General features: G+C 37.2%; 4 protein-coding genes across 6 annotated transcripts; 1 reads left to right on the top strand and 3 right to left on the bottom strand.

Moving 5' to 3' along the window:
- Positions 1 to 24,082: 24,082 nt before the first annotated feature.
- Positions 24,083 to 29,811, top strand: LOC141586959 (uncharacterized). Of its 2 annotated transcripts, XR_012519665.1 has the most exons (12): positions 24,083 to 24,484; positions 24,573 to 24,694; positions 24,815 to 24,872; positions 24,960 to 25,003; positions 25,190 to 25,270; positions 25,552 to 25,622; positions 25,729 to 25,839; positions 26,364 to 26,446; positions 26,664 to 26,880; positions 27,994 to 28,077; positions 29,170 to 29,340; positions 29,431 to 29,811. XR_012519665.1 is itself a non-coding variant. In XM_074408366.1 (11 exons), exons 1-11 carry the CDS (start codon positions 24,457 to 24,459, stop codon positions 29,492 to 29,494), a joined length of 963 nt encoding a protein of 320 aa, XP_074264467.1. In that variant the 5' UTR covers positions 24,308 to 24,456; the 3' UTR covers positions 29,495 to 29,811. The 2 variants fall into 2 exon arrangements, 1 of the variants encoding a protein (XP_074264467.1); XM_074408366.1 differs by lacking the exon at positions 29,170 to 29,340 and having other exon boundaries at positions 24,308 to 24,484.
- An 89-nt stretch (positions 29,812 to 29,900) lies between these two features.
- Positions 29,901 to 31,753, bottom strand: LOC141586960 (RNA-binding protein CP33, chloroplastic-like). The gene is made up of 4 exons (XM_074408367.1): positions 31,165 to 31,753; positions 30,969 to 31,070; positions 30,512 to 30,820; positions 29,901 to 30,331 (listed from the first exon to the last, which is right to left on the bottom strand). The coding sequence occupies exons 1-4, from the start codon at positions 31,597 to 31,599 to the stop codon at positions 30,266 to 30,268; spliced, it is 912 nt and encodes a 303-aa protein (XP_074264468.1). The 5' UTR covers positions 31,600 to 31,753; the 3' UTR covers positions 29,901 to 30,265.
- A 484-nt stretch (positions 31,754 to 32,237) lies between these two features.
- LOC141586958 (uncharacterized) lies at positions 32,238 to 35,171 on the bottom strand. 2 transcript variants are annotated; one of them, XM_074408363.1, is made up of 4 exons: positions 34,932 to 35,171; positions 34,464 to 34,846; positions 33,256 to 33,400; positions 32,238 to 33,106 (listed from the first exon to the last, which is right to left on the bottom strand). In XM_074408363.1, the coding sequence occupies exons 1-4, from the start codon at positions 35,050 to 35,052 to the stop codon at positions 32,676 to 32,678; spliced, it is 1,080 nt and encodes a 359-aa protein (XP_074264464.1). In that variant the 5' UTR covers positions 35,053 to 35,171; the 3' UTR covers positions 32,238 to 32,675. The 2 variants fall into 2 exon arrangements, with proteins under 2 accessions (XP_074264464.1, XP_074264465.1); XM_074408364.1 differs by having other exon boundaries at positions 35,006 to 35,146.
- A 1,391-nt stretch (positions 35,172 to 36,562) lies between these two features.
- LOC141586957 (uncharacterized) lies at positions 36,563 to 48,982 on the bottom strand. Its single transcript, XM_074408362.1, has 3 exons — positions 48,498 to 48,982; positions 37,335 to 37,442; positions 36,563 to 37,125 (listed from the first exon to the last, which is right to left on the bottom strand). The coding sequence occupies exons 1-3, from the start codon at positions 48,819 to 48,821 to the stop codon at positions 36,814 to 36,816; spliced, it is 744 nt and encodes a 247-aa protein (XP_074264463.1). The 5' UTR covers positions 48,822 to 48,982; the 3' UTR covers positions 36,563 to 36,813.
- Positions 48,983 to 72,089: the final 23,107 nt, after the last annotated feature.

Below are 72,089 nucleotides of genomic sequence, written 5' to 3'. Positions count from 1 at the left end.
CACAAAAGTAAACAACCCATTTTTGGTAAGTGTCTTATTTTCCAAGCAACCTCTTTAGGAAGACATTGAAAGCTTTATTTTCTTCAAAGACATCAAAACATTTCATAAAATCATTTATAAAAGTTGAAAGCATTTTAACAATAGTTAAAGTATTTTTGAAATATTTCTCTGAAGGACGAGTAAAAAACCGCAGTTGACTGCACTGTTGTTTTTAGCTGTTTTTGCACTTAGACATAAATCGAGTTAATGATATTTTACAACACCATGACTCTTACACTAATGACAATCTTCATCTTTGATCTTCTTGATAACCTTGAATTGACAATTGGAGCTTCATGCTACATGATTAAAACTTAAGAGGCACACGATTAAATAAACAATAAGATTAATTTGTCTTAAGGCATAATCAACACTAGGTTAATCAAATTGGATCTCAACAGTTTCCCCTTTGATGATGGCAAGACAAATAAAATTGAGTGTGTCATTCCCCCTTAATCCATGGTCAAGGTTAACAACTCAAAGCACATGACTAAAATAAGATGCATATGTACATAATCATTGTACTTTGGTCAAATTTTTAATTAACCTAGGTAGAACTTCTAATTGTCAACTTAACATATTTACGGTGTACGCAAGCTTATGAGTTATTGGATCACACCTGTAATTTTAAACAACTACCCCCTCTTGACATCATCACGTAGGCAGAACACATAGTTTCAACATAGAAATTAGAGTTATACATAACAAATTGTTCAACGATTAACAACATAACCAAGATTAGTAAATAATATCACAAACATAAAGTCATAGCAAAAAAGAGATTGAAGGCTTTTGTTTTGATTTGGCATTCAGCATTGTGATGGCAAAAGGCTTGGCAAAAGGTAGGCTAGGGTATAGTTTTAGCAAGAGACTAATCATCCACATTTTTGATTTCTTCATTGCTTACCAACCCGTGAACCATTTCAACAAGTTCTTCATTTTGGCCCTTCACTTCCTAAAGTTCCTTACATAAACTCGCAACTTCCAAACGAAGACCCGCAATCTCACCCATTTGAGCACGTTGAAGATCCAACAAGCCCGTCACATTCTGGGTGAGACGTGTCAAAGAAGTCGAGTTCATGGAAGAAGAGGCCATATTCGAAACCTTAATACCCGACCAAAGACGAGCAAGTGTGTCATCTTGAATTTGCAAGTACATTTGTGACAATAATTCCGAAGTCATAGTGTCACATAAGTTTTCAACCCCAAAACTTGTCGAATCAACAATGTCCATCTTCTCAAAGATATAAGATAACCACATCCCATAACCCAACACCGTGGTACTATCAACTTTACGGTTTTCAACAATCTTAGCAAGATGATCAATATAAAAGAACATTAAAGCGGGAAGGTTAATTTGAAGGTGTTTAACAAGATGAAAGATCAACCACGTGTCGAGCACACCACATATCCCTCGGCTATCATTGCATCGTATCACGGTTCTATAGACAAAATTGAAAAACAATCGATGATTTATCTTAATTTTTCTAGCCTTAAAAGGGATGGAGGAAGAGGCTTTGGGACACAAGAATTTTGTGACGGGCAAAAAGGTTATACCATCTATGGTCGGCCAAACACCTTTCGGGAAAGAAGATAACCCGGTTGTAGGAATACCAAGTATATTCCCGACACTTTCAACACTTAACAACAAGGGTTTGTTATTGACCACGACGACAAGAGTACCGGACCCAACATCAACTTTGACCGTAATATAGAATTGAACAATCTCTGTGTAACACCCCCTTCTTACCCGACCAAGGTAATTATCTTATATAATTAAATATTAATTTGATTATTTAACACTTATTAATACAAATTAACCACTAATGACTACTCAACTATTAATTAATCATTAAACTATTTTATCACTATAAAATGTGTCAATGGAACCCTTATTAGCTAATTTTATAACCTCTTGTAAACTTAAATAGCTAATTAACTCCACCTCAACACATACACACACAACGTATAAAATTAATTAATTAACTATTAATTAATAAATTCTAATTAATATTTATTAATTAATTATCGTATAATTAAATAATAAATCCCTTGGGTCCGAGTTCGTAACTCGTCATTAAATAATATATTCACACGACTTAAAAGTCTATATATACAAGATACTAATTATACTATATCTCATATAAATAATTAGTTTATCCATTTGGGCATCATCCTATAGGTGTGACCTAAAGGGATCAGCTGATCACCGCCGTCACACAACAGTAATGTCAAACTCTAGTCAGCCAATCATTACCGATTAACATTAACCAGCTGACAAATATATATAATATAAATCCCTGATATACCTTATACGAGATTTAGTATGTAAACGCACTATTGTGGAGGACACTCACTCAAACAATCTCCCACTTGTCCGACACAAGTGCGCGGTACCAATTCTCTAGTCCCAAAATATCTCCCACTCAATGCCAGATGTCTTTCAGGTCGTTCTTGCACGTGATCATATCATAAAGTGGTTTTCTCGATCAGGAGAATTACTGTCTGACCGGATAATCTACTATAGATCTCATCCGAGCATGGCCACGCATTTCCAGTCACCTCTCCTCGAGTGGCCTTGAGATTTAAAATGACATGGGTGGACAATCCCGTTGACCTATTTTATTGATTCGATACAGATCACAATGACCCAGTAGATGCCCATTGGCCTCCTTTTACGGTGCGACCTAGAGCAAAAACCAAAGCCACCGGAAAACTGTACCAACTTAGACAAATAGTCGCCAGTCTAAAGAATTCACTCTAAGGAATAAATAAAAATCCTTGCCACGACCAGGCAACATGAGGATTCTATAAATGGTCACTTTCCGAAAAAATGTCTCTACATTCTGCCTATGTAATCTACCAATCATCTCTATGACCTTATGGTGATTGAACACACCATCAATCGACTTACAATCTTGTTACTCCGAGACGTCACCTCATTAAGTAACTAGGAACAAAATACAATGTTAATATAGTTCACTTGAAAGGTTCAACGTTGTCCCACAACCTTTTCAGATTTAACAAAGTAATATAATAATATCCATTAAGTACTGAATATATAAAAGTTTAGAAAAAAAAACTCTAACGATAAATGCGATTATCATATATATAAAATTGATACACTATCAGATTATTACACATCATATAATCTACAGCAATTCAATTACCATGTTTCAACCACATTGAAACGACGTGACTATCATGTTTGGCTTTTAATAAGGCCTTGGTTTAAAATCAATGACACCTCAACATGATCAAACCATACAAATTTCTATTTCCCTTTATTCTACATGACTCATATTACATGTAACACAATTAAGTACATATCTAGACTTAACTCTAGACTAGGGCACCCAAGCCACAAAATATATCCCACTGTCATCACAGTATATTAGGATAGGATATGTGGCTGCAGGAACTACTTTTAGTCTCGGCATTACTGCCAAATCCAACCTACTTTCTTTTGTAACATCAAATATTACAATGTACTCAGCTTCCGTTGTAAACTCTGCAATGTATGACTACATGGAACTCTTCCAACAGATTCACTCCTCATAGCCAGTACGGGATTCCAAACAATCCTTATATGTTTTAGAAAGATATTATATGTGTAACTGTTTAAACAAACTTCAACTAACATTCGTGTAACTTCTTACACAAATCAAATAAATTTAAAACACTTAATTAACTTCACATCCTTAGTTCTTCTCAAGTACTAAAGGATAATGGATCTAGCTATTAAGTGACCTTCACTTAACTTCGATTAATAACAACTCGTAATACTCAAAGCATATGAATTGTTATGACAATAATACATCATAGCGTATTAAATTAATCGCGCAACGGAAGCAATTGGAATCAATTCTAATGAGTTCAACTTGTTTGAACCAGTAAAGAATCTCATCTATATAAGACTCCCGATAAAATGCCTATATCCCTCCTTGATTTATCTCTATAAATCCGGATACTTAAGATGTATTAATATTCTCCTAAGTCTTTTCATCATTCCAAATGATTAATATGTAAACAACATGAAAGACACATAAGACCACCATACTCCTACTAAACTTCATGTATAAACATAATTCCTCGACATCTCGAGAAATGTTTTATAAAATGATCAAACACACATTCCAACTCCATGATGCTCTCTCAAGAATTCTTCTTAAGTTAGCTACAATCTTATGATTGTAAGGATCTACAAAACCCTAAAGACGTGTCAAATACACTTCTTCTTCTTCTAGAATCTAATTCAAGAAGATGGTTTTGTTATCCTTATGTCAAATCATACAATTATGAAATGAAATAATTGCCAGTATAATCTGAGTTCATCAAAGCATTGCAACTGGTGCAAACCCTTTGTCACCAATCAAACTTTAAAAACATCTTTATGTTTTATCCAAGTCTATTACACTAAAGAGGTCTAACTTCTTCATGTAAATATACTAGACTTATTCATATAAATATACCAGATCATTTACTGACAATTACACTTAGAGTCCATTTCGGATCAAGATGGCTTCAAGCCATTGCATAGAGTTGAAACAAAAAACAATCCTTTTGTAAGTTACAGGTTTCGTCACTTTCTAAAAGTAATACTATATCATCACCCCTGATGAGTGATGAATTTAACCTGACCTCGTAGATTACGAGGAAACAAACACTTAATCTGATAAAGAGGGAACATTTTTCCTACGTTATTTGTGGCTCTTCAACATTTTCTCCCACTCTGTCTTTTAGAAATAAACCTCTTTTCTAAAAAGACAGCATCACGAGCCACAAACACTTTGTTCTCATGACTATGTAGGATAAATGACCACATGTTTTCTTTCGGACAAATTACAAATCAGGTACTCTACCTCTCCGTATCTAATACGGAGTGAATGCGATTGTTTAAATAGTACTTTGATTTAGTGGGAAAAAGTAAATAGCAGACAAATTAGAAAGACCCCAATTGAAAAATCAAGTGGTTCAATAAAACTTGGACAAAGATCAAACCATATCATATAGGTTCAATATCTCCTTCCAATCACACCTTATCAAATAATGTGTGTTATGGAAAGTTAACCTGTGATACTATATCATACTTCTTTTGGTGAAAAACAAAAGTCATTACTTAGTTATTTCTTTCCACGATCGGATCGTGAAACTTTGATCTTATAATCTTATTGGTTATCACATTTACTTTAAAAACTCTTTGAACTCATCAAAGATTTCTATTTATCTCTCGTTTAGTAGATATACAAGTATCCACCTAAATCGATGATAAAAGAAAAGAAGTAATTATAACCTACTATGGTTGAGAATGTTATTCAACCATACACACATCCACATATGATTAGGATTAATAACTCACATGCTCGGTCTCTTTTTTAACAAAAAAATAATAGTCATCTTGCTTTGAATACAATATTCGCATATATCATAAGATTCATAATCAAATGATTCATGGAGAACTAGGTAACACTAGTCTATGAATGCGTTTTCAATCCAGAACTAAGATTTGATCGGGGTCACCAAAATAATTTGAACCTTTTATATTCTATATGATACGAAGTATATAAATTTATCTAGTTTAGGTCAAGAATAACCAATGATTGGATTGGTATAGCCATAGATCAAATCATGGCAAATTAGGACACAATATTTGTTTATATCACAAGTGGAAACCCTATGTGTCTTACATAAAACTTTAATTAAAGCACAATTCTAAACCCTAAAACTAGATTAAGTACATAATAACATTTATATGTCTCATAATGAAATGACAACTACTCTAGTTCCATTTCCTATGTAAAGGTTTATATTAGTTTAAGGCTAATCGTCACACAGTTATCATCCCATGTACCAAATATAATTATGATAACCACTATCGATATCAAATATTGATGAAGTGGTATAAGTATAACTAATGTCAATCATATAGATATCTAGAGAAGAAGGATCCTTTTAGGTGTTACACACCCAACTTTCTTATTCTCCAATATGCTAGGGGTATTATCTCTAGTAATGTCATACATATTTAAAATTAGCAACAAGTTTGGTCAGGATTGGCATCGCACTAAGGTTTGGTGTTGCTATTCACAATAGCTTAGCATTAACCTTTGCCTTGAGCCAATTCTTTAACCAAACCAAACTCCTTCTTGAACCTCGTCTTAATCTTAACTATTAAGTTATATACATCCCTCTTAGAGCTCCTACTCACTTATAAGAAACTTTATGAAGTGAATGTGGTAATTGGTTAATCATGATTTCAAACAAATCATATTACCAATTCGTTCCAACGTTTTTACGTACTCAAACAATTTAAGTATATGTAACCATTTATCTCATGAGTAATAAGATTGTAGCATCATTGTTGTAAATAAAATGATATTGCAAAATCAAAACACTTTTGACTAAGCAAATATCCCGTTTATGCTCTTCACAAGAGACCCTTACAACGGATAATACGAGGATCAAAAGAATTGCAAATTTTTGTCATTAGCTATGGTGGTAAAACGGAGAAAAGTTGAATAATCGAAAATTTAAGTTACCGTATACCCTTAGAAAACTTTTTTCATGAATAACGGATTATCGATTCTATAGATTGAGGAGCAAATTGAATACTTCATTGCGCGATAAAATAATAAAAACGGAGTAAGTGGGAAAATTAATCATTCATCGTAAATGAATACTTGAAAAACAATTTTATCAAGTTTGAATACTTATTTATATAATGATCTCTCACCTAAATTATATAAGTGATACCGAGATCTGTCTCTAAATAAACCTCGGCCCTGTGACGCCAGACATACGAGATCTAAATAAATCCATGAACAAATAGAGTCAACGGTACAACAGACAGTGCTGCCTACACGCGAATTTGCGCTCTAGAAGGAATTCCAAGGGGTCCCTATGAGTGTGCTCAGTCACAACTAAACTCGTATAAAGAAGCTCTTTTTGATAAGCTTCATTTTCCTCTGGCTCTACGCTTAACAACGCAAGCATTTATATTGTCAACTTCCTTAAGCTTTGGTCGAGTCCGCATTTCATAGCGAAAGACACGAAAAACACCGGGTTGAAAGAAGGCTTGGATTCGATTTAAATCTTTATCTTTACAGGGGGCTTCTGAAACGGGCTATGCCACCCAAACCAACTGAGGGAAGTCGGGCGACCAAACGGCCGCCCCCTAAAATAACTAGACCAACCTGTGGCCCACGATCATCGACTGCAGGCTTTTCCGCAAGGGCAAGCGGGTTCCAAACCTGCGCACCCTTATTAAGTTCGGTGAGTCAACCCTTTGACTGATTCTACACTTAGAACTCTCGGTCGATAGATTTCAATTAAATCTATCTCCTAGCCCCGAAACACAAAACTGGGCCTAGTGACGCCAGACATATCAATCTTGCAATTCCGTTGAGTCCAACCAACTTTTACGTGTAATAACATTTATTACCCTACTTACCCGACGTAAAAAGAAAACAACACGGTGTGTCGTACCTGCCCCTTAATGAAGAAGGGATTCATAGCTATTACTAATTGGAAGGGCTAGTCTCAATATTTAAACAATGTGAGAAATGTTGTCAATTTATTATCAATTCCCTTTAAGTGAACTAAATCGGCGAATTATCGATAATTTTAATTGACAACAGTCATAAAACGAATAAAAAGCATGTAATGGCGATTTGGCATGAATGCATATAAAAATGTAAAAACAAATCCTAGTATGGCCTCCTAATCTAGTTAATCTAATTAACTATTATAACTCCGGAAATTAACTCATTGGTCCCTTGAACTTCATTGGAACGCCTTCCAATCTAGCTTGGTCTTTTGGAAACTCATGTCTTCATCGAAACCCCTTTCCGAAAGGCACCGTCTTTAGGACCCCGCCGGTCTTCGTAATAAATAATTACAAGTATAAAAAAATTAATTACATAGCAATTCCTATTATCCATTTGTAAAATAAAAATAAAAATAAATCTATTAATATTACAAGACGGTGATACGAGATCACATTTAATTACAAACCAAACTGATATTCCCATATATTTCGGGCAATACCGATTTCTAACTAAGGCCATACTAGACAAATTACAATAATAGATTACATAAAATTAAATGACATTCATTTAAAAAAATTACAGAATAAAAATTATATTTAAACATGCCTAAAATGCCAAATCACCCTATAAACCATCGGTTTGATATTAAGCTCGAAATTTTGGTTAATTAAGCGATTTTTAACAATTAAAAATCACAAACTAGTACTCAAATCAAATTTAAGCACAAGACGGCTCCCAACCTATTTTGAGACTAAAAAATTAGTCTTCACTAATTTCTTGACGATTTCATAACCTTTTATGAAAAATTGCTAATTAAAACATATTTAATCATAACTTTTATGAAATAAATCCAAACAAAATAATAAAATTTTGAAAATTTTGAAATAATTTTTTTTATAATGGAACATTTCCAGGAACTCAAAATTTCAAAAAAATTGTCCAAAAATTTATTTTGTATCAAATACACAATTTTAAACACGGTTTTCGCAACTTTTACGATAAAATATAAATTAAATTTAAAAAATCGGAAGAATCACAAAATGAAAATTTTTAATATTTTTGGAACATTTTCCAGAACTTGAAAATGTAAAAAATTTTACCAAAAAATTTCGATTAAAATTTGAGAAAATTATGGTTACATATTATCGATTTTATGGCATAAAACCAATAAACATGCAAAAATTAATCAAATTAATTTTATAAGTTTACATACAATGTATAATACATACAAATAACCTTAGATAAATTTCTCATATCAAAAAATTATATTTTAACGAATTTTAACCAATATAATCACATTTTACAGATATTTAACTATTAAAAATCAATAATCATGCAAAATTAATCAAATTAATTTTCTAATTTTTTACTTACTCTAAGTAATCCATGTATATGAGAATATATTAAAATTTCATGGCCATAATTAACATGCAAATATTTTTAGTTAACTATTAACCAACTTTATGCATATTAAGACGGTCTTAAGACGGTAATTGGCAATAAAATTCCATAATTAACCAAATTTGACCAAAACCATTTTTAGGTCAGAATGTATACATGCAACCCTAATTTTTGTGCCAAACATATTTATACAAAAAAATTACGATTTTATTAAGTCATCTTATAACTTGATAAAATGGTCGAAAATCAACATGCATGCAACGACCGAGCTCTGATACCACTTGAAGGTACAAGACCCCTAATTAGACTCTTCTAATTAGTGAAAAAAATTACTTTAATTTTAGTCTTAAAAGATCTAGTTACATGCATGCAGAAAAGATAGCCTGAAAAGACGAAAGTAAGAAGTTCCTTACATTACTTTTGGCAAAATAAGGGCACAACACAAGGACTCCTTCCCAGTGGCGTTTCTCATGGGGGTGCAGGGGGTTCATCTGCACCCTCTTTCCCCAAAAATATTACAATTTTGTTTACAAAGAATCACATAAATTATGTGGATCTATTGGTTGTTAAGACTACTTTTTTGCTAGAGGTTATGGGTTCAATTCTTGTATTGAGCAATTTTTATGCAAGACCATATCACCACACATTTTGTCTAACTAAAAAAAAAAAAATTTCATAAAACTCGGTATTTTCATTGTTAAAAAATTTTATGCACCCCCGTATATCAAATCCTAGAATCGCCTCTGCTCCTTCCTTGTGTTGTTCTTGAGCTAAAAATATCATGGATTATCCTCCATCTCCAAATTTCCATAGTAGGAAATCTCCTCTTGGTTGCACCGAAGACTAGCCCAAAATATACTATTATTACTAACTAGATAATAGTAGTATAAAGTATAAACTTGTATATAATTACTACAAATATTATTACTCTAATAATATTTGATATATATTATTATTATTATTATTATTATTGTGAATTTTTATGATGATAATCAACAATTTGATCAAAGTTTTATGAGAAAGATGAAGAAAATTAATTTGTGTGAATTTTTGTATTAAATTTTATCATCATCTTTATACGTGAGGAAATGTAAACAATTTATGGGAACATACAATGTGTTCTTACTCAACAATATTGACAAGTGTTGGTCACATTTTATGACTAAACAACGGTTCATATGGACTCAATCGGGTCCATTTCGATTATCAATATTTATCCCACAAATGCTTATAAGTCTTATATTTAATTATCTTATATAATTAAATATTGATTTGATTATTTAACACTTATTAATACAAATAAACCACTAATGACTTCTCAACTATTAAGTAATCATTAAACCATTTTATCACTATAAAATGTGTCAATGGAACCCTTAATAGCTAATTTTATAACCTCTTGTAAACTTAAATAGCTAATTACCTCCACCTCAAAACATACACACACAACGTATAAAATTAATTAATTAACTATTAATTAATAAATTCTAATCAATATTTATTAATTAATTATTGTATAATTAAATAATAAATCCCTTTGACCCGAGTTCGTAACTCGTCATCAAATAATATATTCACACGACTTAAAAGTCTAGATATACAAGATACTAATTATACTATATCTCATATAAATAATTAGTTTATCCATTTGGGCATCATCCTATAGGTGTAACCTAAAAGGATCAGCGGATCACCGCCGTCACATGATAGTAATGTCAAACTCTAGTCAGCCAATCATTACCGATTAACGTTGACCAGCTGGCAAATATATATAATATAAATCCCTAATATTCTTTGTCGAGATTTAGTATGTAATAGCACTATTGTGGAGGACACTCACTCAAACAATCCCCACTTGTCCGACACATGTGCGCGCTTCCAATTCTCTTGTCCCAAAATATCTCCCACTCAATGCAAGATGTCTTTCAGGTCATTCTTGCACGTGATCATATCATAAAGTGGTTTTCTCGATCAGGAGAATGACTGTCTGACCGGATAATCTACTATAGATCTCATCCGAGCGTGGCCACGCATTTCCAGTCACCTCTCCTCGAGTGGTCTTGAGATATAAAATGACATGAGTGGACAATCCCGTTGACCTATTTTCTTCGTTCGATACAGATCACAATGACCCAGTAGATGCTCATTGGCCTCCTTTTACTGTGCGTCCCAGAGCAAAAACCAAAACAACCGGAAAATTGTATCAACTTAGACAAATAGTCGCCAGTCTAAAGAATTGACTCGAAGGAATAAATAAAAATCCTTGCCACGACCAGGCAGCATGAGGATTCTATAAATGGTCACTGTCTGACAAAATGTCTCTACATTCTGCCTATGTAATCGACCAGTCATCTCTATGACCCTATGGTGGTTGAACACACCATCAATCGACTTACAATCTAGTTTCTCCGAGATAGCACCTCATTAAGCAACTAGGGACAAAATACAATGTTAATCTAGTTCACTTGAAAGGTTCAACGTTGTCCCACAACCTTTTCAAATTTAACAAAGTATTATAATAATATTCATTAAGTACTGAATATATAAGAGTTTAGGAAAAAAAACTCTAACGATAAATGCGATTATCATATATGTAAAAGTGATACACTATCAGATTATTACACATCATATAATCTAAAGCAATTCAATTACCATATTTCAACAACATTGAAACGACATGACTTTCATGTTTAGCCTTTAATAAGGCCTTGGTTTAAAATCAATGACACCTTATCTGGTCAAACCATACAATTGTTATTTCCCTTTATTCTACATGACTCATATTACATGTAACACAATTAAGTACATATCTAGACTTAACTCTATACTAGGGCACCCAAGCCACAAAATAGCTCCCACTGTCATCACAGTATATTAGGATAGGATATGTGGCTGCAGGAACTACTTTTAGTCCCTGCATTACTGCCAAATCCAAGCTACTTCCTTTTGTAACATCAAATATTACAATATACTCAGCTTACGTCTCCTCATCAACAATACATCCTCAACATATATGATAATAACCAATACATGAAATATAACCCAACATATCATAATCATCCTCTTAATGATGCAATTAACCACTAAACATGTTATAATGTAAATGCCCTAGTTATGTGTGAAGGTGCTAGACCCCTAATTAGACTTGAAGTAAAACGTCAAGGAGTCGATTTTGGACAGAATTGGACTCAAAAACAGGTTGTATTTGTGATTGAAATGGACACGAAAACAATGAACCAAACAAGGATATGACTTAGGCGAGATCACGAAGCAAGCCTAAGCCTAGGAATCTCGTCCAAGATCACGAAGCAAGGACTAAATTCCGCCCCGAAGCACTAAGCAAATGGAGAGTTTTCCGCACTAAGCAAGAAGAATTTTAAGTAGAAAACTCAGTTTTCAAACTCAGGTTTTTTCATCAACTCCAATCTGAAATTCTCATTAGGTTTGCTTGGTTTATATAGACCAAGCCTTACAATCTTGACCCTTGATTACAAGCTACATCTAAGGGCCACAAAAGGCCTACAAAAGACTACAACAAACAGCTAAAGTATCTTACACAAAGTTGAATACAAGACAAGCAAACTAACTAGAAAACAATAAAGCATACACACACAACGTATAAAATTAATTAATTAACTATTAATTAATAAATTCTAATCAATATTTATTAATTAATTATCGTATAATTAAATAATAAATCCCTTTGGCCCGAGTTCGTAACTCGTCATCAAATAATATATTCACACGACTTAAAAGTCTATATATACAAGATACTAATTATACTATATCTCATATAAAAGTTTATCCATTTGGGCATCATCCTATAGGTGTAACCTAAAGGGATTAGCTGATCACCGCCGTCAGACGACGGTAATGTCAAACTCTAGTCAGCCAATTATTACTGATTAACGTTGCTCAGCTAACAAATATATATACCACTTTGTAACACCCCCATTAATTGGGAAGCCTTTGACAACGCCTAACTAATGAGAGTGCTATACATCTCGATTTCTCGAGGAAATGTGTACGAAACAACAATTGAGAAAACAAATACTATAATTAAGTTTAAATGTTAAAGGATTACAAATTACAAGTCTCAAATTCAAAACCAAATGTTAAAGTTATACAACCAACAATATTCAAGTACTATATCAAAATGACTAGGCTAGGTGGCACTCTCTAAGTGAACGGACTACGCCAATCCTCAAACTGGTCGTCATGCATAAAAGTTAAACATGTAAATCAACTACTCCCCATATAACAAGAAATATCATATGAATCGTCACAGATATTTGAAAACATTAAGGACCAATCTTAATAATACGAGTGCTCACTATACAATATGGATGCAAAACATGAAATACAATGATGACATATAAGAGTTGAATTCCATAAGAAGAAATGATAAAATGACTTATTTGTTTTGATTATTCTATCTTTTGATTATTAAATTTGGTTTGAATTGTCTACTATGATCATGATTTAAATATATGTTGATACTCCCTTTGTCTCGATCAATAGTTATCTATTGTTTTTGACACAAAGATTAAGGAAATAAGTATGGATGAATTTGGAGCACACAAATCACTCAATCCCACTTACACATGGGATATGGCCCACAAAAGGTTACCAAAAGTGGAAATAGATAACTATTCAATTATACACCTCCAAATGAAAATAGATAACTATTGACCGGGACGGAGGGAGTATAAAATTGTTTTTAAGTTTTCAAGCATTTTGATATATTAGCATTGGTTATTCACTTTGATGAAATATAGCTGGGAAAACGCTTGAGTTACTCCCCACTGATTGTGGCTGTTATGTTTATAACTTGACTGGTATTGGTTTGATAGAATTCGGGTGTGAGCTAGCGAGTGGTCAATTGGGTCCTACTCTTTTTTATTATTAAGCTATGTTTAGAACCCTTTTATAAATTTTGATTTTAATAAGTCCTTTTTTTAATACAAGTGACGAGTTGTAGCTATTATATATTTTTTTTTGGGGGGGGGGAATGTTAGTTCTTATATTAATTCCAAAGACTAATACTAATTTAGAGCAGCATGCCCAGACTAGTAACTTACACCCACCATACAAGCTTTCAATCCTTGTTTTCCAAGATCACATCCAGTTTCGATTGATCAAGTGCGGAAAATTTGCGAGTAGGTTTACGACCAGTTGTAGGCGATTTTGATTTATTCTTACTTGTACTAGAAAAATTAAGATCAATCGCCTTTATATTGTCTCATTCTTTAGTCTAGCCAAAATCACAAATTTTGGTTAAATAGTCTGGAATCTTTTGATATATAATAAGCAATTTGATCCCCTTCTCCTTGTGATCGGCCCCTTACTTCACTATCTACATTCGTTAGTATCTTTATGGTATTTTTGAATAGAGATACAACGACGTAGCCCTGTCAGTAAGTGTAAGATGTCGGTGCAAATTGGAAAACGTGTTTATGGTTTAGAGGTTAGTTGAAAGTAAAAGTTAATTGTGGTTGTAATACCGGTTTTTAAAACTCTTGTGGTCCAAATATATTGGATGTTAGTGTAGGAAAAAGGGTGCAGATATCAGTTAGTTTAGTCGGTAAAGTCATTAGAGGCGGTGCTTATAACCTTAGTTCAAATTCCATTAGCATCAAAATCGCTCTTTATGGCTTCCCTTTGCATAAAAAAAGCGGGGAATGATATGGTCACTACACGTTTTGTTAATGTCACAACAATACAAGTTAAGTCTAAGGGCATGTTACTATTCACCGTCTCACAAACATGAGTGACATTAGTAATTTATGTAACACCGTACCGCCTGTGGGGTAATATCCGTATAAGACCCTTTAATTATAGGATTATAACGCAAATTTTATATGCAAATTATTGTCATAAACGAAAACAACAATGAAACGATAAAGATCAAGGAATAACCTTCGGTCCTAATGCAAATTGGCAATGATAGATCAAAGTAGATCTCCTCCTAAATGATGCACCCAAGATCGTCCGAGAAATGCCCTTGTGCTAGAATGAATCCTCTAATTGCCTTGCAATATTGAGAGGATTGTTTTGTGAGTTTTCGTTGGATGAGAGATCCGAATTTTGAGAGGCAATTTTCTCAAAACCCTAAATTTTTCTCAAATGAATGATTAGGGCAAATAGGAGAGGAAGCTCTCCTTTTGAGCTTGGTTCGGCCGTGAGCTTTAGATGGGGAGAGTGGGCTTTCCACTTTCTCTTATTCTTAACTCATGGTACGACCCGAAATGCGCTAAATGTATATGACACGGTTTCATTATAAACTCATCATCCGGTTATCGGATATTAAAGCATCAACTAATAACACGGATTAGTTGAATCATTAATACGTGTCCGACAAAGACAATATCGTATAATTAATTTATCCAATATACATTAATCAAATATAAATCACTTATATTTAATTTTACGAATTAACCGCTTAATTCGTCTTTAGCCATTTTATTTAATCCGTATTAAATAAAATATCTCAACATCACATTTTGACTAATTATTAGTCAAATAACTCAGACTAACTGGTTAGTCAAATTTGGCATCTACATGACTGTATTTTCATACCGTCACATCTCTCAAACGTATCCTATAGGTGTGACTTTTAGGGACCAGTTGATCACCGCCATCTGTATGACAATAACGTCAAACTTATCTAGCAAGCCAACCGTTATTGATAAACGTGGACCAACTGATTATGATACAAAAGTATACCCTTTGATCCTTTTAGAGATTTATAAGTCCTTGCACTAACTGTAAAGGACACCAGCCCCAACAAGCTCCCACTTGTCCGTACAAGTGTATGTGCAATGACGTTATCCGCACTAACTGGAGGACACCACCTCCAACAAACTCCCACTTGTCCGTACAAGTGTATGTGCGATAACCGATTCTCATATTCATTTAAAATTTCTCCCACTCAATGTAAAACAATTTGCAGATCCGGATCCGCAAAGGTCGTATTTTACAATCGATCTGTATCTAGAGTGGTTTCCCGACTAGAGAGTAACTTAACCGATAAAACGAATCCGTATCCGAGCATGGCCATGCATTTCGATTCTGACTCCTCGAGTGGCCCTGAGAAATATCGAGTACCCGATAAAGGCTGAATATTTCCTTCAACTCGACTCCTTCCGATCTAAGCACAAAGACATGAAATGACCCGAGAAAAAATCTACTTGGCCCCCTGTTACGGATGACCGTGAGAAAGAAACCAAAGTCACCCAAAATCTGCCTTAGTCTCAAGAGACAGTCGATAGTCAAAAGAATCGACTCTTAGGATCACCATGGAGGTCCTATCCACGACCGGGCACCGAATGTTGTAAAACATTTAGGACTCCACGTTGATGTCACAATTATGTCCTACGAGATATCCGTATAAATCGCCTCTGTGATTGGTCGATCAACTTTGTTGACTTATGGCTCGTTGAACCCACCATCAACCAACGTCACAAAATAATTACCTTGAGTTATCAGCTCACGTGGGCAATTAAGGACCAAAAATATAATGTTTGTTCAGTTCACTTTGTGGTGTTCAAAATTTGTCGTACAAATCCACATGAAAAACAAAATATATATAAAATATCAAAACGATGATGTCGTATAGAGTACAAAAGCGAATGAATCTAATCCATAAAAGAGTACTACAACTTAGGAACACGTTTAATTCCCATGGAATTAACATGCCCTTCATGCTTATCTTGTCGTAATGGTTTAGTGAGAGGATCTCTATGTTATCATCTCAGAGCAATCTTTTCTATCACTACTTCCTTTTGCTCCACGTAATCTCGGATTAGATGAGCTTTCCGTTGTACATGTCTAGACTTGTTGCTAGACTTTGGCTCCTTAGCTTGGAAGATGGCACCACTATTGTCGCAATAGATGGTGATCGGGTCATTCGAACTAGGCACTACGGATAGTCCATGTAAGAATTGACGCATCCATATCGCTTCCTTTGTTGCTTGTACGCGGCATAGTACTCGGACTCGATCGTAGAATCTGCTTTAACAGTTTGTTTGGAACTCTTCCACTGATCAGCAGCGCCATTAAGAGTAAAAACGAATCCAGGTGAGATTTGAGTCATCACGATCCGTTTGGAAGCTAGCATCTGCGTAGCCGGTTGCGCATAGCTTTTGTTCGCCTCCATAAGTCAATGCCCAATCTTTAGTCTTCCGTAGGTACTTAAGAATGTTCTTGACAGCCCAGCCAATGTGATTCACCGGATCTTTGTTGGAATCGACTTGTCATACTCAATGCATATGCCACGTCCGGACGTGTGCATATCATGGCATACATGATTGATCCTATAGCCGAGGCATAAGGAATCCGTGTCATGCGCTCTTTCTCTTCCGGTGTCTCTGGTGAATGAGACTTGCTCAAATGCACCCCTGGAGCCATAGGAAGAAACCCCTTCTTGGAGTTAGTCATGCTGAATCTCTCTAGGACTTTGTCTATGTAAGACTCCTGACTGAGAGATAACATCCGTCGTGATCTATCTCGATAGATACGGATGCCTAGAATTCTTTGTGCCTCTCCCAGATCTTTCATCCGGAAATGGTTTTTCAACCATAATTTCACCGAAGTTAAGAGAGGTATGTCATTCCCAATCAGGAGTATGTCATCGACATACAATATTAGGAAGACAATCTTGCTCCCACTCGACTTGATATAAAGACATGGTTCCTCGACCGATCGAATGAATCCATTTTCTTTTATCACTTGGTCGAAGCGATGATTCCAACTCTGAGATGCTTGCTTAAGTCCATAAATGGAACGCTTAAGCTTGCACACTTTCTTAGGATGTTCTGGATCGATGTAACCTTCGGGTTGTACCATGTACAACTCTTCCTCCAAAAAGCCGTTTAAGAAGGCGGTTTTCACATCCATCTGCCAAATTTCATAGTCATGAAAAGCGGCAATCGCTAAGATAATCCGAATGGAACGCAAAGATGACTACGGGTGCAAAGATCTCATCATAGTGCAAACCTGGCACTTGGGTGAAACCTTTAGCAACTAGTCGTGCTTTATAGATATCTTGTTGACCTTCCACAGAATGCTTTATCTTGTAAAGCCATTTGCATTGAAGGGGACGAACCTTAGCAGGTAAGTCAACAAGATCCCATACGTTGTTCTCATACATAGAGTCCATCTCGGATTGCATGGCCTCAAGCCATAGCTTTGAGTCAGAACTAGTCATGGCACCTTTATAGGTTGCGGGTTCACTACTCGTTAAGAGTAGAACGTCATCTATGTCATGTTCCTCGACCATACCAATGTATCTGTCTGGAGGAATAGAGACTCGCCCGACCTCCTAGGTTCCTCAGAATATTCACCGCAGCGGGATTGAAGGAATTGGTTCCTCCAATGGTTGCTCGGTATTTGGTTCTGGAATCTCCGACAGGTCGAAGGTTCTATCACTCTTTGCATTCTCGAGAAATTCCTTCTCCAAGAATGTCGCACTAGCCGCAACAAAAACACGTTGTTCGGTTGGCGAATAGAAGTAATGACCAAGTGTTCCTTTAGGATAACCTATAAAGTATGTCTTGACCGATCGCGGGCCGAGCTTATCCTCGTGTCTCCACTTGACATAAGCCTCGCAGCCCCAAACCCGTATAAAGGACAAGTTAGGGACCGTTCCTTTCCATAGCTCATATGGAGTCTTGTCAACAGCTTTAGACGGACTTCGGTTAAGTATTAGAGCGGTGACAAAGAGCATAACCCCATAATGAGTCAGGCAACACGGTGTGACTCATCATGGATCGAACCATATCAAGTAGTGTTCGATTTCTCCGTTCGGACACACCATTCAATTGGTGTTCCAGGTGGAGTTAATTGTAGGGCAATCCCACAGTCCTTTAGGTGTTGATCAAACTCATGAGAAAGATACTCACCACCACGATCTGAACGTAGTGTTTTAATCTTTCTACCTAATAGGTTCTGTACCCTATTCTGGTATTCTTTGAATTTCTCAAAGGATTCACTTTTGTGCTTCATTAAGTAGACATAGCCATATCTACTTAAATCGTCCGTGAAAGTGATGAAATACCTATAGCCTTCTCGTGCGGTGATTGACATAGGACCACATACATCCGTGTGTATGAGTCCTAATAGGTCAGCAGCGCGCATTCCAACACCTTTGAAGGAAATCCGAGTCATCTTACCTATGAGACATGATTCACACGTGCCAAATGATTGAAAATCAAAGGCCGAGATAGCTCCATTTTTGATGAGCTGTTTAACGCGTTTCTCATTAATGTGTCCCATACGGCAGTGCCATAGATACGTTTGATCTTTGTCACCAACCTTTAACTTTTTATTCATTACGTGTAATATTTCGGTGGTCTGATCTAAAACATAAATTCCGTTCATGGAGACTGCCTTGCCATAAATCATATCGTGTAAAGAGAAAATGCAAGTATTATTCTCTATTACAAATGAAAAACCAAGTTTGTCAAGTGCGTAAACCGAAATAATGTTTTTCAAAGATCAAGGTACATAATAGCAATTATATAAAAATAACTCAAATCCGCTAGGAAGCTGGATCACATATGTTCCCCTTGAGACGGCGGCCACTCGTGCTCCATTCCCGACACGCAGTCCACCTCACCCTTTACGAGGGGTTCGATGTTTGAGCCCCCGCACATGATTACAGAGATGAGAACCACAACCAGTATCAAGTACCCAAGTTCCGTAACTTGCGTGGTTAATCTCAATCATATGAATAAAAGTAGAAGAAGAAGACATACCAACAGGTTTAACACGACCTGCCTTTAAGTCCTCATGATAAACAGGACATGTACGCCTCCAATGCCCAGTCTTGTGGCAATGATGGCATTCCATGTTTTTATTATTGCTCTTTGTCGCGCCTGATGAGGTGCTCGACTCACCAGGCCCACTCTTACCTGAACCCGACTTCTTAAACTTCGGTTTGCCTACTGCTAGGCCTTGCTGAACTTTTCCCTTACCTTTGCCCTTGTTTGACACAACGAGAACATCCTGTTTCATGCTCCCACCGAACTTCATGTCCTTCTCGGTGCATACGAGAAGGAGTGCGGTTCATGGGGACTTTTCTTCAAATCATTCATATAGTAATTCGCTCTAAATTGCGAAAAACCATCGTGGAGTGAATGAAGCATGCGGTCAATCACGATGTTCTCGCTGATTTTACAATCAAGCGTCTCCAGTTTCTCGACATTCTCAATCATGCTGAGAATGTGTGGGCTAACCGGTTGGCCCTTCTGGAGTCTCGCATCAAAGAAGCGAGTGGTATGCTCATAGGTCACGATTCTCGGTGCTTTCGAGAATTCCTTGGTGAGCGTGGTGAAAATCTTGTTTGCACCTTGGGCTATGAAGCGTTTCTGCAACTTGGGTTCCATTGCAAAAATGATTACGTTTTTAATCGCACCCGCTTCCAAGGCGAAATCGTTATACTTGTCGATCTCGTTAATTCCGGCCCGTGGGGCCTGGGTTTGACGGCATGGGCTCAAGCGGAAATTTGAGCTTCCGTCGCAGCGGCGGCAAGATTCCGTAATGCTTGCCTCCCGGTCGCGAAGTTTGATCCATCATTCTTGATCGAGTTGACCGATTCATCTGATTCATGAAGATCCGAAGCCAGGACTCACGGTCCAATGTGGCACTTGGCATTGGGTCGTTCAAGTGACCAGCCATATTGTTATTAGCAGTTTATGTGAACGTGATCTACACTGAAAAGGAAAGAAAACACAAAACGAAATAAGCAACTCATCGAGGTGATTTAAGTCTATTAAAATTTATTTTAATCGTGTAGACTCATTGCACTTGTATAATTGATCTCCCTCAAGAATAATACAAGTGATCCCAAGACTCAATTTCCGTAAATTGATAAGCCAACTGTTTAGCTAGTTCTTCCGTAAAAACTCTTGGTCGATAGATTTCTGCAAATCCTATCTATAGTCCACCATGATCACAGGATCGTACGAGTGACCATAGTGTTGAGATAAAATAAGTCAATCGGTTCCAACTTACCCGACGTAGAAGGGGTCATATTATGCCTACCGACGAAGAAGGGATTCATTGGAGTTTGACCTATAAAGACCGTTCTCAATTTTTGTTTATACGAGGAAGATCCCATCAACTAAGTTTCAATTCATTTTAAGTGAACGAATAACTAGCAACTGTGTGAATGAATTAATTTAGATGATGGCTTAAATCGTGTGACATGAGAATGTCAAAGAAAACTAACTCGTGACCTCTATATGTGTCAGTTTTCATGCAATTATTAGGTGGTTTGGTTTTAGGCGGAAAATGATGCATACTATCGTTACGATAAAACAAATAAATGAATGCAATACGTAAATAAAATTCCTAGTGTGGCCTATCCTAATAAAAAGAACATAAAACAACTTTGGAATCCACCGTTGGACCCGTGAAGCTTGTCTTGATGTTCCATCTTGATCCATGTAGTGGGAGTGAGCATCCGGTCTCCATCTTTGGTCTTCTCAAAAATTACAATTTAAAATTTACAAATATAAACCTATTTACATTCTAAATAAAAACTGTAATCAAAAGAAATAAAAATGGAGATTCGAGATCTCAAAATACAACCAAGACCGTGTTCCATCATTACGGTAACACGTTCTACTAAGGCCACACTAAGTTACAACTGTTTGAAAAAAAAAAAAATATAATATAAAGCATTCTCGGCATTCAAATTAACGATAAAAGAAAATGCATCAACTAAAACAAATTTGTTCGTGACATAATTCCGTAATTATGTTAAATTTATCCAAACCACCTTTTAACGATTAAAATTTATGTGATAAAACTGCTTCTATCAGTTTAATTTTAATCTTTTACAATCCGTTACTTTAAATACGCTTTAAAATAACTCATTGGTACGTGTGTGAACCGTTTCACAATCATAGCGAGTGTACAATATCCGTATAAAGTACATTTTAAGGCCAAAAGAAAATTTAAAACAAAAAGAATAGATTTTCAAAGCTGCCAAAACAAAAATCCCTCGATCCAGGGACACAAGTGCTCGATCGAGGAACAAAGGGCTCGATCGATCAATCGCTAGTCGATCGAGAGGTATGCTAATCGAAAAGTACTCGATCGACAAGATCGGAGGTCGATCAAGGGCTTTATCGGCAAATCTGCTCGATCGAGTACGAGGACTTCTCGATCGAGCGTGGGGTTTTGAAAGTGGTCGATCGAGTACGAAAGGACTCGATCGAGTAAAAACAAGACAGAAAAACCTCTCGATCGATTAAAACCATGCTCGATCGAGAACAAAAATTTCTGGAAAAACAAAACCCTCGTGAAAACTGTTTTGCCGAAACAAAACAAATGCAATTTTGATCAAAACCGCATCAAAACAATTTTACAATTTGACAAAACTTGACATATTATTATAATCTCCGTATAAAATAACAATATGTAAAAGAACAAAACGAAAAATGATGAATCAACCGCGTAAGACATGTCACGGTTTCAACAAAAACGCAACATCCGTGTATACAAGGCACGTTTTTCGAGACAAAAACAAACGTTTCAAAATCGTTTTATGAAAAATCACAATGAAAATTTACGTGGCCTCGCTCTGATACCACTTGTGGGGTAATATCCGTATAAGACCCTTTAATTATAGGATTATAACGCAAATTTTATATGCAAATTATTGTCATAAACGAAAACAACAATGAAACGATAAAGATCAAGGAATAACCTTCGGTTCTAGTGCAAATTGGCAATGATAGATCAAAGTAGATCTCCTCCTAAGTGATGCACCCAAGATCGTCCGAGAAATGCCCTTGTGCTAGAATGAATCCTCTAATTGCCTTGCAATATTGAGAGGATTGTTTTGTGAGTTTTCGTTGGATGAGAGATCCGAATTTTGAGAGGCAGTTTTCTCAAAACCCTAAATTTTTCTCAAATGAATGATTAGGGCAAATAGGAGAGGAAGCTCTCCTTTTGAGCTTGGTTCGGCCGTGAGCTTTAGATGGGGAGAGTGGGCTTTCCACTTTCTCTTATTCTTAACTCATGGTACGACCCGAAATGCGCTAAATGTATATGACACGGTTTCATTATAAACTGTCATCGGTTATCGGATATTAAAGCATCAACTAATAACACGGATTAGTTGAATCATTAATACGTGTCCGACAAAGACAATATCGTATAATTAATTTATCCAATATACATTAATCAAATATAAATCACTTATATTTAATTTTACGAATTAACCGCTTAATTCGTCTTTAGCCATTTTTATTTAATCCGTATTAAATAAAATATCTCAACATCACATTTTGACTAATTATTAGTCAAATAACTCGAACTAACCGTTAGTTAGTCAAATTTGGCATCTACATGAATGTATTTTCATACCGTCACATCTCTCAAACGTATCCTATAGGTGTGACTTTTTAGGGACCAGGTTGATCACCGCCATCCGTATGACAATAACGTCAAACTTATCTAGCAAGCCAACCGTTATTGATAAACGTGGACCAACTGATTATGATACAAAAGTATACCCTTTGATCCTTTTAGAGATTTATAAGTCCTTGCACTAACTGTAAATGACACCAGCCCCAACACCGCCATTAATTGGGAAGCCTTTCGCAAGGCCTTCATAACTAATGGGAGTGCTACACATCTCGGTTTCCCGAGAAAATGTGTACAAGACAACAATTGAGAAAGCAAATACTATAATTAAGTTTAAATGTTAAAGGATTACAAATTACAAGTTTGAAAGCCAAAATCAAATGTTAAAGTTATGCAACCAACAATATCCAAGTACCATATCAAAAAGACTAGGCTAGGTGGGACACTCTAAGTGAAGGAACTACGTCAATCCTCTAACTCGCCATCATGTACAAAAGCTAAACCTGTAGATCAACTACTCCCCATATAACCGGAAGTATCATATGGATCACCACAGATATTTAAAAAACATTAAGGGCCAGTCTCAATAATACGAGTTACAAATGAAATTAAGAATAAAAGAATCAAACTTGAAGAGTAATTCCTAGACATCTAAGCTTGGTCTCCTTAATGGGGTTTTAGAGAAGTTTTTAGGGAGTTTAGATGTGTTTGTGTGTATTTTAGAGAGAGAGAAACATTGTACAAGGTATATATAGCAAGGCATAATAACACGGAGCCCAACTCGCGATTTCTGGATCTTGACCCGTACACTCGGTCGGGTGCTCGAAAGCACTCGGTTGAGTGCACGAGCCACTCAGCCGAGTGACACCTAAACAAACCTGGATTTTAGCCCACACTCGAGTTCAAATCGGCTGGGTTATCCCCTGGTAGGTTCCCGTTGGGCCTTCTTGACATCTCCTTATCCGGGATGAATATAATGAAGTATCCGGTTTGACACCCCTAATTGCGAGGAAATACACAGCAAGGGAAGGGTGAAGGGACTATAGATTATCCCAGCACACATTCATAATTGATATTGATCACTAAATCGATGCGAATGGATGCGCCACGGATGATAGGCAAGTAATTCGGAGTCCTACTTCCTTTTTTAATACTTGCCATTTAAAATCATCTGAATTTATCCTTTCTCCTTTTTCCTTGTTGCAGACATTGCTGTTAATTTCACAGATGGCATGTTCAAGGGTGTCTACCATGGCAAACAATGCCATGTTCCTGATATTCAAGCTGTTTTAAGCAGGGCATGGTCTACTGGTCTTGATAGAATCATTGTAATTTACTTTACATCCCACATTCTGTTTTCCATCAAATTCAATGGTTTTGTTAAATTTGTCTTGAATTGAATGATTTTAGTTGCAATTCAAATAATGCATGTTTTTAACTTGGGTTAGGTCACTGGTGGATCACTTGAAGAGTCGAGGGAAGCCCTTGCAATTGCAGAAACTGATGGTTTCATCATCTTATTCTGCTTTCGTCATTGCTTTTAACTTGTATTCTTGGTGGTGTCATTTTTTAATCCATAGTTGTGTGTCTCAGGGCGCCTGTTTTGTACTGTTGGCGTGCATCCGACTCGATGCTCGGTATGTCATTCTGCTGTTTAATCTTTATTTTACTTTTGGTGTAACTGTTCACTTAATAAATGTACTTTATGGCTTGCTCTATGGTTATTAGTAAAGGACTGAAAAGGGAAAAGGGAAAAGAGTGTGGTTTTCTAGCTAAGAGTATTTTTATTCATTCGATTTCTGTAAATTGTTTTGGTAATGAAGGAATTTGAAGAAAGTGGTGATCCAGAAGGGCATTTTCAGGCACTTCTATCATTAGCTAAGCAAGGGGTTGAGAAAGGAAAGGTGTGATTTCTTTGTATGAAATTGCATGTTCCACTTCTTTTCGGGAAATTATTGTGCAAATAATTATGGAACTGACACGAAATGGCTAGCTGTTTTGCGTGAAATGATTCTCTTGACGACGAAATGTATTGGGCATTGTTAGAAGCTCAATTAGGGCCCTAAATGCGAGAAAGTGTTTTGTTTCTGCGATACTTTTGAAAGCTTTTCATTATGCCTGTTCAGATTGGCTTCTTCAAATAAATTGTGTAGGCCTTGATTTTTTGAATTATTATTCAAGGAAGGTCGTGGCAATAGGTGAATGTGGTTTAGACTATGACCGGCTGCAGTTTTGCCCAGCTGATATCCAAAAGAAGTATGTGGTTGTACCGTGATCATTCTAGATTAATTATTTTCTGTACTTCTGAGTGCTAATTGATTACTTAACATTAACTCTGCTGATAATTCGTGTTTATGGACAGGTATTTTGAGAAGCAATTTGAATTAGCGCATGTGATGAAGCTACCGATGTTCCTTCACATGCGTGAAGCAGCAGCAAATTTCTGTGAGATTCTAGATCGCAACAAAAGCAGGTCCGACTTGTGATTGATTAACATTGATTCTATTCACGGCTTTGCCTGCATATCTAACCTCGGATACAAATATTTTTATAAACTTTCTGTTCAATATGTGAAACCTACCTAAACTTATGAAGCTTTTCGTGGTGGGGTTGACATAATTGCTTATACCATGTCCTGATTTGTGACTATTCCGTCCAACATAATTAGTGAAAGGAGCAAGATTTAAATTATACACATGAGTGTGTTGTGCCTTGATTGTGAGCATTACCTAGAATCGTGGGTGTATGTTGAAACTGGGGCTAAGAATCATCAGGTGAACTGCGGAGTTGTTCAAATGGATCTGAATCCTTTTTCCAAGATTTGGTGTAAGCTTTGTGCTTCATTTGGATTAATGAATAGGGTCCTGGAAGGAGAAAAATTTCAATAGATTCCTTGTCTTACTTATGTTACAATTTACATTTTCGCAGATGATTCTAACCTTTTGATTTTCCTAATATCCAGGAAACTGATATTGGTGGTGATTCCACGTTTTGCAGTTTTGTTGCAGGAGTCGCACATTCGTTTACTGGAAGTGCAGAAGATCGCGATAAACTACTATCATTCAGTAATTTGTATTTAGGTTAGTGCAGTGTCCATCCCATCACATTTTTGTGATATGTCTAGTTCTTCAATGTAACATTAAAAGATCAAATGCTTCTTTAGACTCATTTCTTCATGGAAGTTGATGATTTTGAAATATGAATTGCTAGACTCATTTCCCCCCCCCCCCCGGAAGTAGGGAACTCGTAGCTTATTGCTTCAATTATTTAATTCCTTTCAAACTTTGTTACAAACAGGAGTTAATGGTTGCTCTCTTAAGACAGCTGAGAATCTTGAGGTGGTGAAAGAAATTCCTGTGGACAAAATGATGATTGAAACGGATTCACCATACTGTGAGATTAAGAACACTCATGCAGGAGTTAAAATGGTCAAGTCAACGTGGCCATCTAAAAAGAAAGAGAAATATGATCCAGAGTGCCTTGTCAAAGGGAGAAACGAACCTTGCCAAGTCAGGTCAGTTTTATGACTTTCATCTATTACTGAAATTGTAACTCAATATGGCATTAAGCTTTTGCATCATGGTCATGTGGGTTGCATCCTCTTTTGACGGCAGTGTTGTCTGTTGGTTGACTTGGACTTGGTCTAGTGCTAATAAATTCGCTTGTTTCACATGGCCACGACATCAATTATAATACATCTCTTTCTTACAATGATACAACCTTGTGGTTCCTTGCATACGATTCTGATGGGACTTCCGAAAATAAGTTGGTGGATATAGAAAAGCTGACAACCTGCTTTATCTTAGAATCATAAAAATCTACATACATTTGAGGATTTATCCAAAGGTGGTTTGTTTTTCCAGTTTCAAGGCTATCTTGAAGCCTGAAGAGTAGGGGCATCAGGGCATGTTAAACTTTATGGTCTTTTCCAATTGTCCGATAAAATGCATGTTAGAGAAGTGTAGAATTATATATCGGCGTTGGCTATCCAGAACCAACAAGGGTCAGTGGGCCACAGGTCATGGTATTTTCAGGCAGGTGGCTACTTGAGGCCCGAACTTGTATAGATTTTCTGTTAAATATTCTTCTCTGCCGATTTTCCTTTATCTTTCGTGTGGAAGTAAGTTTTATTTGTGCTTTTTAATTCGAACAAGTTATCGACTATACGGGTTTTCCGTCATAGTACTCCGTATAATTTTGTCAATAAAATATATTATTTGACATTTAAGGCTTCCTTCTTCCATGGTCTGCACAAATTTTGGTAATTTAAGAAAATCATCGACATTTGTGTTTAGTTGGGATTCAACCGACGTTAAGGTGAACTTGGGGTGCTATAATGTGGGTACGGGAGTGTGGAGTACACGCTCACATAAGCGTTAACTGGGTTTACGAGTTTTGGTCAAGTGGGAAGTAAGGAATTTACTTGTGTAAAAATTTGGCTGAAGTATCCGAAGAGTTTGTGGTACTTTGGTCTCGGCCCTGGTGGCCCTACCGGTCCTTATCCATAGGAGTACAGTGACTGCTCATACTTAACCAAAATTTTGGCCATTTTGTAACAGTGTTTATGTTCCTATTGATTTGATAGATTTTACCAGTCAGTGAACGTTTACATGTCTACTTTGTGTAGGCAAGTTCTTGAGGTTGTTGGTGGATGTAAGGGTATTGCAGATATAAACCAGCTGTCTACCACTGTTTACCATAATACCTGCAGGTAATTTCTTGAGCACATTTTCCGGCATGCAAAATTAGATGAATGTGACAAATCCTCAGTGACAATATTGTACTGGAACAAGTCGAGCGTATCATATAAACTAAAGCGGAGGAGGATCTTGTCATGCTCAATTCTGCTCATTTCTGGGTTTTGAAAACTCATCTAGTCATGCATCCATGCATAATAAAGTTGTATAATGGTTAGAAAAGTGCAAAACATAGAAATCTGATGATGTATGCTTTACATTTATGTTACTTTTTGCTGTTTATGCATTATTATATACGGAGCAATTAAAATTGACAAGATAGTCAAAACAACCTCTTTGTCTTGTTAATAGAGGGTAAGACACCTTACATCCGATCTCCTGTTACCTAGACGTTTGCGGGCTATCATGCTCGCACTCGGGGATGAGGAATCGACACAGCTACATTGATAGAGACTTTGTTCCTCAAAATTATTAAAAAAAAAAAAAAGATAAGACCTGACTCATTGAAAAAAAAAACCACCTGACAGACTGAAAAAATAATAGGAAAAAGTAATTTAACATTGAAATTTGCCTATGAAACACAAATTATAGAATAAGACCGTCTAATATTGTGAGACGGTCATTTTGCTGGTTACACTTATTTATTACTATCAGAGATGAGTGTATTTACATATAAAATGACTGTATCAAATTCTAGAACGACCTTACACAAAGGAGAGAAGAAATTACTTTTCCACTTCCTCATAAAACCCACAGCCAACAATGTTTGCCTCTATTAAAAGCAAGGAGGATATATTCTCTCCTCATGCCGCATAAATAAACTCACAGCCCTACTTCGTAAACTCTCCTTCCCCTTCACCTTCATCAATGGCTTCCCAGCTCCCGTATTTTTCTCTTCGGCTGCTTTCAGTCTTTGTACCATGTAAACTGCCAAGCCCGTTAATCCTAAGCAGGATTTCCCGTGTCTGCACTGGGGTGGGGTCATGTCGAATTGTCGACACAGGTATGGCATGGTGGTATGAAGAGTTCGAGCATCATAGTTTGCAGTAGTGTTATCATCGTTATTGTAGGAACACAAGAAAATTGAGTTTTTTGGTTAATCTCAGGGTGAGACGGATCTTACACAAGACTTGCACTTAGTTTGGATGGATGATTTTTGAGGAACCATCCTTTCTCTATCCTGTCACCATCGCTTCCATTTTTTCCCTCTCCCCAGTCGGATGTCCTATAATGCCTTTTGCTGAAACTTGAATGAAGTGTAAAAGATGCAGAAAAGGGTACTGAAATCTTGTGTGCATAATTTGCTGCTCTTGTTTTCGTTCACAGACCAATAGTTCTAACCTCCAGTGGTTCGCTGTACGATGCAGGGTTTTTTTCCCTCATGATTTGGACTCTGTTGCTGATGGTCTTCTTGCTGGTAAAGAGATATAGTAAATTGGGCTCCCGTTATAATTTCTCACATGCTTCAAATTGGTTGCTGATAAATCCGATAGCTTATCCACTTCTGGCTTCAAAAGATGTTTTGCTAGAATTCTGCGCTGTTTCTTCTGTAATTTTGTCTTCTTTTTATCATACACGATTAACGAGTGCTTTATCATTATAGGAAGTCTGTGACAAGTGAAAAGTTGGCAAAGTTTGCGCAGTTTGCATTACATTTTTTATTGTTTGAAATTGTAATCTACTGCAAATGGCACTTCTACGGAGTACTCAAATTTGCAAATGAACCATATTTCAAATGTTGCCCCTAAGCCACGAAGTTTCTCAGTCGACGAAGCAGGTTGTTTAAGTTTATACGGAGACTAGGGGGCGGGGACCTGATCCCCTCGTCTTGCTTTCGTTGGTGGTACTCATGACTCGTATTTGAAATCTATCTCCATCAAAACTACACCTGATTCACTTTACACCAAATGAAAAGTTATTTTGTTGATGGTGCCATTGTTGTGGCCTTACTCCAATACAGATTTTTGGAGCTACTCAATCAGAATATTGCAATTGTATCATGTAGAATCACTATAATGGAACTCAATTCCCGGAGTTAGCTTTGGACAAGGGCGGTAAAAGTTACACAAAATAGACTTGCAAATACATGCAACTCAGAAACAGGAACTCTTCAGTTTCCCACGCAAAAAGTAAAGGGCCGGAGAAGTCATTCAAGCATTTCATTTCTCTGAGTTATTAGTAGTGGTACTCAACTCTGCAGCATCAGCCTGAGTTGGGGCGACTTCTGTCAGCTGCAATATTCAATCGTAAAGGTCGCCCATCTAGCTCCTAATGCGGCATCAAATACAAAGTTAGCATTCACCTTCTGTGAATCACAGAGACAACATAGCTAATTGATTCATATCCATATCCAGATCCAGATCTAGATCTAGATCTGCCCCAAGAGTATTGGGTCCGACAGGACTAGGTACTTGACCATCCCGAAGTCAAATTTGAAACTGGACTTACCATTCCATTCATGGTACTTAAGGCGGATTGTGCAGCATCGGGTGATGAAAACGAGATAAAGCCAAAACCTCGAGATCTTCCAGTTTCTCTTTCATAAACTACCTTGGCACTCACAAAACCTGGTTGCTCTTCAAATGCATCCCTAAGGCCTTGTGTTGTAACGCTCCATCCAAGATTACCAGCATAGATCTTATGAGGCGTGTCTACAAAGCTTTGGTTGCTAATCCGGAATTTGTCCCCCATCATATTCCGCTCACCTCCCCTTGGAACTTCCGGGAAGTTCACTCTTACCGTTCGGCCTCCAATTTGCTGCACAAATATCTTCTGTGTGACTTACATGGACTACTACTGTTTATGGAGACATTTGAGAAAACAAACACGAGACTGCCAACAACATTGGGATATGCACTACCAAGATTAATTGTTTAGCTTGAAAAATTGTACGAGAGGAACTTACAGAAGCATCGAACATACGGATGGCCTCTCTTGCCTCATCAATGCTTTCCATTATCACAAATCCAAACCCTCTGCTTCTATCAGTCATCTTATCATATATTATCTGAAATTCAAAAGCAAAGGATTTAAAACAAACACTAGGGTCTCATAATAATCTTATTGTGAGACAGTGTCACATGGTATTAAAACCAATGTACCTCAACAGACTTGATATGACCAGCCTGTGAAAAGATATCAGACAATTGAGAAGAAGTCATAGAATAAGGCAAATTTCCCACATAAAGCCTCCCATCATCACTTGCTGCATTAGGAGCTTTCTCATCATTTTCTACTGAATCTCTCTGAACTTCATCTGCTTCCACATCAACAGGGTTCTCTACCAATTCATCAGAGAAATCACTTTCGACATTGCCGAAGGCGGAAGAAGAAGAAGAGTGACAGAGATGAAGAGGGAAGAGAAAGGGAGGAGGATGTGAAAGAGTGAAATTATGGCGTTTTAAAGTGAGGGATTTAACGAGAGGTTTTGGGGATAAATGGGTGAAAGAGTGAAAGAGGTGAGCATGAAGAGGAGAGAGTGAAGTTGAAGAGGAAGATGGTGTGACAATGGAGGTGATACAGGCTCTTGATGCCATTGTTGCCAACCACACAATAATATAAACACTAAACAGTCAAGTGTTTTGGCAAATTCATCCGTAGGAGATGATCGTTTCCCTCCTCTATGGATAAGGCCCAAGGGGGTTCAGGTTTTCTTTTTTCTCTCTATTTTTCCTAAAAGCAAATGAGTTTACTCTTTCAAATCAGCAAGTCTCCCTTGTCATAGGCAATATCCGTCACGAGCTTGCGACGGGTCAAGTATTAATCATGTGAGTAGATAAAATAAATAAAACAAATTGTTACTCTCTAGACACTCTCTGTTTTTATCTTATCTATACTCACATGAGTATACTTCTACCCACTTGCGACGGATATGCCTAAATACCTTACGGTAAAACAAGAAATAACAATTACGTTAAACAATACCTTACGGTAAAACAATAGTTACGGAAAAGTCGATAGTTAAGGGGCACACCATAGAAAAAACCCAAATATTTTTAAAGTTAGCTTTTTTTTTTCTAAAATATTTCATTTCTCCACTATCGTATCTTTGTGCTAACCTAGTTAGCAGATTAACTAACGGAAAAGAAAATAAATAATACTCTGTATAAATAACTAAAATAAGCATGTTTTATGATGACGGCAAGTACCTCAGTCTCAGCACTGCTCGAACTGCTAAATCAAAAAATAACTCTATTAAAGATGTAACTTCGACCATTATATTAGAACTGCAAAAAAAAAAAAAAAAAAAAAAAAAAAAATTCCACAACTGTTTTTCATCTTATGACGACTTCATTACATTGTGCAGAAAATTGAACTCGATGAGTTTATAGTATACAACAGGATTCCAACACTGCATAAAAATGATTTCTCATTTCAGAAATAAATAATTCCACAACACTCTTTTTCTGAAAGGTACGCGTCTCCACTTCACAATCTGCAGGACTGTCATCTACCAGATTTAACGTCTTCAACATAGCTAGAGTACATCTACAGGGTTCCCAACTTATTGACTCCTTTCATTATTGTGGAGGGAACCCACATCTTTTGCCAGAGAGCTAAACGGCTCATACAAGTGGCTCAACCGAAACACAGCTGCTACAGAGCATGGAAGTCAAATAGAGTTGACCGTGTCACCATCGCTACTGTTACCGTCACTGTCACTGCTACTTTGACTACTTCCACTGCCACTTCGGCTACTGCTTGCGCTACTCTCACTCCCACTGCTCGCACTTGAGCTGGATGTTTGCTCTTCCTTTTCTTCCTTATGCACCAGGGCTCTAAGAGCGGCTGCTGCATTACCGCCCATGACCCCGTTGTCGTCATTAACGTCCACGTCAGCAATCTCATCATCTGTGTCATTTTGATGAGGCAGGTTGATGTCGATTCCCGTGAATGCGGCAGCCGCACTTTTGTCAGGCCCAAATGCTTCGTCATCATCGTCATCGTCATTCATGATGTCCAAATGAGCTTCTAGATCAAAATCTGGGGATATAGTAGCGTTGTGTTCAGGAGGAGGAGACTTATCGCTTCTAGATTTTCCTCCTACACCAACAAACGTATGAATAAATGTGTATGTTAAACATGTATAGGCATCTATACCCTGATTCATAACACAGGCAAGACGGGGAGGAATGTTTAAAAAGAAGCATCCACGAAATAGGAAAAAGACAACATATAAACTCAAGCCATACCAATATCAATTCGCTCAACTTCACCGATATCAGTCCGCTCAACTTCGCCGATATCCATTCGCTCCACTTCACCGATATCCATTCGCTCCCCTTCATCGATATTAACTCGCTCAACTTCACCGATATCCATTCGCTCAACTTCAACCTACAAGGATAGTAAATAATGAATAAAAGCACTGAAAAAAGACTCAAATAAAAACCAATGTTACATGAGATGATGGGCAAATAAAATGCTATACGGATCTACAAACAGAAATATAGGTATCTGTTAATTAAGTCAAAACACATTCATCGCAGGATTCGGTGTTTGAATCTGATTTGTAGAACGTTGCCTAACCTATAGTGGGTTCAAATATAAAGAACAAGAACTAGGCCAACCAAACCTGAACTATGCAATCAGGACAGCACTTCATAGTGGCGGTTTTCCTAGATAGAAGACATCTTTCCATGAAGCAACTTACATAACAGTATATCACCTATCACACTTGTTCTTCCAATCTAGGCCTACATCATGCCCTCTAAAGTTCCTCATCGTCCACACAGAACAAAAAAAGGGGAAAAAGCACATTTGGTTTAATAGACACACCAGAAGAAGTGACGGGGTGAAAGGACAAGGCAAAGGCAAAGAGGCAGAGTGTTTTTGCAAAAAAAAAAAAAAAAAAAAATAAGGACTTTCAAAGGATAAGTTTGTGCAGCAACACCCTTAAGCAGCCTCAGTCAGCATGGTAGTTCACTCGAGAGAATTATCTACTAAACAAGTAAACATGGTGCTTTTTCACCTATTAACGAAGCGTTCCCAGATTGATTCACAACATACTTCCCATTTCCTTCAGAAACTGATCCTAAAAAGTACTTTGATATTTCCCTAGGCAACCTAAAGGGCTCCTGCAAATAACAAGGTTGGGGGGGTTGGACGTATATAATCTTCCCACTTTCTAGCAACGCAGACAAATAAGTTAAGACAATTTAGCATACATCCGATTTAGGTACCCATGAGGGCGAAGAGCCGCATACATCCAATTTGAGCTTTGTGACCAAATTCCAAAGACATTACTAGCTAAGGGAACTGATATGAGCAAAAATCAACCAAATGCCCCATAATCTTACCCTGTGTACATCCAATCCCCTTACCTTGCAATTTGCGGGAGTCCATAGGACACTGGGCTAAAAGACAAGTCAAGGAAAAGAAAGTAAAAATAAAGACTAACCGAGAGAGGCGGAGGCGGAGGCAGAGGAGGTGGGGGAAGTGGACGAGGCGGAGTAAACGTAGAAGGGCGGGCGGAAGCATTGGGTTTGAGCGGCACACCCCGTCCTAAGGAGGGTGAGGAAGTGGGGTCCAGCGGGGGATGTTGTTCACCAGGAAGGCGGCAATGTTTCAAGCGATTAACAGAACGATGAAGACGTTCGAGTCGGAAAGTAGAACCATCAAAGTACATAACGGCATCGTTTTCGTTTAGAGTTTCACCAGTACCTTCGAAATTGAACTTAGGTTTACCAGGTTGAACATGATTGTGCTCCACATTGATCTTGTCTTTCCTCCTGTGTAAGGTTCCTGGTTGGGTCTTATCCACCGATGCCGGCATAAAATCATCTGCCAAAATAAACAAACAATTAAAATTGATTAATTAATTGAATGATTGAAAATAATACAAGAGAGTTTCGGGAATATTAATTACAGCGAAGAGTGGAGATTTTGGGAGAAGGTTGAGGATGGTGATCTTTGAAGGAGGAACCAAGAGTTAAAGTGTACCATTGATCGGGAATGGGTGCTGCGTTTAATCCCTCTTTCCTCGACATTGTGCTACGTTGATGTTGATGATGATCTTGTTTGCTTGGGATTTGATCTTTCCCTATGTTTTTACCGGCTTTCTCTACTTTGATTTTTTAAATTTGGAAACAATATACGGACTACTTGCTTACTTTCCTTTTTTTGTGTTTTCCTCAATTATAAGGGAAAAAAAAAAGATTTTCTCACTCGTTATACCTGGACTTATTAAACGGGTTGGGCGGATGGTTACGGATTTGATTATTCGGATATGAATAAAATACCGAGGTGGGGATTATTTCGGGTTTGTCAAATACGGTTTGATCATTGTGGGTTTAGATTAAATACGGGGTTTCGGTATATTTCGGATTGTATGGGACAAGTTTATATGGGTTTCGGGTGAGGTTAGGCTTAGAAACGGGTAAGATGATGTAACAAGCCGATTTAGACGAACAATTCAGACAGCTACTCCATCCCCTTCTTAATAACCTCCCACTATCATTTTACACAAACAGTAAGAAGTAGAATAGTATGTCGAAAAGTAGAGAGAGAAGGTAAACACGAGTCATAAGAACTATATAAATTACGGACAAGTAACAAAAGTGGAAGACCTTTTTGTAAATTTATAATTTAAGAAACATGGAAGATGTTTAAGAAGGATACACCAATTATTGTACCAATTATTAAAGTGTTTTGTTTGGTGGAAACTCTAAAACCAAATCGAGTTACTATTAAAACAAGTAAACTAATACAAACCAATTAGGTTTACTAATCAAAAGCAGCGAGGTTTGTCCTATAGATTGCAAATAGTTCCAAAATTACAAGAGATATGTTCATTAAGCCCTAATCCATTTACAAGATGAAAAATTCTGGTGTCTTTCGGGAGGACTATACTCATTACACCTAAGCTTGTATGATACTCCCTCCGTTCCGGTCATTTGTTGTCCTTTGGTTTTGGCACAAAGAATAAGGAAAGAGGGAGGGGGTCAATTACTAAATGACAAGTGGAATGAATTGAGTGTGAATGATCAAATTACTCATCAAATTCATTTTTAAAATAGAAAGGACAACAAATGACTGAGACACCCTAAAATGGAAAAGAACAACAAATGACCGGAACAAAGGGAGTATTTCCTTTTATAAATTGCCTTTATATGTAAACAGTACGGAAGGACAATCCTCCCAAGGCCACAAAAAATTTTCTTTACAAGATATGCTCGTTATGTGTGGCTCATTTATTGAGAAAATGGGTGATAATTCATGAACTCGAACCTCGTGTTACCATGAAAGCAAATTAGGATGAGATTATGTAATACTGTAATAGTGATTCAAAGTATGTCGTCAGGGTAAATAGGATGACCACTGACTACCTTTTTTTTTTTTTTTTTTTTCGGCAGCGACCACTGACTACTTAGTATGCTTGTTTGCAGGTTATCTATGATACACTTCAGGGGCTCTCTTAGTTTCGAGTAGCAGTTGACCTACTTTAGTATACATGCCATTTTCCCAGAATGATGACTGATGACACGATGATGAAAATCATTTCAACTACAAACTAAACTAAGGTTTAGATAAAGCAAACAAACATCAATATTACAACATTGCATACAAAACAGATCAAGTTCAACAAATTTCCATCATTGTTCATATAATCTTGGTTGGTAAAATTACATGATAAAAATGGAATCACAAGGAATAACAAAGCCTTTTTACAAATTTTCACCAGATACATAATGCACAAGTCAAATAAGCTTTCTAGCTCTCGATAGGATGAAACAAAAGATGCAGCATAATCAGAAGAACTTGTTGAATTGATCAGTGAGGGACTGTCGCAGGTTAGAATATAATCCGAAAAGTGAATATTGGCGAAGGTTCTCCACTTCATACCATGAGTTAAGCACTGAGTAATGCTTATCTGTACCAGAAAACGCTAATTGTATCCCGAGGCTGCAATCGACGGAACCTCCTTGACTCTTGCAATTGCTCAGTTTTATTCCACATTCCTGCTTGTTTAGGCACACAATGTTGGAGCTACCTTGACATGAAGCACAACCATCCCTTTTCCAATACAGATTTTGTAGCCGGCCTTGCTTAAATTCTAATATCTGCGTCGTCATAGCAAAAGTAGCATCAGAGAAACTGAGTAACAATGAGTTTTGTACCAAACATTTTAAAATATGCAACAACCCAAATCCTTATATATTCCTCATTTGATTAAAGGGTTAGTGGGTTGGTGTCACTTACGAGACTGTCTCATGTAGGTTTGTGTCAGAAGTAATGTGACTGCAACAAAAAAATGATGTGGCATACTTACGAGAGTGAAACTAGTCACTATATGGGAACCATCTGAAACTAAAGCAGGAGGAGATCTCGCGGCATACTTTGACCCTGCAAAAGCTACCATGTAACCACCACCTGTCATCTGGAAAAAGAGAGGAAAAACATGGTTGAAATGAAAATGTATCCCTATACTAAAAGAGTCAAACTAACGAACGAATCTCTTATTACGAAGTAGGAAGACACAACTAATAAATAGGATCGATGTTTCATGTCTTGTCTTTGATTATTCTTACAGCTTGGCAACAACGAATTTCTGACTAGCGTTCTAACCCCATAACCATATTTCAGAGATATTTCAGGCCCTTATAGGTTACCAAGATTCTGTTAGAGGTATCTGCCATAGGCATGAGTCCAAGTGCTGGACACGGCTACTTTATTTAAAAAAAAAAAAAAAATCCTCACATTTTTTGGCTTAAAATGAAATATAAAAGTGTCATACAGTATGGGTCATGGAGTATGGGAGGTAAATTTACAAGTCGAGACAATATAGCCACTTTTTGCAATTAAGTAATTTTCTCAGGACAAGCCATGAGGGATCAAAGGTATTACGGTGCACAAAGTTACCTGCATGTGTATTCATGCTGGAGTACTAAAAGTAAATGCAAAATTCCTAAGAGGTCACAACACCTTTTTCAACTCATTGCTAAGAAACAGCAATTCAAAGGCCAATGTAGCAACTACTAGGAAGTATCCTGTAGGCCCAATGTATATGGGATATTCCATAGACCACCTCCCTCCCTCTCCCTCCCTGTAGAGCTCACAGAGAAAATTTTTAACCCATAAGGTAGTTCTTCACAAGACACCTCTAGTTAGCCAATGCGCCAAAATAGGTAATTGGTGTTCCAGCACAAAAGTGCATTTTAAACTTTTCCACTCAATCCAGTAATAACTAAGAAGGATATTCATAAAGCGAAGAAGTTCGATAGAAGAATGAGATGGTCTCTAAGAGGCTTAGTTTAAATAGACGTGTCTCGAGCATACACAAGCCCAAGTATTAGTGGGCTCTAAAACGCCTTGATGCACCTTGTAGATAAGGGCTTAGCTAGTCCTTTCCATGAGATGGTCAACAAGGATATTCACTTTCCATGTTTTTTCCTTCTAATTAATTAGTATGTTATTATGCCCTTTCCTTCGCCACATTATCTCTAGTTTTTACTCCTTTACATTTTAGCCCTTGTCAAAATCCACAGAAACATATTGTTGTACAAAATATGTCTATGAATCACGCACCTTCACCTCTCACCATATTCCCGCAGTCACTCATCACCTTGTCACGCCTTTTAAACTAAGCTAAAAGGGTTGATGCAATAATATGTCTTGGCACATACAAATAAATGGAAGGATAAAGACCCCCCACAATTAATAGTGTCTAATTGTATGTTCTCTTTCTTCCTTTTCCAGTCTTTACCACTCTTTTTCTTTTCCTTTTTTTTTTGGCCTCCCTTGGAGTTTCATAGCTTCTCGGCTACATGCTGCTACAAATTCTTGTCAGCACTAGCAATCACCCCTATCTGACCAACTGCCAGGTTGTCTCTGCTGGTGTCTCCTACATCCCCGGAGCCCGAAGAACAAAAACAACACTATTCCAGTACCTCAATGGTGCAGCAAGGGGGTTGGATATCGGCAACCTTACCGCCACATGACCCATAATGAGAATTTCGGTGTAGAATCGGTGGTGCTCGAAAAACATCGAAAATATTCATAAAAAACTTCGAAACATCCATAGGTCTATAGCAGGGAACGGCAGTTGGTAATTATGGTGTAAGCGGAATTGCTTCGTGAAATAAAATGATGTTATGGTTGATAGGCTACTAGGGTAAATAGTCCAGCAGTAGAGGAGGTCACCACAATGCATGCTCATTAAAGCTCGTGATGAGTCAACGCAAATACGTGAGGAGTCAATACAGTTGCATGAGGCATGAAGGTGACGAGTAACGGGCCATCAAACATGTGAGGCTAGTTACTCTTACTGAGCTAAGTGTAGAGTACAATATGGTGTCGGAGTGTAGAGTACGGGTATTTTCCGCGAAGTTTTCGATTTTATTGGTCTAAATGGAGTGTCGAAGTGTCGTGTCGTACACTTCTAGTGTGTCGGACGCTAAAAAGTTAAAAAGTGTCAGACACGCAACAACCCGCCAAAGGGACATGTCGGAGTAACATTCATGTCAGGTAGCTAGTGATGCTGTTTGAGATGGCATGTGGTCATTAAAAGTGAACGGAAAAGATACTTGATAACTGTGTTACTCGGACTCGGGTACGCCGTATGTGGCTGTATACGTATCCGATGTCATTCTTAGAATTGCAAAATCCCTGAACACGGTCAATAGCGTATCTTGACCAATTTTAAGGACACCGATACGATACGTCAAATAAATCATAAAATTATAACAACAACATCAGAGCCTTAATCCCAAAATGATTTGGGGTCGGCTGACATAAATCATCCTTTAGAACCATCCTTGGGTGAACACAAACCTCAAAATGCGAAAAGAGATGGAAAAATGAAAAACAAAAGGGAGAGCGAAAATGTAATACAAAGTCAAGGTAAACTTCCAGATTTTAAAATCGAATTCCGGATTTCTTTTATAAAAACTTAAAAATTTAAATCGAGAGAAAAGTTAAAACGATTTGAAAACCTTTTCTGCCGTCCATAGGTCTCCTTCTCACATGGCCAAACCATCGTAGTCGATTTTCCATCTTGTCCTCTATTGTCGCCACTTTTACCTTTTCCCTAATCACTTCATTTCTTAATCGATCTTTCCTTATATGTCCGCATATCCACCTCAACATACGCATCTCCGCCACACTCATCTTTTGAATGTGACAATGTTTCACGGCCCAACACTCGGAACCGTAAAGTAAGGCATGCCTAATTGTCGTGCGATAAAATTTTCCCTTTAATCTTTGGGGCATATCTTTATCGCATAAAAACCCTGAAGCACTCTTCCATTTCAACCATTCCGCTTTAATTCTGTGAGCCACATCTCCGTCTAACTCCCCATCCTTTTGAATAATAGATCCTAGGTATCTGAAGAAATCTGACCCCTCAACAACATCTCCATCGAAAATAATACAATCTCCCCGCCTCTGTCGATCTAGACCCCGCCACTTTAGTGTAGTTAGTGAACTGACACCTCAAATACTCGGTCTTACTCCTCCTTAGCCTAAACCCACGAGTGTCTAAAGTATGCCTCCACAATTCCACTTTCTCTCCACCCCCTCTTTCGTCTCATCAATCAGCACAATATCATCGGCAAACATCATACACCAAGGGATGTCATCCTGAATATCCCTTGTCAACTCATCCATAACTATAGCAAAGAGAAAAGGACTAAGTGTCGAACCTTGATGCACCCCGATGGTAATGGGAAATTTTTCCGTTCTCCCAACATTAGTGCGAACACTTGCACTAGCCCCCTCATACATGTCCTTTATGAGGTCAATATATTTTCGAGACACACCCTTTCTCGCCAAAGCCCACCAGGGCACCATATCATATGCCTTTTCCAAGTCAATAAAAACCATATGCAAGTCCTTCTTGTCCCGATGGTGTTCCATCAACTGTCTCTTGATAAAAATCGCATCCATAGTCGATCTCCCTGGCATAAATCCAAATTGGTTATCCGAGATGTCTTCCTAAGCCTTTGCTCGATTATCCGCTCCCATAACTTCATCGTATGACTACAACAACAACATCAGAGCCTTAATCCCAAAATGATTTGGGGTCGGCTGACATGAATCATCCTTTCGAACCGTCCATGGGTGAACGCACGCCTCAAAATGCGGATAAAAAAAGGGAAGATGAAAAACAAAAAGGAAGAACGAAAATGTAATGGAAAGTCAAGGTAAACTTAGGGGTTTTAAAATCGAATTCCGTCTTTCTTTTATAAAAACTTAAAATTTAAATCGAGAGAAAAGATTAAAACGATTTTTAAAAACCCAAATAGAGTTAAGGATCCGGAATGAACCAGATAAAATCTATAAGAAAATGGTTGGTAAAAAAAGTGTAATAAAGGAGAGAAGAATAAATAATTTAATTTCTTTAAAATAAATAAAAAAAAACACTAAATCTGTCAAAAAAACATCAAATACTAAAAATCCACATGTATCATTTCCCTCAATTGTGCCCTCTCCGTCACCATACTCTCCTCAAGTCCCAGAACTCTCATATCGTGCTCTATCACTCTCAACCATGTCTGTCTCGGTCTTCCTCTGCCTCTAGGGACCTTTTCTGTTCTCCAAGTCAACTGGTGCGTCCATAGGTCTCCTTCTCACATGGCCAAACCATCTTAGTCGGTTTTCCATCATCTTGTCCACTATTGGCGCCACTTTTACCTTTTCCCTAATCACCTCATTCCTTAACCGATCTTTCTTTGTATGTCCGCACATCCACCTCAACATGCGCATCTCCGCCACACTCATCTTTTGAATGTGACAATGCTTCACGGCCCTCGGAGCCGTAAAGTAGGGCAGGCCTAATTGTCGTGCGATAAAATTTTCCCTTTAATCTTTGGGGCATATCTTTATCGCATAGAAACCCTGAAACACTCTTCCATTTCAACCATCCCGCTTTAATTATGTGAGCCACATCTCCGCCTAACTCCCCATCTTTTTGAATAATAGATCCTAGATATCTGAATAAATCCGAACCCTCAACAACATTCCCATCGAAAATAATACTCCCCGCCTCTGTCGATCTCAACCCCGCCACCTTAGTGAACTGACACCTCAAATACTCGGTCTTACTCCCCGCTCGCCCAACCCACGAGTCTCTAAAGTCCGCCTCCACAATTCCAACTTTCTCTCCACCCCCTCTTTTGTCTCATCAATCAACACAATATCATCAGCAAACATCATACACCAAGGGATGTCCTGAATATCCCTTGTCAACTCATCCATAACTATAGCAAAGAGAAAAGGACTAAGTGCGGAACCTTGATGCACCCCGATGGTAATAGGAAAATTCTTCCGTTCTCCCAACATTAGTGCGAACACTTGCACTAGCCCCCTGATACATGTCCTTTATGAGGTCAATATATTTTCGCGACACTCTTCCTCGCCAAAGCCCATCAAAGTACTTCTCTTGGTACCCTATCATATGCCTTTTCCAAGTCAAAAAACCATATGTAAGTCCTTCTTGTCCCGATGGTATTCCATCAACTGTCTCATGATAAAAATCGCATCCATAGTCGATCTCCTGGGCATAAATCCAAACTGGTTTTCCGAGATGTCTACACATCTCCTAAGCCTTTGCTCGATTACCCGCTCCCATAAGTTCATCGTATGACTCATAAGTTTAATTCCCCGATAATTGGAACACTCTTGAACATCACCTTTGTTCTTGTACAAAGGGGCAAGAGTGCTTCTCCTCCAAGCCGATGACATCTTGTTGTTCCATCAAATCTTGTTGAAGAGCATGGTTACCCATTCGATCCCTTTCTCCCCGAAGCACCTCCAAACTTCTATGGGTATACCATCCGGTCCCTCTGCTTTCTTTGACCCCATCTTCCTTAACGCCTTTCTAACTTCACTCTTTTGTATTCTACGCACAAATTCCCGATTAACCATGCTTGGTGTTACCTCTACATCCCCAAAACCTTGTTCCTGATGTCCATTGAATAAATTATCAAAGTAAGAACTCCATCTAGCCTTTATTTCGTTATCCTGAACCAGAACCTTGTCATCCATATCTTTCACACACCTAACTCTCCCAATATCTCTCGTCTTTCGGTCTCTTATGCGAGCCAGTTTATAGATATCCTTCTCTCCTTCTCTCGTGGCCAACCTGGCATACACTTCTTGGTTAACTTTTGCCCTCGCATCCCGTACGGCCTTTTTAGCGGCTCGTCTAGCCTCCTTGTACTTTTCAAAGTTCTCATCACTCATGCATTTCCCCAGAACCTTATAGCATTCACGTTTAGTCTTTATCGCTTGTCTCACCACATCGTTCCACCAAGATGTGTCCTTACTTGATGGTCTATTCCCTTTAGATTCCCCTAACACCTCCCTCGCCAAATCCTTTACAACATGCTCCAATTTCTCCCACGTTGCATCAATATCTTTCTCCTCGCAAACCGACCAAATATCGCTACTTCCAACCTTATCCAAAAACGCTTGTTGGTTTCCCCCTTGTAGCTTTCACCACTTGATCCGTGCCTCACCGATTATCTTTCTCTTCCTCAAGTCTCTCTTACCCCGAAAATCAAGAACCACTAGTCTATATTGTGTTGCGGCACTTTCATCGTATGACTCATAACTTTAATTCCCCGATAATTGGAACACTCTTGAACATCACCTTTGTTCTTGTACAAAGGTACAAGAGTGCTTCTCCTCGAAGCTGATGGCATCTTGTTGCTCCCCCAAATCTTATTGAAGAGCATGGTTACCCATTCGATTCCTTTCTCCCCGAAGCACCTCCAAACTTCTATGGGTATACCATCCGGTCCCTCTGCTTTCTTTGACCCCATCTTCCGTAACGCCTTTCTAACTTCACTTTTTGTATTCTACGCACAAATTCCCGATTAACCATGCTTGGTGTTACTTCTACATCCCCAAAACCTTGCTCCTGATGTCCATTGAATAAAGTATCAAAGTAAGAACTCCATCTAGCCTTTATTTCGTTATCCTGAACCAGAACCTTGTCGTCCATATCTTTCACACACCTAACTCTCCCAATATCCTTCGTTTTTCGGTCTCTTATGCAAGCGAGTTTATAGATATCCTTCTCTCGTGTCCAACCTCACATATATTTCTTGGTTAACTTTTGCCCTCGCATCCCGCAGTGCCTTTTTAGCGGCTCGTCTTGCCTCCTTGTACTTTTCAAAGTTCTCATCACTCATGCATTTCCCCAAAACCTTATAGCATTCACGTTTTGTCTTTATCGCTTGTCTCACCTCCTCGTTCCACCAAGATGTGTCCTTACTTGATGGTCTATTCCCTTTAGATTCCCGTAACACCTCCCTCACCAAATCCTTTACAACATGCTCCAATTTATCCCACGTTGCATCAATATCTTTCTCCTTGCAATCCGACCAAATATCGTTACTTCCGACCTTATCCAAAAACGCTTGTTGGAATAAAATTATAAAATGAGAAAAAAATATAAAAACTTGAAATGATAACATTAATATGATAAATTAAACTATTTCCCCAAAATGTCAATGAGCCATGTTTTTGCAAAATCTAACAACTTCAAGGTTCAAGCCATGTTTCCGATTTCTGCAAAATCATTCTAACAACTTCAACAAGAGCAACTTAACTACTTAAGGTTCTTAACATCAAAATAGAGCTTCATTTCTTACCCCCTCCACTTCACCATCCTCATCTCCAAGTGCAAAGACGACTCCTTCTAGCTCTGGATCATTCATGGACAAATCTGTCAGCTCCACAATTTCGGCATACCGTACTTGTCGCCGCTTAATAAAAATTAAGTAGCAATGAAATTATAAATATGAAAAGAAAAATAAGTAACATAATGGAATCTTGTTATCTTACCAATATCTCAATACTTAGAGAGAGCATTTTTAAATACTTAGAGAGACCATTTTTATAATTTTCATCTTGTCGAGCCAAGAGACGAAGGTTATTATGTACTTTAACCAAGTCTTTTGCTCGAGTTGAAGTTAAAAACGGTTTCTTTTCAATGTGAGGATATTGTCATAATGGCTCCCGTTCCTTTCCTTTCACAACAAGATGAGGATGGCGGCTGAGATAGCAATTTAAAGGCAAGAGTTTGAAGATGGGGAGCTGAAGAACCATAATTAGCCCACCAACTAATGGGCTCTTCATCATCTCTAGCTGCTAGCTGCTGCAACGTGCGCTTGGCTGTAAAAATCTAAACCCGACGAGAATGCTCCATACTCCTTTAAAACGCTTCTGAGGATCAACAAATAATCGTTGAAAACATACATTTCCTTGAGAAAAGACCTTTTGATCTTGGTGAGGTGCAACTCTTTGAAATATATTCCGACCCTCGGTCAACCACTTAGTGCCACAGTATTTCGGTCGGTTAAAATACTGTGGCACTAAGTGGTTGACCGAGGGTCGGAATATATTTCAAAGAGTTGCACCTCACCAAGATCAAGAGGTCTCTTCTCAAAGAAATGTATGTTTTCAACGATTATTTGTTGATCCTCAAGAATTCAGAAGCGTTTACAGAGAGCCCATTAGTTGGTTGGCTAATTATGGTTATTGGGCTCCTCATCTGCAAACTCTTGCCTTTAAATTGCTATCACAACCGGCATCCTCGTCTTGTTGTGAAAGGAACTGGAGCCATTATGACAATATCCTTACATTGAAAAGAAACCGTTTAACTTCAATTCGAGCAAAAGACTTGGTTAAAGTACATAATAACCTTCGTCTCTTGGCTCGACAAGATGAAAAGTATAAAAATGGTCCCTCTAAGTATTGGGATATTGGTAAGATAACAAGATTCTATTATGTTATTTACTTTTTTTCTTTTCATATTTATAATTATAATTTCATTGCTACTTATATTTTATTTTCTTAATTTTTATTAGGCGGCGACGAGTACGATGTGGATGCCGAAATTGTGGAGCTGACAGATTTGTACATGAATGATCTGGAGCTGGAAGGAGTCGTCTTTGCACTTGGAGATGAGGATGGTGAAGTGGAGGGGGCAAGAAATGAAGCTCCTGTTTGATGATCTTTATGAAACTCTTTAGTACTACTTTTCTATTTTGATGTTAAGAACCTTAAGTAGTTAAGTTGCTCTTGAACTCTTGAAGTTGTTAGAATGATTTTGCAGAAGGCAGAAAATCAGAAACATAGCTTGAACCTTGAAGTTGTTAGATTTTGCAAAAACTGCTCATTGACATTTTGGGGAAATAGTTTAATTTATCATATTAATGTTATCATTTCAGATTTTTATATTTTATTCTCCTTTTATAATTCTATGTTATCAATTCTGAGAATGACGTATCGGATACGCAAATACATATCCAGCCAGATACGGCGTACCCGAGTCCGAGTAACACAGATTGAAACTCCCCCCCCCCCCCCCACCCCACCCCACCCCACAAAAAAAGGTCTTTCCTTCTTTTCTCAATCGACAAACAAGACAAGCTCTTTCCTTCTTTCCTTAAACGGGTATTCGGAGCAGCAAGAAAGAACAAACCCTCCTTCCTCTTCCATCAGCCGAATTACGTGTCGTATCGGTATCCTTCGTCTTCCATGTAAGTCGTCCTTTCTCCATCTTTTGCTGCTATTTTGCTTGCCTTTTTACTGTCAATCCCGTATCCGTATCGTCTCAATAAACCACGTATCTGATACGTATCCCGTATCGATACGGAATACGTCCCGTGCCAGACGTGTCGGCGTAACACAGCTTGATAAATATAGGCATGGGCATATAGCTTAAATCATTTTATGAGACACAGCCGGGTCTATATTACATTTCCTGTAGATTGTGGATGCAAGTATGAGTTATGATACATTTTTGAACAGCACTACATAAATGTGTTTGATAGGAATTAATGTAGCATAAAATCTTCCGGTCAATGTTTCATGTCCACCAATTCCTTGCTTTGCCACGAGTTGTTGTGTTTGCCAAGTTCTTTGAGGTGGTCTACCCTAGCATCCTTGTTCAAAATTTATTGAAAATAGGGTAGTTTGTCAACCCTAATATCATGTGATGATAGAATCACATTATGCAAAGAACATTTATTTGAGGAGTGTTGGTATTGGTCTCCACAAGATCTTTGTCGGTACACATTGATATCCCTTCCTTGTAGCTAGCGTTGCCATTAAAATTAAGGCCTTGTTTGGATTGGAAAAGAGGAGGAAAAGGGATGGGAGAGTTTTCCCTCCAAATCTCTCCTTTGCCAAAGAGAACTTAATGTACCTTAGAGAAGGGAAATTGAGGGATGCAGTTTCCCGTCTCTCCAAATTCCCCCACTTCTTTTTGGCTAACTAAACATAAGGAAATCAGCTTCCTCCATTCCCCCTCCCACCTTTTCCCTCCAAATTCCCCTATCCAAACACACTCTAAGAGAAAAGAATGTCACAGAGACAAGTATGTCATTCCCTTCAACACACATCAGCAAGAAAAAAATATTCTTTTGAAATAAATTGCCAATGAGGGACGGACAAGGTTTTCTTTTAAGTCTATTCCACCATATTTGACATGTATATTGTCAGCTAGTTTTGCACTTATATATAAGGAACGACCATTCAAAAGTGTAGTTTTATCCTCTAAGCTGGGGGCCACTGAAATTAAACAACAGGTGTTTTACAGGACAGTAACTATGAGCATATGAGCAGCATGTTCACAAGCCCTTTTGTTGAAAGCGACAACATCAAGGCAAGGTCCTAAGAATTATAAACACTAGAGCCATAAACAGACAGCTTATGGCATCTTATTCCAGGAAAGAATAGAGGAAATAATCCACTTCACTAAGATAACCTACGGTAAAGGCATTCGACGTTCTAGAGGTACCACCTATGACGAGGTAGCATGTTGTACACATTTTGAAGACAAAGACACTAGTCAGCCATATTCTGCCCTGTTAAGCAGAACTCAAACACACAATCCCCACACACACTCCCCTAAATTACTGATTAAACGCATAACTTAGCTTCAGCTACACTGAAACAAATGTACAAAGGACTGAACCAATACCATGGCTTCCATATACTTAGGGTGCTAGGATCGAGATTAAATAAACAACTACCAAATGACCATTCACATAACGGCCACAAACTAAACCTATCGACCGTGATCTATCCCAACAGAATTGTAAGACATGGTAATCAAGAAAACAACTTGTAGACATCCTCACAACTTAACCTCCTGTTTCACCTTCTGAAATCTCTATGACATACCTACTTTAGTATTTCAAACTCAATTCTGTAAGAACATTACCCAGATTATTGGATCCACTCGAAAAACAATGACAACCCTTTCCTTTGAACTACTCAGAGATAAATAGTACAATCAGATCCAAAGGGTAGCAATAATTGTATAATAAAAATAACCTTTTTGGATCATTAAAATCCAAACAGCCCATAATCAAAAACACTTAAACATTCACAGATAATGGTGATAACAAACAATTTGATCAGTATAAAGCTCACAAATCTACAGAATTAAACAAAGAATAATAAGAAAAGAAATTACCGAAGAAAGAGAAGAAGAGGGGAGAGTGAGGAGGGAGATCTCGTCGACTTTAGGGCGGAAAAGGGCAAATTGGGCATTTCCAGAAAGAGGGAGACGCTTATCACAAGGAGAAAGCTGAAGAGATAGATTATTATTTTGAAAGAAAGAGTTTTTGTTGGTGGCGAAGGCAAAACCTAAGGTGAAACCGTCGTCTTTTTGGACGGTTGTATCCTTGCAAGGGGAGTATACGCGGTTGTTGTCTCCTCCCTCGACTACTAGTGTTGGCATTAAATATATTGTTATTAGTGCGATTAGTAAAATTGGATTGTTAAGGTTAGTCGTCATTGTTGTGGAAGCAACTCAAGCAAGGGTGGTAGTTGGAGTGATAGTTGTAGTGGTAGTGGGGTTTCAAGTTCAAATGGAGGAGGATGGAGATTCAGAGTTTCAGGCTTATAAGTCACCGGCTCACCGCACTCTTCAACTTCAAAATCATAACTAAGGGAATTTTACAACTTACCACTTACCACCATATATTTAACAACTTACCCACCATATATTTACCATATTTAAAACAGTAATTTTCCTATAGGGTCGTCCTATATCATAGGACGGGACGGGCCCAACTGAAGAGTTAACCCAACAATAAATCAAAACTAAATATAATAGGGTATTGCTCTTTCACATACGCCTTTTACTCTTTCACAGCCCACCCCTTCCTCGCACTCCCCTTCCCCCGCACTCCCCTTCTCTGCTCCGATCACCACCGTCATGCACCATATCCCTGCTCCGACCACCGTCGTCCACCATGCCCCTGCCCCGAACACCACAGTCCATCAAACAAACCACCATGGCTTCCGCCATCAACATAATTAAAGAACTTTTAGTGTGATTATAAACACTAATTTTAAGACAAAATAATTAATAAACAATGAACATGAACAAGTTCTTAATAATTGCTAAACAAATTAGTACTCGTATTACTTCATTAATTGAAGAATTTGAAGAATTGTAATTCATTGTTCAAGTTTTAGAAGAATTAGGTTTTCATTTTAGGGAAAATGGTATATAAAAAACCTAATTTGTTTAGATTTAGGAAAAAGGGTGGAGGATGGAAACTTTATGAAAAAAAAGTATGTAAAAGAGTAAAAGGCGTATGTGAAAGAGCAACACCGATATAATAATGTTAATCTGCTACAAACCTCTTCCTGTCTTCCCTACAATCTTATATAGTACATATAAAATACGGTTACCCACTTTCCTACCACAATGATTCCCTCCTAAACGTTGTCATCCATAGGCCATAAGCGACGAACCAACACCTCATGTCCAGCGATCAATCGGACAAAACGAAGAATAACGCCAATGACTCGAATTGACATTTTCTATCAACAACTCAATAATTAGGTTTGGAATTTAATTTTAAAAACTCCATATTTTAAGATTAAAATTTAGCATTTTCAAGCTTTAACTTGAATTATTTTTGGTTTTATGTTGGAAACCAATCATTTTACATTAAAAATTGAGGTTTAATTGAACTCAAAATCTTTATGCAAATTACTATTTTAAGGGTTTAACCCTTGAAACTCATAATTTTGACTTGAAAATTTCATATAATTGTTATGAAAACTTAAGTCTTTTTAAGTTTTTAATTCTTGTTGTTAGCCTAGACTTTATTTATTATTGTAGAAGTATGGTTTTAGTGTAATAACTACCAGTTTTTGTTTCGTAACTTGTGTAAAAAAAAATTATGGCCGTAACATAAATACGTACTGAGAGGAACAAAGCTAGAGCGAACTATAGTTGTCGATTGACGCTAAGGTGGAGGTCTTCATTCCTAGCCCTACCATACGAATTGGGTTAGAAGTTATGAGATGAATGTAACACCTCGGCCCGGTTACTTATGATAACTCATCAGGCTATGTACATGGCCCACAGATCAACATGGGTCCTTTATAGTGCATTTTGTCCTCACTCATGCGAATTCCGGGAACCTTCCCTGGAGGTAACCCATCCTAAGACTACTCACAGTCAAGCACGCTTAACTGTGGAGTTCTTTTGCATGGATGACCATAAAAGAAAGTGCACTTTATTGATATGAGTAGTACTTTCAATCCCTTTAAGCACTAGTCATTTAAGCCTATCATTAGACCTCTTCAATTAACGTGGGGCGTTACAATGAAGGATTATGGGCTGTGGTGCTTGAAGTGGAAGTTGGTACCTGTGCGACATACATGGATGAAGTTGGGAGGAGGGAGATGGCCTTTAGAGAGATGGTATTGTATTTTTTTTTTTTTTTTTTTTTGGAAATTATTACTCCCTCTTATTCACTATATTCTTCCCCTTTCCTTTTTGCACAAGAAATAAGAAAATGAATTTGGACCACACAAAACACACTACCCCACATGCAATTTAATTTGGACCACACAAACCAACCCAAAAAAGGAAATAGGGAAGAAAACCCGAATAATCCGAATAAGGAAATAGGGAAGAATATAGTGAATAAGAGGGAGTATAATTTTTGGGCCTTGTAGTTAATGGACTGGTCTCATAGTATGAGACCGTCTTATATAACAATTTGCGTATTTAAAAATATAAAGACCTGATTCATTAACCCGTCTCGAACCCGCTAACCCGCTTGTCTGTGGGCCAAAAATTAAACGTGAGTCCGGCCTAGGCTCGCATTTGAACACCTCTACTATATTTTACCATATACTCCCTCCCATTCAAAATAAACCTCCCTATTTCCTTTTCCGTCTATTCACAATAACCTCCCTATTTCCTTTTTTGGTAAGTGTTTGTGTGGTCCAAATTTAATTGTATGGTGGGGTAGTGTATTTGTGTGGTTCAAATTTAATTATATGGTGGGGTAGTGTGTTTCCTTAATATTTGTGCCAAAATGAAATGGGAGGTTTATTGTGAATGGGAGGGAGTATTCTCTAATAACTCTCATCATATTTAGTGTGTTTTTGGTCTAATTTGTAAAAGTGTTTTTTAACTTAAAAACATTTTTTGGCCAAACATATCATTTTTTAAAAGTTTAAAAAAATTCTTAGAAACTAAAAATTCATTTTTTTGCCCATAAAAATAGAAGTATCAATTTGTTATTTCTATTTTTGAAAAACACTTTTAAAAAATTAAGGTGTTGTTTGGCCCGACTTTTAGAAGTACTTTTCTACTGAATAAGCACAAGTAGGCCAAACAATCAATTTTGAAGAAGCTAAAACAACTTCTTTTAAACCCAAGAGCCAATTTCGAGAGCCAGAAGTAGAAGCACCAATTTGGTGCTTCTAGCTTTTACTTTTATTTTAAAAAATTTTAATGCAAAAATGACAAATTGTATGTTGTAAACATGTCAAAATAAAATAAAATTAATACTTATTAATTCATATTTTTTTCATTCTCTACAAATCGAGACCCATCTTGATATACTTTTCAACAAAAAAATTCATTTTTCATCCGGTTATGTAAAAAGTCTTGTTGAGAAGTCATTTTTTGTAAAATGTTAGGCTAAACATCAACAGTTTTATCAAGAAGTAGCTTATTAAAAAACTCATTTTTAAAAGTAAAAACAGTTTGAAAACCAAAAACTCATTTTTGAGAATGCAAGTCAAACTTGCTCTAAATATTCTGATATTTAATTAACTTAATTTTCGACTCTTTTACGTGAACAACTAGAAAATAACCAAACTACCCTTACAATCTTGCATATACCCAATTTCCCACCCCCATCAGCTAGACCTGGACAAAGCAACGGTCAGACCAACCCAACCCCACTCACGAGTTACATTTGACTCAACACGCATAACCCATCCCTCTCCCCGTCAGGCCTGCCCTGCACACGGCCCGGGTATAGGCTTCATATTTTGATCTCGGCCCCGTTGCCTCGTTTTAGGCAGATGTACAAGTAGAATGACATACTTCTTTTTTTTGTACCCCGATGTTCGAGCATGAGGATCTTAATTATCCTGAAAAACTTAATGTCTTCTACTTTATCTGTCCTGCTTAATAGTTTACACTTCTTTTTTGGGTGTTTCAATCAATAGTTTACCTTTTTCTTTTCCAGCAAATCAACCAACTCATGTGGGTGGGAAACATTACATTTTCTCCTCATTTTAAGTTGCTTTTAATTTTCCTTAATAATTGTATACTCATTCCTCTCTTCTTACCTTAATAGTCATGTATAAATCAATTGTAAATTATCTATTATGACGGAGGGAGTATTAATTAAACACATATTCAACTTACGATGCTTAATTATTTCCCACCTTAAGCTTTTTGCTATTTTTAATGGGTGTTTTCCCCAAAAAAAAAAAAAAAGAGAGAGAGAGAGAGTATTTGTTTTTTAGGAGCTTATTATACTTTGTTAACTCTCTAGAGATAAAATTCGTGATTATATTCACAAAATAATTAAAACTCTCTTACGTGTAGATCATTTAAATTAAACCAAGTGAAAAGTATGGGTTCAAATAAAAAGCAAACGATTCATCAGAATGAAGAAAATACACAAATTAAAATATACTTTATTCGAATACAAAACAACAACAATAACAATTTAATATAGGGGATGCTAATTTCATTTTTACATACCATACGCCCATACTCATCATAATCAAATACTCCGTACAATTTTCAATCATGAAATATAGTACAGTATGTAATTTGGAAATTCATGAACAATAGATATTAAATGGATGATTAGTGAATGAAAACTACTATAGGTTTTATAACCCATTACACAACCTATCTTTATTTTTAATTAAAATGGTTTGTATAACTTCTAAATAAATAGATGAATGTGTAAATTTTAAGTGGTACGATTCTCGAAAAAGGCTTTCCATCATTAGTATTTCAATTATACTCCGAATAATTTTCTCCCCGACAAATATGTAATGTTTAATCAACCGGCCAAAATTACCGCAAACTTACAATTCAATTATAACGATGTTCTTCAAGGGTCTTATTTTGCACTTGGGCTAAATTACATGTTGATTAAACTTTTTTAACAAAAGTGTGTCGCACAAAAAATTATGTAATATATTAATATTTGATAAGTCCATTTTATATATACTTTAACCCCCTGTTTTAGCTCGATTTATTTGTTTATCGCACTTCTATTAATGTGTTTGTGAGTTAATTCCATGTTCTAGTTGTGTTTGCTTGTTTTCATTGTGTTTTGTAGGAAATTAAGTTTTTAGTAGTTTTTTTCCGTCAAAGTAGCAAGCACATGAGTGCACGAGGCTAAAAAGATTAAGCATGACCTTGGAAGGGTATTTTGGTAATTTCCAAGCCCGAGTAAGAAGTATGAAGCTTGGGTTGATATGCAAAATGATCATACAAAATAAAGCCCAAAAGAGAAGTCCAAATTCATGTGGATAATACCAAGTTTAGGATGCTCTTAGGATGCTCATTGTGTAATTAATCGGAGGATTAAAGATGGGTTAATAGCTCACATTGGATTCCTCATGCAATTAAAGACGGATTTAAGAGAAAAATCATAAAACATCACGACCCGATCGGGGTGTGGTGTCCCCGATCGGGGTTAGCCCCTTTTACCTTATTTCCGTTACTCCCCTTAGTCATATATAAAGGGTGTTGTATCCACACAATTGCATACATTTTTCACACGCTTTAATTTTAGTTTTCAGAATAAAATGTAGTTTATATTAGATTTCCTTTAAGCATTCCTTTAGTTGTTATAAACATTTCTTTAAGCATTTTCAATTTATATTACAAGTTCACTTACAAGTCATTTCCATTTGTTCTATCTTGTTCTTCATTTCCAAGTTCATTTCCTTTGTTGAGGTAATTCTATTTCTTGTATTGTTTTGTTATTTCCTTTGATATTTCCATTATTAGTTAGTTATCATGTTTACTTTATCATTTGTCATTAGTTTAGTTTACATTATGCAAGAGTATTTTACTTTGTCTAGGGAATAAGGGAAGTCATGCACAAAATAGTTTTTGCAATTGTTGAATTAGGATGTCATAGTAATCGATTAAAAGTTTCTATTACATGTTTGCTTTGTTTTGTTAATCTTTGATAAATGATCACTATCTTAGATTAAATTTGTTATTTCACTTTTATAAGTCGAGAGGCACGAAATTGAATTAGACTAAGCATGTTTTAGTAGATGACCTAGCCATAGCGAGAGCTCGTTAGGACCCGTTCTATGGTTGACAATAAGGCCGAGAGGTGTTTGTCTTTAAGCCTAAAAAATTAAATTATATTATCAACTCCTATGTTTAACTTGAGCATTTACATATTTTGCATGTGTGACCCGACCTGCCTAGACTCTTCCTTTATTATTATTGTTTCATAAACCCAACCAAACCAATCGATAACCGACATTGATAGAATTCACCCAATAACAACTTGTATAGCAACTCATGTCTCCTTGTGTTCGACCCCTATTACTACATTCATTTGTGTCTAAGGTATTTATCATTGATTAGGGTTGCGACATCCTATCAAATTTCGGCGCCGTTGTTGAGTACGGTTTTGTTTGGTAATTAGTTGTTGAATTCTATCTTATTTTATTTTGTCTCGGGGAACACTTGTTCCTAGGGATCTTCTCACGGTTTCTTTGTAATTTTAGTGCCTATTTTGTAGGTAATAAAGCTTGGCCTTTCATAATGAATGATTGATTCGTCCCACAACTCAAAGATGAGCATTTTCATGATTATCTTGCCCGGTTCTACTATTTTTGCGATGGTCTCATCTCCCTTGGACATGTCCTTGATGACGAATACTTGGGTCATCTCGTGCTTGATGGCATGGATTTTGAGACCCGTGAATTGACTATAAACTTGAGTAATGGGGGTGTCTACTACATAATCGAGCCGAAACTTTGGAATTTCTTAGATTTCATGGCTAACCAATGTCAATTGCGGGAGGTAGCACACCAATTCAATATGTGACGTATCCAAGAGGAGCTTAAAGTGGTTTAGGCTCGTTTGGAACAACTTTCTCAAAAGAAACCGATACCATGTGAGCCTATTTTCTCTCCTTCTGCCTTTTTACCTCCCCAATGTTAGTTTTCTCCCCCTAATGAATTTGAATTATTGGATGACGATGACAATGGTCCGACTTTTTCTATTAAAATTCCCCTTAATGTAATTCCAATTGAAAATTTAGAGACTCGTGTTGAAGAAAATGACCTTGTAGTAGATGACACACTAGCCACGGGTGATCTTAAGCCCGATTACCATGAAAAGGATAAGGTTTTGCCTGAGTCATTTGAAACCTTTGAAAATCCTTTCACATGGGATATACATGACCCATTTAAGGTTGATGGAATTTGAGACCGTTCATGATTATAATATTTGCACTAACGATTTATTTTATGGTCTTAAGCATGATACTCCATCTCTTGCTGACGAGTGGAGTAGTACAATGGTTCTATTTGAAATCTCTCATGGTCATTTTGATAAGATTTATCCTTTCTTGCCTTTGATCTTTCATGCTTATATCTTATCAATTGCTTACATACACTACTACAAATCCAGGCAACCACAACGGCCCTTTAACACCGCTTATTCACGAAAATCACCATAAAACGTTGTAGAATGGATGGCGCGAATTTTACTAAACTTAATTACAACGGTTATGTGCTGTTAACCGTTGTTATTAGTTTTAACAACGGGTTAAACTTGCACAACCGTTGTTAATATAAAAACTAATAACAACAGTTTACTCTGTAATACATTATAACTGTTGTTAATAATTTGGCGCAAAATTAGTGAAAAGTAATTACAACGGTTATATATAAACCCGTTGTTAATACTTTTTAACAACGGTTTTCTAAGGACCCGTTGTTAATATATTCTCTAATGACAACGGGTTTATGTGTAAAAACCGTTGTCAATACTTTCAAGCAAATACCACAATATATACCACACAAACACAGATCAGCTACAGCCACAAACACAAACACAAACACAACAAACACAAACACACAACCACACTCTTTCTCATCGTCTCTTTCTCATCGTCGCTTTATCATCTCCGTCACTGTTGTTGTCATCGTCTCTTTCTTTCTCTAATTATCAGGTAAATATCTATCGCTTTATGGTTTTAGGTTTTGTCATCTCCATCATTATTTTGTTTCTCTAATTATTTTATTTGCATGTGTTTTTCTCGATCATTATTGTTGTTTCTCTAAGTATTATTCGCTTAATTAGTTTTGTCACTGTTGTTTTTCTGCGTTTATTAGCTAGTAAAACAAATTAAATACAATAAAACAAAGAAGAAGATGATGGAGAGGAATGCATAAACTTAATTAATTAATATATAAATACATAAAAAACTTATTACATTGCTAAAAATGCAATTCTTAGATATGCATAGAGAGATGCATTCTCTTCTATGATATTCATCCTCTCCTCCTTTGCTATTTGGAGGTTTCGTTCCGCAGATGCTATATCGTCATATAGCTACACTATCTGCGGCTCTAACAAGTCATTTTTTTGGCGTCCTTGAGTGCGATCCGAGCGTCCTCAAGGTAGCTCCTGTACCTTCTCTCGATGTCCAGCAACCGAGGTATGAAACTCTTGTTGTACTCGGTCATAATGCATGTATTACGAATGGTATCATTTATTGTTGTTGAAGGAAGTTTGAAGTTTATTATTAGGTTTTAAAGATTTAGGGTTTGGAGTTTAGGGTGGAGATAGTGATATAATGGAATGGTTATTGAGATAATGCATGAATTTATACTTAGTAATGTGTCGTTTGAGTTGTTTTTTAATTAATATGTTTAGGAAGTTGTGCCAAATCTTATAACCCTTCTCATTCCATATATTATTGTGTCCTTTCATATGCAGGGATTTGGCAGTAATAATGCATTATGCATCGGAATTGCAGTAATAATGCATGCATCTAGTAATATATAATTTATTTTTTATTTTTTTTAAATCAACAACAACGGTTATTAAAAAGAACCGTTGTCTTTAGTTATAACAACGGTTTTTTCTATTGTAACCGTTGTTATAACTTTCCCACCAAAAATTAGTCACACTTTCCACAACGAATGTCTCGTAACGACAACGGTTTTTAACCGTTGTTAATAGTTTTCACAACGGGTTTCTTAGAAAAACCAACCGTTGTTAAAACCTTTAACAACGGACGCTTTAACAACGTCCACTTTTTTATATAACAACGGTTTTTAACCGTTGTTATAGCCTGTGTCTGTAGTAGTGATATACTTGTATATTGCTCATGCGCAGGAATATGATCAACTTTTAAGGGCATTGTCATGCTTTTTAGAGGACAAAGGATGATTCATTAGGAAAGTTCGTATTTATTTATGTTTTTAGACAATTGATAGTTTTTGGACAATTGCAATTTTCATTTGGTTTGATGTAATAGTTAGGACAATAAGACATTTAGCTTGCTTTAGTTTGTAGTTTGTCTTTTGCAGGTACTTTGCTACTTAGATTGGACCGTACCCCATTTTCAAGCTAGCTTGGGGGAGGCTTCTACACTTTAGTATGCTTCTTTCCTTCCTTTATTTCCGCATGTGTCATCCCATCTCCCCTTGTTGGGTGTCCTTCTTTATTTTACACATTGAGGACAATGTGTTGTTCTACCTTGGGGGAGGGATTTAGTGAGTCTAGTTATGGGAAATCTAAAAAAACAACAAATTTGACCACATAAATTTTTTTATGAAAAGTTGGTTGTTGTGTTCACCCTTTTGTCTTATGCATAATGTCATATTTCCTTGCATTTCCCTTATTATAAGCTAATGAATCACGCATTTTACGGGTTTGCTTACATGGGGATGTCTTGACATAGTGGGTGAGGGATTGATTTTGGACAAAGTAGACTTGATCTTGACATTGGTAAGCTACATAAATGGTAAGGTAGAGCCTCTAAAAAGGCCGATGCATCTTTACCCGGTCTCATTTAGGTGTGTGTAGTTTCTCCTCTTGGTGTGCGTTACATCAAAACGCACAAGTATGGCATTTGTTCCTTATTCTTAGACACGCTACGATAATTTGCACATGAAGCCCTATTGTTATAATTTCTCACATGCATCACCTTTTATTGAGCTTTTCTTATTATATGCTACCACATATTTGTTTCTAGCTACATACCAAAATGCCTACCTTGTTGAGCTAGTAACCATCTTGGTGAGTTTAGGCTGCTTTTGTGATGTTAACGATGACGGGATCACTAATTCTCGTTGTGTTGTGAAAGAAAAGTGAGAAAGGAAGAAGGAAAAAAATGAATTGGAAAAAATGAAACAAAGAAAGAAAGATGAAAAGAAAAAGAAAAGGAAATGAAAAAGAAAGTTTTGATGAGAAAGAGAAAGAAAAAGAGATGAATATTGACCTTCCATAGTTTATGAAGAAATTGAGTTGGGAAGTTCATTTTGTGTTGCAAAAGTTTTAATTTGGGCCATATGCTGCTTTGGTTCAATGGGTTATTTTTTTTTTGGTTGAATGTGAGCTTGTTTCATTAAAAACTTAACAAAATGATTACATAGTCCATACAGTCCAAATTTTTGACTACTTCAACATCTATTACTTATACAATAAGATCAATTTTTTGCAGCCAAAGACGATCTTGCATTTTAACAACTCCTGCAGTCTTCACTCTTATCCTTGCATAAACCAGTCTTCTAATTTCCTGCACCACCCTAGTAGGGCATTTAAGACAATTATCCCTCCTGCAAGCATTCCTTTCAAGCCAAACACAGTACCAGAAAGCTGCCAAAGTCACCCTGCACACTCTCTGCTGTAGCACCGACAATCCCATACCCCGGGGATCAATCTGAATCTGCAACCAACTCTCCAACTGTTCTTTTATCTGTTCACTGTATTTGCACCTACTGAATAGATGCTCATGCGTTTCAATTCCATCTTCACAAATCACACACTGGTTGCTATCACTAATCTGTAATCTGAACAGCTTCTCACGTGTGTTAAGAGCCTCTTGCTTAATCAACCAGCAAATAATAGAATGCTTAGGAATACACCAAGCATCCTAAACATCCTTATACCAACCAACAGAGGGGTGTCCTCCCTACAACAAAACATACCCAGACTTGATGTTGTAACCCTTAGGATCATGAACCCAATGATTATTCACATACCCACTGGAAATCAGACCCTTAACTTTACAAATATTCCTCCAATTCCAATTGGAATCAACAGGAGGAACATAAGAATGCCAGTCCTGATCTTTTAAATATATATGATGCACCCATTGAACCCATAACCTGTCAGCATTAGTGTAAAGCCAGTTCACCAATTTACCTACACTTGCAATATTCCAATTCTCTGCCTTAATGACACCCAAACCTCCATCTTCCTTCCTACAACAGACCTTATCCCAGGCAATCAAGGGGGCCCTCTGATATTCAGACCCACCATCCCAAAAATAACTCCTGCAGATGGCCTCAATTCTCCTTACTACTGCTTTTGGGATTAGAAAAATAGAACCCCAATAATTATGCAAAGTATTCAAAACAGAATTTACTAGAGTTAATCTTCCTGCATAGCTCAATTTTCTAGCCCCAATGCTCCTAATTCTGGCCACAACTCTTTCAATCAAAATGTTGCAGTCCATTTTTGTTAACCTCCCTGCTTGAATAGAAATTCCCAAGTACTTAAAAGGAAGATCCCCTTCCCTAAAGCAAGAAATCTGAAGTATATCAGTCTTCACACTCTCTGGCACCCCCTAAAAACAACTTCGGACTTGGCGGCATTCACCTTCAAGCCAGAAGTAGCAGAGAACGTAGAGAAAGCTCTTAGGAGGAGCATAATAGATTGGGTGTCCCCCTTACAAAACAACAGTAAATCATCTGCAAATAGGAGGTGATTCAACCTCAAGCTCTTACACAAAGGATGAAACCTAAAACTCCATTTATAAGTAGCATAATCCAACACTCTAGTCAGGTACTCCATACAAATGGTGAACAACAAAGGTGAGATGGGATCCCCTTGTCTAAGCCCTCTCCTACCTTTAAAGTACCCAAATAAAGCTCCATTAAGATTTAAAGAAAAGCTAGTAGTAGTTACACAAGTCATAATAAGCTGTCTAGTCTTCTCGGGGAAATTTAAAGCACTTAACATTTGATCCAACAATGGGTTATTGTTATAAGATTAGTACTGAGTTATTTAAGCACTTTTTGCTCGTTTGGATGGTTGATTAGCTCGATCTTTAACTCCACATATCAAAAATCGTTTGTCCACTTTTTACCCTGATGTGACTCCTATTTACGCATACTTAGTCCCCTAACTAGCCTAGTTCATATTCTTTTTAGTATGTATTATGGCCGTTTCTTGTCTTTAGCTTCCTTCTATGCATATTCTACGAGTTTTGGTGTCCTTTATAGGAGAGGAGCACTAACCTTGCTAGACGGAGTGAAACAGAGCTAAATTGATAATATCTAACGACCAAGCATCAAAGAGGAAACTCACACTAAAGGCCTAAGTCAATAAAATAAGGAATTGGGCAATAATAAAGGATCCTCACGGCTCCTCAATGATCCCCACGGATCATGAGAAAGCCAAATGAAGAAGAAGCAAAGCTGACCTATGAGAGGCATCCCAAGCACGGCCCGAGCGTCTTAAAGAGAAGGACGGGCATCCCCAAGCTCAGCCCGAGCGTCCCCTAAGCAAGACGGGCGTTTTTCCTTACAGCATGAGCATCCAGCAGGGGCAGGTCGGGCGTCTCCATGAGGGACTTGCAAGGCGTTAATCTTATTTTAAGGGGCTTAATCGTCATTTAAAGCCCTTAGTTAACCTAATCCTTGTATCACTATATATACCCTCTTTGTAAAAAATTGAGGGTTAAGTCCTCTTAGTTTAGATTAAGCCCTATTAGTGTAGGCAAAAGCTCTCATTAGGAGTAGATTTGTAGCACCCCCATACTCCAAGTGCCTTATCAGGACCACCTAAAGCATGGGAATGCTACCATCTCGGTTACCCAAGGAAATGTATATCAAATAGACAATAACGAAACATACTTTATTAAATGAATTTAAAGCGATACATGTTCAAAACCTACATTGTCAAATGAAAATACAACTGTTTCTGATGAGTCATAATTATATACATATTTATGCCTCCCCTTAATTGCTTTTGATACGGTTTTCGTGCTAGTTTATATCATTTACATGCCTTTTATGTTAGAATGTTGATACTTCCGCCTTTTGATGTTTAATGTAGAAATGATGCATTTGAGGAGCAAAGGATTGAAATGGGCATCTTGGAGTGAGCATGAAGGGATACACGAAGCATGGCACGAGAATCCATAAGAATGAAGGAAGAGAAGTTAAGAAGAAAACACGAAGAAAAGAGCTTCTTATCATTAGTGTCGCCTTTGAAGAGCCATATCTCAAGTTCTACAACAGATTTTCAAGTGATTCTAATTGGAGGTGAACTCTTATCCTCTTAGCTTTCCAACGCCGCGAAAATCGCTTGTTTCTGACAAGTAACGAAGAAATGGCGGCCGTTTGAAGTTCAGTGCGCGAAGCAGGAAATTGGTGCCTCGATCGAGTCAACCTTGGCTCGATCGAGGAACTTCATGCTCGATCGAGTCACTCTCGACTCGATCGAGGAACCAACCTAATCAACTAAATTTTGCAATGTCGAGAGTTGGGTGTTCTTGAACTTTGGTGCCTCGATCGAGTCACTCTCGACTCGATCGAGGAACCTTCCGGTTTATAATTCCCGCAACTTTCCTTAAGTCGGTTATGTGTTGCTATAAATACCAAAACTCGTACCCTAAGTTATTTTATGCTTTATTTTCAGTAGGTTTAATATAGCTACCTTAGAAAACTCTCTCAAATACTTAGTTTAGTTTATTTATTGTTCTTCCTTCCGGATCTAAGCATTCCTTTATTACGGTATCAGTCTTTCTTTTATAATTATTCTATCATTATTGTTCATCTTATTATGTTCTTAATTATGCCTTCTTATATTATTATTGTTGTTATTATAATTAGTATGAGTAGCTAAATTCCTCATCTAGGATGAAGGGGATCTAGGTTAATTAGAAAGGGGAAATTGATTAATTGCTAGTGAAATCGTTTAAGTTGCCGTTTGATTATTGTTCTTATTCTAGTTAATTAACTTAGGCCTGAGTTGTTAATTAGTGTAGCGAATTAATCCTTCCACCGACCGGGTTAGAATTAATATAGGCTGCGATAATCAAATAGATTGTATCTAATTATAGCGACCGCATGTTAGAATCGATCTAAAGGGCATAATAGAGTCGACCGATCTTATGACCTTAGACGACTTTGACAGATCTAGCAATTGATTAATAGACCCCATATAATTGACCTAGTGAACCGGAAATCCTAGACCTTTAATATTATTGTTATTTGCCCTTTAAATTACTTGCAATTAGTTGGTTAGCATACAAACAAAACAAACCCCCACAATTGGTTACTTTAAGACAGATTTAAATATAAACAAACTAGATAATCACCGCCTCCCTGTGGATTCGACCCTGACTTACCGCTAGCTATTTTGTTAGTAGTAGTTTAGGTTTACTTTGATTAAGGTAATACGACTGAAATAACCTTATCAAATTTGGCGCCGTTGCCGGGGAGGCAACAATTTTTCTGTTTGTTTTTGTTTAGTTTGTCTTTTGTCTCAGGGAACATCAATTCCTTGAGACCGTTCTAATGTTTTCCATCGAGTTTCTACAGGGTGAAGATGAAAACTTCCATGATTACATGCATAGATGGAATGATTGGATTCGTTCCCATAATTACGAGGCCAAAATTCCACGACTTACTATGTGCCTTACCATCATAAAAGGTATGAACAGACAAACCCAAGCCTATATTGACTCCATAGGTATGGGAGATTTTGGTGGTAAGAATATTGAAGATGTCATTTCTTTCTTTGAATGGCTTGCTATTGAATGCATTAAACCCACTTTTTCATTTCAGTCATACATGGATGAGGGTGTGGGTGAGACCATAGAAACCGTTTTAAGGAATGAAAAGGATATTGAGGGAAACATAGAGGATGCGACCATATGCTCAGTTGATAACCCCTTCTTTGACGACAATCTTGAACCCCTCTATGACGATTTTACAGACAGTGAGTCACATGAGGAGGACTTGACAGACCCCTTAGATTACCCCTTTTGTGATGAGTCTTGGGATAAGGAGAGTGATGATGCGCGATTCGAAGATCTTGAGGTTAAATGGGACTCATGTGACGATATGTTGACTCTTTCTTTGGATACTTCCCCTTCAGTTGTTGAATTTGATTCTAATTTTGAGTCTAGTGAGGTTCATTTTATTACACATGTGCATAATGCATATTTTGATGTTTCTGATGTTGAAGATGATATTGATGAATACTCTGCACAAGGGCCCCCTACTATGGACCCTTTAGATGCTTTGATATCTTTTGAGACATGTGCAGGTGAATCTCCCATATGGAAAGCCGAGTTGGATGCTTTAGAGGCTGAAGTATATGGGATAGAGCTTATCAACAAAGGGAATGAGAAGGCATATGAGTCCATGAATACTCCTAGCCTGGTAGAGGTAGTATATTCTTTTGCCACCGATTCTGATATTAGGAGTGGTAGACCTCCTGACCAAGAGGTAATTGTTGACGATAATTTCATGAGGATTACTGGTGTAATGAGTGATAAATTACCTCGTATGACCTCTACTTTGTGCTTTCATACTCCATACTCTTTTGGTTGGACTAACAATTTGATGCGGTTTTGTTATAATTGTCATCAAATATTTGATATGCTGAGACGGTCTTTAACATTGATTTTATATGCTCCTGTTATATCTTGGTGCTACTTATGCTTTTGTGTAGCACATGCGCAGATTTATGATCGACTCTTAAGAGCTTTGAGCTGTTTTGATTGTTCCCAATTGCGGGTAATTGATATATAAAGAAAGGAAGAGGACGGCAACAAGTGCCTTGATCGAGTGGCATGGGGCTCGATCGAGTCACCACGTTTTGGGTTTATTCATAGCCAGACGATGATAGGAATTGTGCGGATGATTATTTTCCCCTGTTTTGCAGCTGGTTTGGGGGAATTTATTTGCTCTTACCCGGTATTCTCTTCCCTTGTACCTTCTTTTATTGTATTATCTAGTTATTTCCCATTCTTTTTGTTAGTTGTGTCCTTTAGGTTGTTGGATTTGTGTGTGATTGCTATGTTGTAGGCGTCACAATGAGGACACTGTGACATTTAGGTTTGGGGGAGGAGTCTTTTATTATGTTGTGTGATTTTTATTTATGTTGTGTGCATTTATATAAAAAATCCATAAAAATTAAAAATTTTATAAAATAAAAAAACATGTATTTTCCTTTATTTTGAGTCGAGTCTTGGTGTATTAGATAACAATGATGTTAAATTGCATTGTTTTTGCATTTGAATCCTATTTAGTTGTTCATGTACATTGTTTTGACTCGTTAGCCATGAAAACAAAGCTCATAATTCAAGTCTTAACCGTATTGACATGCCTTATATTGATTAGATTTGACATAATTACGTTGGTAAACTACTTAAATTCTGAGGTCTATAGAGCTTCCTAGGCCAGGAACATCAATAAACTGGTCTCATTGTCAATTAGGCTTGAGTGTGGTTTCTCCTTGTGGAATGTGTAATATCAAATTGCATAAGTGTGACATTGATTTCTTGATACTTTTATTGCTTTCATTTGACTAAGTACATGTGGATAGACGATTCTTATCGTTCAAATAAGCCTTACATTACCTTTTGTTAGACCGTTTGAACCCTTGTAGCCAATATTAATTACATCCTATGAGCTACAATCCAAGAATTTGCCTACCTTTTCGGGACAGTCGCAGTTGCTTGTTTATCATGTCTATTTTGCTATTATGGTTGGGTTGGGACTTATTGTTGTCCTGTGGGTATAGAAAAATACTTTTAGCGATTGTGTTGTATCCTTGTGTTGGAAAAGAAAAATATGAAGCGAAAAAAAAAAGAAAAAAAAGGAAAAAAAAAGAGAGAGAAAAATCGAAAAATGTAAAAGAGAAAAGAAAAGAAAAGAAAGAGATTGCTTCATTTGATTTTGTCAAGGATCAAAAGGATGGTTGTTAGAGTCTAATGCATAATTGGAGAGTAATTTATTAGCTCTCATATGTTGTAAAGTTGAGATCATTTCTCTAAGTTGGGTTCATTTATTATCAAAGATTTGGTTTTTGTTTTGGTTAGCGCTGCGACTACCGTCTTAGCTCCACATATCCATAACGTGCTTAGGCACAAACCATTTCTATCCCTTTAACCCATTTGCCACCCTTATTGTCCTTGATACATGTACTTTTGTCTACATATGTGATTGCATATTAGTTGGGGAAATCTCTATCACATTAGATTGCATGCATGTTTCATAAGTTGAGTGAGTGTTTCTACTTCTTTCTATCTTCACATATAACTCACCCTATATACTTATGAGTGCATGAGTGACATCCGCGAGAATCCAACTAATTTATCTTGCAAGATCGAAAGGTATTTGGCATTTGTCTATAGTATGGTGACTTGAGACTTGAGCTATGTTTTCTATTTCCCGTACCTTTGAATTTGTTTTATTGGTACACTTTAGTCATTGCTTTGTTACAAGATATGGATAGCTTGGGATTTGTATGTGCATCAACATTAGCTCTGAATTGTTTATTTGCCATTTGTATGATTGCCCTTTGTATTGTGTGTTGCTTTGCTTGAGGACAAGCAAAAAGATGGTTTGGGGGAGTTTGATGAGTCATAATTATATACATATTTATGCCTCCCCTTAATTGCTTTTGATACGGTTTTCGTGCTAGTTTATATCATTTACATGCCTTTTATGTTAGAATGTTGATACTTCCGCCTTTTGATGTTTAATGTAGAAATGATGCATTTGAGGAGCAAAGGATTGAAATGGGCATCTTGGAGTGAGCATGAAGGGATACACGAAGCATGGCACGAGAATCCATAAGAATGAAGGAAGAGAAGTTAAGAAGAAAACACGAAGAAAAGAGCTTCTTATCATTAGTGTCGCCTTTGAAGAGCCATATCTCAAGTTCTACAACAGATTTTCAAGTGATTCTAATTGGAGGTGAACTCTTATCCTCTTAGCTTTCCAACGCCGCGAAAATCGCTTGTTTCTGACAAGTAACGAAGAAATGGCGGCCGTTTGAAGTTCAGTGCGCGAAGCAGGAAATTGGTGCCTCGATCGAGTCAACCTTGGCTCGATCGAGGAACTTCATGCTCGATCGAGTCACTCTCGACTCGATCGAGGAACCAACCTAATCAACTAAATTTTGCAATGTCGAGAGTTGGGTGTTCTTGAACTTTGGTGCCTCGATCGAGTCACTCTCGACTCGATCGAGGAACCTTCCAGTTTTATAATTCCCGCAACTTTCCTTAAGTCGGTTATGTGTTGCTATAAATACCAAAACTCGTACCCTAAGTTATTTTATGCTTTATTTTCAGTAGGTTTAATATAGCTACCTTAGAAAACTCTCTCAAATACTTAGTTTAGTTTATTTATTGTTCTTCCTTCCGGATCTAAGCATTCCTTTATTACGGTATCAGTCTTTCTTTTATAATTATTCTATCATTATTGTTCATCTTATTATGTTCTTAATTATGCCTTCTTATATTATTATTGTTGTTATTATAATTAGTATGAGTAGCTAAATTCCTCATCTAGGATGAAGGGGATCTAGGTTAATTAGAAAGGGGAAATTGATTAATTGCTAGTGAAATCGTTTAAGTTGCCGTTTGATTATTGTTCTTATTCTAGTTAATTAACTTAGGCCTGAGTTGTTAATTAGTGTAGCGAATTAATCCTTCCACCGACCGGGTTAGAATTAATATAGGCTGCGATAATCAAATAGATTGTATCTAATTATAGCGACCGCATGTTAGAATCGATCTAAAGGGCATAATAGAGTCGACCGATCTTATGACCTTAGACAGCTTGACAGATCTAGCAATTGATTAATAGACCCCATATAATTGACCTAGTGAACCGGAAATCCTAGACCTTTAATATTATTGTTATTTGCCCTTTAAATTACTTGCAATTAGTTGGTTAGCATACAAACAAAACAAACCCCCACAATTGGTTACTTTAAGACAGATTTAAATATAAACAAACTAGATAATCACCGCCTCCCTGTGGATTCGACCCTGACTTACCGCTAGCTATTTTGTTAGTAGTAGTTTAGGTTTACTTTGATTAAGGTAATACGACTGAAATAACCTTATCAGTTTCCCAAAAATGTCCAACCAGCTAAAGTAAAGAAATGTTCAAAACACAGCGGAAGACTTCTAGACATTTCGTGGTGACTCAACCCAGCTATCCCATGCGCATCCGTTTCATACCTGCTCAATAACTGCTCACCATCCCCGAATGGATCACCACAGTTTTCAAAACATTTAAACAGGGCCAGTTACGGATTACACAAAAACAATACAACCGAAACAGTACACAATACTCAATTTCCGTCCTAACTCCACACACCTGACTACACACTAAAATGTGTAGTCCTGCCAGAATACCCATCGTAACAAGTATTCCACACCACCAGTGGGGGACCGCAGCTGTTTCTTCCTAAGCCCCGCTCATCTCATCCGAGCGATACCCCATGTTCCTAAATGTGCACATCCCCTCCGTGGCGGGTTCCATAGAGGGCGAATCAAGGGCGTGAAACCACTCTCACAAGTGACCCCACTCAGCCGAGGACGCACCTCGAGAACCACAGACAAACAATCACAACCAACCGCATTATACAACAACAATTACCAATTAACAATTCCAATACGATATGAATCAGCAACGATAAATAACCATCAATAATACTATGTAATCAATAACCGAGTAGGGAAATCCTACCTGGAATAAGCAACCACAAGACCATCACAAGCAGCTAATAAAAAATGCTCCTCTACGAAATCTCCTCCTATAATCACATATTCATACATTTACCATTTAATAAACATAATACTCCCAAAACCCCCAACTCTAACCAATTAGGGTTTTAAACAAAATCAACAAAATAATATAAAAACTATACAAGGATCTTACCCTTGACATGACGAACTCAACGGCGTAAAGAACACGACGATCCGACAACCTTAGCCTTTGGGATTTGATAACAACGCGAAGAATGAAACAACGTACTCTTTACTCTCTTTGAAAGGTTTTTAGAAAAGTGAAAAGTGATTAAGAAAGATGACGGAACCCTTAAATACTAATCATGCGTTATTAACAAATCCCGGCTAAAACAACCCGTAAGACCAACTTACTTGATCGAGTAAGTGACTTACTCGATCGAGTGCCCCTTACTCGATCGAGTGTCACACGTACTCGATCGATTACCCATCAGGTAGCCTACTGTTTTGTATAAAAACATACTTACTCGATAGAGTAAACCCCACTCGATAGAGTACCCATAGACATAGAAAACCATAGTATTACAAAATTAGAATAGATTAGTCTTTAGTCATTCCATAAATTGCAATTTAATCTTTCCTCCATTATTTCTCAAATAATCTTAGATTTAGCTTGGGACTTGAAGAATTCTTGGGTTTGTATTGGGGAATTGACAACTCTCCACAATTAATCAAAGGGTTTCTTCTATTGTTCCTCCATTTCCTTTGTTCAATTCAAGTTGTTTACATTTGGATCTCTTGAGGTTGTATTTGAATATTAAGTGACAAGTCTTCATCTTTATTTAAGGATCCTTCTTTATTTATGTTCATCTTTACTCTTCAAGTTGGTAACATTCTTAATCCTTTTTTATTTACTTTTTAATCTCTTATTTGTCAGCTTGCTTCATCATCATGTTCACTTGTGTTGTGATGTTTGACACCATTGCTAGCATAATAATCATAATGTGTAGAGAGTAGCCTCTTAGCTAAGGTTAGTGGGGGGATTAGGGGAGTTAATCATGGAGTAATTCTATGTTTAATGAATTCATATGAATGCTTGCTTATTGTACTTTCAACTTATGCATATGTTATATTTGATGAAATGCTTGATTGACAACCCTGCATGATTCTCTTACCTTTTCAACAAGACTTGTAAGACATAAACTAACTCAAGCCTTGTTGGACCATGTATATAGTTGAATAGGAAGAATTTAGTCGACTTGTAGGTGTTGTAAAGTCTTGACCGACTCGGCGCTGAGACCCAAAACTTCCTAGGAGTTGTAAGACATAAACTAACTCAATTCCAACAATAATAATAATTGCATCTATATGATTCATTTATGATATTTCACCATTATTCCCCTATGATCCCATGATCCCTTAGTGTTGTTAATCATTTGTTCACATTCTTATTTTTATTGCTTGGTTTTACCTTTCATTGCTTTCATTATTTTAGAATCATCAACTCAAACCAATTGTGACACTTGCATAAATTGAAATATATAGACTTAGAACCCAAAGCACACCATCCCGTGGATCGACCTCGACTTAACCACTTACTAGTTATTTGTTGAGAATATAAATGTGTTTGATTGAGTGAACAACGACTCGCTCACCATTATACCCATTACCCCTAGCCTCTTTTATCTTTTCTCTTGGCTTCTATTTGTGCATTCTTGTTAGCATTGTCACATGAGATTTGGAATGTTTACCATATTAGATTGCGGGCGCATTCTCTTGAGCCGTATATAGGAGAGTGTCACATTCACATATAATTTGCATTGTTTATAATATACGTGTGAGTGGATCCCGTGAGGAGTCCGATGTTAATAAGATCATGCAAGAGTTGAAATGTCCATGTGAAGTCATTTATGCTACGCCTTCATATAAACCTCATCTATGTTGTTGCATTTTCCCTATGCCCATGTAACACCCGCGCTTTTCATCATGTTTTAAATATTTTTAAATAATTTTTTTATTTAAATAATTATAATTTAAAACTTATTTTTATAAAATATGGTCGTAGTTGTATAACGGTAGTAATAATATTGATTATGATAATAATAGTTTCCGTCTTGAGTTATAGTAGGCTTGAGACATAATTTCTAGTAGAAATCGACTCATTTAGAATTGTTGGGCCTAATTTGCCTTATAGGCCTTTTTCCTTCTCTTTTCTCTTCACAAAATCCTCGCATAAAATTCACAACTTCATCTCCTTCACTCATTATTTCTGAAATTTTGCAACAAACACACCACCATTGTTACTCCATCTCCACTCAACCCTAAAATCCTCATATCTCACTCAATTCTTCGCCAATTTCGTCCATTCTCGCGCCATTCTCCTTCTCACCTCGTTCTCCTCCTTTCTAAGTAAAAAAGATGTCAACTTTTCTCATATTTTGAAATTCTCATCTTATGAGGATGTGAATTCTTTACTTAACCCTTTCATTTTTGTGTTTAGGGGAAGGTTTAGACAACCCGAAAGAGGATAGCTACATTGCTGACCACTCATTGGAAGATTGAAGTGCAAAAATGTAACGATGATGGGTTACTCGACATTTATGTTAAAATTGTGTGAATTATGTGTTAGTTGACTCATATGAATGTTAAAAATTTGTATCTTTCAAACTTGTGGCAATTTGGTGTTGAGTAAAGTGCTAGTATGACAATTCTCACATGTTAAATGAGTAATTTCATGTTTTGTTATACTATAGTGGTGCATAAGGTTGTGTTAATGAAATTCCCACATAATTGCATGCATGAATCTTGCTTTACAGTTCATAATCGACACCATATGTTGTTTACATCTTAAATGTGGCACTTTTTCCAAATATTTATCATATTGGGAGAGTATAAGACGATTGGAGTTAAATTGATAAGCCTTGAAATATTTGGATGAGTGTTTGTTGAGTTTCTCGTGTACAGTGTGTCCCTGCCGGTGGGCCGGCAGCCGGCCTCCCAACCGGCAACGAGACTTTGCATTTTTGTCGTTAGAAAAATCCTGAAGTTTAGCTACAGTGCGTCTCTGTCGGTGAGCCGGCAGTCGGTCTCCCAACCGGCAAGGAGCCCATGTATATCTTGTGCATTTTATAAAGTAAGAAGGTACCTCTGCCGGTGGGCCGGCAGCCGGTCACCCAACCGGCAGCGAGATTTTTTATTTCTTGTGTATTATTTGAAACATGGAGGATCCCCTGCCGGTGAGCTGGAAGCCGGTCACCCAACCGGCACGGAAGCCCTGAAGGTTTTTTGTTGACTTTTGACTTGGAGCTTGAACGCCCAGCCGGTGGGCCGGCAGCCGGTGCCTACGCCGGCTGGGAGCCCCTGATGTTTGTTATACTCTTATACTTATGCATGCTTCATATGAATTGTTTACGTTATGTTTGTGCAATCATTCTTACTCCTATTTGTGACCCAAATGTGACGTTTTACATTGTGTGGCGACTTGACTTTCCTTATTTCCTCTTTCGGACCTTTGGTTACGGTATGTGTGCCATGTTTCCGGATTTGGATACCCTTCCGCCTCTTTCGGACATTTGGTTACGATATGTGTGCCATGTTTCCGATTTGGGGTTAATCGACCCTTGGTTACGGTATATGTGCCATGTTTCGAGTCTTGGATGTGGATTGGTTACCGCATGTCAAATCGGGTGACGTCCATCCCGAGAGTCTGGATCCAGGTTTAGACTAGGACCATATTATTATCGTCGTCCTACCAGGAGGTTGAAGTCTAGGTTGTT

The sequence above is a fragment of the Silene latifolia genome, chromosome 6, assembly GCF_048544455.1.
Source record: "Silene latifolia isolate original U9 population chromosome 6, ASM4854445v1, whole genome shotgun sequence".
Classification (NCBI taxonomy): Eukaryota; Viridiplantae; Streptophyta; class Magnoliopsida; order Caryophyllales; family Caryophyllaceae; genus Silene; species Silene latifolia.
The sequence above is the reverse complement of the archived record's forward strand: the minus strand, read 5'-3'. Positions and strand labels throughout refer to the sequence as shown.

What these genes read in the sequence shown, in the direction of transcription:
- LOC141586959 (XM_074408366.1), top strand. Translation starts at nt 24,457, where the DNA reads ATGCGAATGGATGCGCCACGGATGATAG. An exon ending in CTAGATCGCAACAAAAGCAG is followed by an intron (nt 25,840 to 26,363) that starts GTCCGACTTGTG and finishes CACGTTTTGCAG; the next exon opens with TTTTGTTGCAGGAGTCGCAC. An exon ending in AACGAACCTTGCCAAGTCAG is followed by an intron (nt 26,881 to 27,993) that starts GTCAGTTTTATG and finishes TACTTTGTGTAG; the next exon opens with GCAAGTTCTTGAGGTTGTTG.
- LOC141586960 (XM_074408367.1), bottom strand. Translation starts at nt 31,599, where the DNA reads ATGGCATCAAGAGCCTGTATCACCTCCATTGTCACACCATCTTCCTCT. An exon ending in TCCGTATGTTCGATGCTTCT is followed by an intron (nt 30,821 to 30,968) that starts GTAAGTTCCTCT and finishes ATATTTGTGCAG; the next exon opens with CAAATTGGAGGCCGAACGGT. An exon ending in TAAGTACCATGAATGGAATG is followed by an intron (nt 30,332 to 30,511) that starts GTAAGTCCAGTT and finishes ATGCCGCATTAG; the next exon opens with GAGCTAGATGGGCGACCTTT.
- LOC141586958 (XM_074408363.1), bottom strand. Translation starts at nt 35,052, where the DNA reads ATGTCGAGGAAAGAGGGATTAAACGCAGCACCCATTCCCGATCAATGG. An exon ending in CAAAATCTCCACTCTTCGCT is followed by an intron (nt 34,847 to 34,931) that starts GTAATTAATATT and finishes TTATTTTGGCAG; the next exon opens with ATGATTTTATGCCGGCATCG. An exon ending in CTCCGCCTCCGCCTCTCTCG is followed by an intron (nt 33,401 to 34,463) that starts GTTAGTCTTTAT and finishes CTATCCTTGTAG; the next exon opens with GTTGAAGTTGAGCGAATGGA.
- LOC141586957 (XM_074408362.1), bottom strand. Translation starts at nt 48,821, where the DNA reads ATGACGACTAACCTTAACAATCCAATTTTACTAATCGCACTAATAACA. An exon ending in CCTCTTCTTCTCTTTCTTCG is followed by an intron (nt 37,443 to 48,497) that starts GTAATTTCTTTT and finishes CTCTTTTTCCAG; the next exon opens with ATGACAGGTGGTGGTTACAT. An exon ending in TAGTGACTAGTTTCACTCTC is followed by an intron (nt 37,126 to 37,334) that starts GTAAGTATGCCA and finishes ATGACGACGCAG; the next exon opens with ATATTAGAATTTAAGCAAGG.